This window comes from Thalia democratica, chromosome 4 (assembly GCF_965202585.1).
Source record: "Thalia democratica chromosome 4, ktThaDemo2.hap1.1, whole genome shotgun sequence".
Lineage (NCBI taxonomy): Eukaryota > Metazoa > Chordata > Thaliacea > Salpida > Salpidae > Thalia > Thalia democratica.
This window is the reverse complement of record NC_139168.1, coordinates 85635297-85707385: the sequence shown is the minus strand read 5'-3', so window position 1 is coordinate 85707385 and position 72089 is coordinate 85635297.

Genomic DNA, 72089 nt, shown 5'->3' with positions numbered 1-72089 from the left:
TTCTAAACAATTTTAAGCAAAAATAAAATAAGCGTGTCGTAGCCAATACATTAAACAACATATTGCAAAGTGTTAACTGTTTTAGTCAAGAATTGTTTGTGTAAGAGTGCTAAAACGTATGGATTATACATTGACTAGTAAAAAGTTCAGAAGACTGTAAAATTTTTTCTAAACAATTTTAAGCAAAAATAAAAAAAGCGTGTCGTAGCCAATACATTAAACAACATAATTGCAAAGTTTTAACTGTTTTAGTCAAGAATTGTTTGTGTAAGAGTGCTAAAACGTATGGATTATACATTGACTAGTAAAAAGTTCAGAAGACTGTAAAATTTTTTCTAAACAATTTTAAGCAAAAATAAAAAAAACTTGTCGTAGCCAATACATTAAACAACATATTTGCAAAGTTTTAACTGTTTTAGTCAAGAATTGTTTGTGTAAGAGTGCTAAAACGTATGGATTATATATTTACGAAAGCAAGCATAGGTGTTTTTTATGTAAAAAGTTCAGAAGACCGTAAAATTTTTTCTAAACAATTTTAAGCAAAAATAAAAAAAGCGTGTCGTAGCCAATACATTAAACAACATATTTGCAAAGTTTTAACTGTTTTAGTCAAGAATTGTTTGTGTAAGAGTGCTAAAACGTATGGATTATACATTGACGAAAGCAAGCATAGGTGTTTTTTAATGTAAAAAGTTCAGAAGACTGTAAAATTTTTCCTAAACAACTTTAAGCAAAAAAAAAAAAAGCGTGTCGTAGCCAATACATTAAACAACATATTTGCAAAGTTTTAACTGTTTTAGTCAAGAATTGTTTGTGTAAGAGTGCTAAAACGTATGGATTATACATTGACTAGTAAAAAGTTCAGAAGACTGTAAAATTTTTTCTAAACAATTTTAAGCAAAAATAAAAAAAGCGTGTCGTAGCCAATACAATAAACAACATATTTGCAAAGTTTTAACTGTTTTAGTCAAGAATTGTTTGTGTAAGAGTGCTAAAACGTATGGATTATACATTGACTAGTAAAAAGTTCAGAAGACTGTAAAATTTTTTCTAAACAATTTTAAGCAAAAAAAAAAAAACGTGTCGTAGCCAATACATTAAACAACATATTTGCAAAGTTTTAACTGTTTTAGTCAAGAATTGTTTGTGTAAGAGTGCTAAAACGTATGGATTATACATTTACGAAAGCAAGCATAGGTGTTTTTTAATGTAAAAAGTTCAGAAGACCGTAAAATTTTTTCTAAACAATTTTAAGCAAAAATAAAAAAAGCGTGTCGTAGCAAATACATTAAACAACATATTTGCAAAGTTTTAACTGTTTTAGTCAAGAATTGTTTGTGTAAGAGTGCTAAAACGTATGGATTATACATTGACGAAAGCAAGCATAGGTGTTTTTTAATGTAAAAAGTTCAGAAGACTGTAAAATTTTTTCTAAACAATTTTAAGCAAAAATAAAATAAGCGTGTCGTAGCCAATACATTAAACAACATATTGCAAAGTTTTAACTGTTTTAGTCAAGAATTGTTTGTGTAAGAGTGCTAAAACGTATGGATTATACATTGACTGGTAAAAAGTTCAGAAGACTGTAAAATTTTTTCTAAACAATTTTAAGAAAAAATAAAAAAAGCGTGTCGTAGCTAATACATAAAACAACATATTTGCAAAGTTTTAACTGTTTTAGTCAAGAATTGTTTGTGTAAGAGTGCTAAAACGTATGGATTATACATTGACGAAAGCAAGCATAGGTGTTTTTTAATGTAAAAAGTTCAGAAGACCGTAAAATTTTTCTAAACAATTTTAAGCAAAAATAAAATAAGCGTGTCGTAGCCAATACATTAAACAACATATTGCAAAGTGTTAACTGTTTTAGTCAAGAATTGTTTGTGTAAGAGTGCTAAAACGTATGGATTATACATTGACTAGTAAAAAGTTCAGAAGACTGTAAAATTTTTTCTAAACAATTTTAAGCAAAAATAAAAAAAGCGTGTCGTAGCCAATACATTAAACAACATAATTGCAAAGTTTTAACTGTTTTAGTCAAGAATTGTTTGTGTAAGAGTGCTAAAACGTATGGATTATACATTGACTAGTAAAAAGTTCAGAAGACTGTAAAATTTTTTCTAAACAATTTTAAGCAAAAATAAAAAAAACGTGTCGTAGCCAATACATTAAACAACATATTTGCAAAGTTTTAACTGTTTTAGTCAAGAATTGTTTGTGTAAGAGTGCTAAAACGTATGGATTATATATTTACGAAAGCAAGCATAGGTGTTTTTTATGTAAAAAGTTCAGAAGACCGTAAAATTTTTTCTAAACAATTTTAAGCAAAAATAAAAAAAGCGTGTCGTAGCCAATACATTAAACAACATATTTGCAAAGTTTTAACTGTTTTAGTCAAGAATTGTTTGTGTAAGAGTGCTAAAACGTATGGATTATACATTGACGAAAGCAAGCATAGGTGTTTTTTAATGTAAAAAGTTCAGAAGACTGTAAAATTTTTCCTAAACAACTTTAAGCAAAAATAAAAAAAGCGTGTCGTAGCCAATACATTAAACAACATATTTGCAAAGTTTTAACTGTTTTAGTCAAGAATTGTTTGTGTAAGAGTGCTAAAACGTATGGATTATACATTGACTAGTAAAAAGTTCAGAAGACTGTAAAATTTTTTCTAAACAATTTTAAGCAAAAATAAAAAAAGCGTGTCGTAGCCAATACAATAAACAACATATTTGCAAAGTTTTAACTGTTTTAGTCAAGAATTGTTTGTGTAAGAGTGCTAAAACGTATGGATTATACATTGACTAGTAAAAAGTTCAGAAGACTGTAAAATTTTTTCTAAACAATTTTAAGCAAAAATAAAAAAAACGTGTCGTAGCCAATACATTAAACAACATATTTGCAAAGTTTTAACTGTTTTAGTCAAGAATTGTTTGTGTAAGAGTGCTAAAACGTATGGATTATACATTTACGAAAGCAAGCATAGGTGTTTTTTAATGTAAAAAGTTCAGAAGACCGTAAAATTTTTTCTAAACAATTTTAAGCAAAAATAAAAAAAGCGTGTCGTAGCAAATACATTAAACAACATATTTGCAAAGTTTTAACTGTTTTAGTCAAGAATTGTTTGTGTAAGAGTGCTAAAACGTATGGATTATACATTGACGAAAGCAAGCATAGGTGTTTTTTAATGTAAAAAGTTCAGAAGACTGTAAAATTTTTTCTAAACAATTTTAAGCAAAAATAAAATAAGCGTGTCGTAGCCAATACATTAAACAACATATTGCAAAGTTTTAACTGTTTTAGTCAAGAATTGTTTGTGTAAGAGTGCTAAAACGTATGGATTATACATTGACTGGTAAAAAGTTCAGAAGACTGTAAAATTTTTTCTAAACATGTTTAAGAAAAAATAAAAAAAGCGTGTCGTAGCTAATACATAAAACAACATATTTGCAAAGTTTTAACTGTTTTAGTCAAGAATTGTTTGTGTAAGAGTGCTAAAACGTATGGATTATACATTGACGAAAGCAAGCATAGGTGTTTTTTAATGTAAAAAGTTCAGAAGACCGTAAAATTTTTCTAAACAATTTTAAGCAAAAATAAAATAAGCGTGTCGTAGCCAATACATTAAACAACATATTGCAAAGTGTTAACTGTTTTAGTCAAGAATTGTTTGTGTAAGAGTGCTAAAACGTATGGATTATACATTGACTAGTAAAAAGTTCAGAAGACTGTAAAATTTTTTCTAAACAATTTTAAGCAAAAATAAAAAAAGCGTGTCGTAGCCAATACATTAAACAACATAATTGCAAAGTTTTAACTGTTTTAGTCAAGAATTGTTTGTGTAAGAGTGCTAAAACGTATGGATTATACATTGACTAGTAAAAAGTTCAGAAGACTGTAAAATTTTTTCTAAACAATTTTAAGCAAAAATAAAAAAAACGTGTCGTAGCCAATACATTAAACAACATATTTGCAAAGTTTTAACTGTTTTAGTCAAGAATTGTTTGTGTAAGAGTGCTAAAACGTATGGATTATACATTTACGAAAGCAAGCATAGGTGTTTTTTATGTAAAAAGTTCAGAAGACCGTAAAATTTTTTCTAAACAATTTTAAGCAAAAATAAAAAAAGCGTGTCGTAGCCAATACATTAAACAACATATTTGCAAAGTTTTAACTGTTTTAGTCAAGAATTGTTTGTGTAAGAGTGCTAAAACGTATGGATTATACATTGACGAAAGCAAGCATAGGTGTTTTTTAATGTAAAAAGTTCAGAAGACTGTAAAATTTTTCCTAAACAACTTTAAGCAAAAATAAAAAAAGCGTGTCGTAGCCAATACATTAAACAACATATTTGCAAAGTTTTAACTGTTTTAGTCAAGAATTGTTTGTGTAAGAGTGCTAAAACGTATGGATTATACATTGACTAGTAAAAAGTTCAGAAGACTGTAAAATTTTTTCTAAACAATTTTAAGCAAAAATAAAAAAAGCGTGTCGTAGCCAATACAATAAACAACATATTTGCAAAGTTTTAACTGTTTTAGTCAAGAATTGTTTGTGTAAGAGTGCTAAAACGAATGGATTATACATTGACGAAAGCAAGCATAGGTGTTTTTTAATGTAAAAAGTTCAGAAGACCGTATAATTTTTTCTAAACAATTTTAAGCAAAAATAAAAAAAATGTGTCGTAGCCAATACATTAAACAACATATTTGCAAAGTTTTAACTGTTTTAGTCAAGAATTGTTTGTGTAAGAGTGCTAAAACGTATGGATTATACATTGACGAAAGCAAGCATAGATGTTTTTTAATGTAAAAAGTTCAGAAGACTGTAAAATTTTTTCTAAACAATTTTAAGCAAAAATAAAAAAAGCGTGTCGTAGCAAATACATTAAACAACATATTTGCAAAGTTTTAACTGTTTTAGTCAAGAATTGTTTGTGTAAGAGTGCTAAAACGTATGGATTATACATTGACTAGTAAAAAGTTCAGAAGACTGTAAAATTTTTTCTAAACAATTTTAAGCAAAAATAAAAAAAGCTGTCGTAGCCAATACATTAAACAACATATTTGCAAAGTTTTAACTGTTTTAGTCAAGAATTGTTTGTGTAAGAGTGCTAAAACGTATGGATTATACATTGACGAAAGCAAGCATAGGTGTTTTTTAATGTAAAAAGTTCAGAAGACCGTAAAATTTTTTTAAACAATTTTACATTAAGTAGCCAATACATTAAACAACATATTGCAAAGTTTTAACTGTTTTAGTTAAGAATTGTTTGTGTAAGAGTGCTAAAACGTATGGATTATACATTGACTGGTAAAAAGTTCAGAAGACTGTAAAATTTTTTCTAAACAATTTTAAGCAAAAATAAAAAAAGCGTGTCGTAGCTAATGCATTAAACAACATATTTGCAAAGTTTTAACTGTTTTAGTCAAGAATTGTTTGTGTAAGAGTGCTAAAACGTATGGATTATACATTGACGAAAGCAAGCATAGGTATTTTTTAATGTAAAAAGTTCAGAAGACCGTAAAATTTTTTCTAAACAATTTTAAGCAGAAATAAAATAAGCGTGTCGTAGCCAATACATTAAACAACATATTGCAAAGTTTTAACTGTTTTAGTCAAGAATTGTTTGTGTAAGAGTGCTAAAACGTATGGATTATACATTGACTGGTAAAAAGTTCAGAAGACTGTAAAATTTTTTCTAAACAATTTTAAGCAAAAATAAAAAAAGCGTGTCGTAGCTAATACATTAAACAACATATTTGCAAAGTTTTAACTGTTTTAGTCAAGAATTGTTTGTGTAAGAGTGCTAAAACGTATGGATTATACATTGACGAAAGCAAGCATAGGTGTTTTTTAATGTAAAAAGTTCAGAAGACCGTAAAATTTTTCTAAACAATTTTAAGCAAAAATAAAATAAGCGTGTCGTAGCCAATACATTAAACAACATATTGCAAAGTGTTAACTGTTTTAGTCAAGAATTGTTTGTGTAAGAGTGCTAAAACGTATGGATTATACATTGACTGGTAAAAAGTTCAGAAGACTGTAAAATTTTTTCTAAACAATTTTAAGCAAAAATAAAAAAAGCGTGTCGTAGCTAATACATAAAACAACATATTTGCAAAGTTTTAACTGTTTTAGTCAAGAATTGTTTGTGTAAGAGTGCTAAAACGTATGGATTATACATTGACGAAAGCAAGCATATGTGTTTTTTAATGTAAAAAGTTCAGAAGACCGTAAAATTTTTTCTAAACAATTTTAAGCAAAAATAAAATAAGCGTGTCGTAGCCAATACATTTAACAACATATTGCAAAGTTTTAACTGTTTTAGTCAAGAATTGTTTGTGTAAGATTGCTAAAACGTATGGATTATACATTGACTGGTAAAAAGTTCAGAAGACTGTAAAATTTTTTCTAAACAATTTTAAGCAAAAATAAACTAAGCGTGTCGTAGCTAATACATTAAACAACATATTTGCAAAGTTTTAACTGTTTTAGTCAAGAATTGTTTGTGTAAGAGTGCTAAAACGTATGGATTATACATTGACGAAAGCAAGCATAGGTGTTTTTTAATGTAAAAAGTTCAGAAGACCGTAAAATTTTTTCTAAACAATTTTAAGCAAAAATAAAAAAAGCGTGTCGTAGCCAATACATTAAACAACATATTTGCAAAGTTTTAACTGTTTTAGTCAAGAATTGTTTGTGTAAGAGTGCTAAAACGTATTGATTATACATTGACGAAAGCAAGCATAGGTGTTTTTTAATGTAAAAAGTTCAGAAGACTGTAAAATTTTTTCTAAACAATTTTAAGCAAAAATAAAAAAAGCGTGTCGTAGCTAATACATTAAACAACATAATTGCAAAGTTTTAACTGTTTTAGTCAAGAATTGTTTGTGTAAGAGTGCTAAAACGTATGGATTATACATTGACGAAAGCAAGCATAGGTGTTTTTTAATGTAAAAAGTTCAGAAGACCGTAAAATTTTTCTAAACAATTTTAAGCAAAAATAAAATAAGCGTGTCGTAGCCAATACATTAAACAACATATTGCAAAGTGTTAACTGTTTTAGTCAAGAATTGTTTGTGTAAGAGTGCTAAAACGTATGGATTATACATTGACTGGTAAAAAGTTCAGAAGACTGTAAAATTTTTTCTAAACAATTTTAAGCAAAAATAAAAAAAGCGTGTCGTAGCTAATACATAAAACAACATATTTGCAAAGTTTTAACTGTTTTAGTCAAGAATTGTTTGTGTAAGAGTGCTAAAACGTATGGATTATACATTGACGAAAGCAAGCATATGTGTTTTTTAATGTAAAAAGTTCAGAAGACCGTAAAATTTTTTCTAAACAATTTTAAGCAAAAATAAAATAAGCATGTCGTAGCCAATACATTTAACAACATATTGCAAAGTTTTAACTGTTTTAGTCAAGAATTGTTTGTGTAAGAGTGCTAAAACGTATGGATTATACATTGACTGGTAAAAAGTTCAGAAGACTGTAAAATTTTTTCTAAACAATTTTAAGCAAAAATAAAAAAAGCGTGTCGTAGCTAATACATTAAACAACATATTTGCAAAGTTTTAACTGTTTTAGTCAAGAATTGTTTGTGTAAGAGTGCTAAAACGTATGGATTATACATTTACGAAAGCAAGCATAGGTGTTTTTTAATGTAAAAAGTTCAGAAGACCGTAAAATTTTTTCTAAACAATTTTAAGCAAAAATAAAAAAAGCGTGTCGTAGCCAATACATTAAACAACATATTTGCAAAGTTTTAACTGTTTTAGTCAAGAATTGTTTGTGTAAGAGTGCTAAAACGTATGGATTATACATTGACGAAAGCAAGCATAGGTGTTTTTTAATGTAAAAAGTTCAGAAGACTGTAAAATTTTTCCTAAACAACTTTAAGCAAAAATAAAAAAAGCGTGTCGTAGCCAATACATTAAACAACATATTTGCAAAGTTTTAACTGTTTTAGTCAAGAATTGTTTGTGTAAGAGTGCTAAAACGTATTGATTATACATTGACGAAAGCAAGCATAGGTGTTTTTTAATGTAAAAAGTTCAGAAGACTGTAAAATTTTTTCTAAACAATTTTAAGCAAAAATAAAAAAAGCGTGTCGTAGCCAATACATTAAACAACATATTGCAAAGTTTTAACTGTTTTAGTCAAGAATTGTTTGTGTAAGAGTGCTAAAACGTATGGATTATACATTGACTGGTAAAAAGTTCAGAAGACTGTAAAATTGTTTCTAAACAATTTTAAGCAAAAATAAAAAAAGCGTGTCGTAGCTAATACATTAAACAACATATTTGCAAAGGTTTAACTGTTTCAGTCAAGAATTGTTTGTGTAAGAGTGCTAAAACGTATGGATTATACGTTGACGAAAGCAAGCATAGGTGTTTTTTAATGTAAAAAGTTCAGAAGACCGTAAAATTTTTTCTAAACAATTTTAAGCAAAAATAAAAAAAGAGTGTCGTAGCCAATACATTAAACAACATATTTGCAAAGTTTTAACTGTTTTAGTCAAGAATTGTTTGTGTAAGAGTGCTAAAACGTATGGATTATACATTGACGAAAGCAAGCATAGGTGTTTTTTAATGTAAAAAGTTCAGAAGACTGTAAAATTTTTTCTAAACAATTTTAAGCAAAAATAAAAAAAGCGTGTCGTAGCTAATACATTAAACAACATATTTGCAAAGTTTTAACTGTTTTAGTCAAGAATTGTTTGTGTAAGAGTGCTAAAACGTATGGATTACACATTGACTAGTAAAAAGTTCAGAAGACTGTAAAATTTTTTCTAAACAATTTTAAGCAAACATAAAAAAAGCGTGTCGTAGCCAATACATTAAACAACATATTTGCAAAGTTTTAACTGTTTTAGTCAAGAATTGTTTGTGTAAGAGTGCTAAAACGTATGGATTATACATTGACGAAAGCAAGCATAGGAGTTTTTTAATTTGAAAAGTTCAGAAGACCGTAAAATTTTTTCTAAACAATTTTAAGCAAAAATAAAAAAAGCGTGTCGTAGCCAATACATTAAACAACATAATTGCAAAGTTTTAACTGTTTTAGTCAAGAATTGTTTGTGTAAGAGTGCTAAAACGTATGGATTATACATTGACGAAAGCAAGCATAGGTGTTTTTTAATGTAAAAGTTCAGAAGACTGTGAAATTTTTTCTAAACAATTTTAAGCAAAATATAAAAAGCGTGTCGTAGCCAATACATTAAACAACATATTTGCAAATTTTTAACTGTTTTAGTCAAGAATGGTTTGTGTAAGAGTGCTAAAACGTATGGATTATACATTGACTAGTAAAAAGTTCAGAAGACTGTAGAATTTTTTCTAAATAATTTTAAGCAAAAATAAAAAAAGCGTGTCGTAGCAAATACATTAAACAACATATTTGCAAAGTTTTAACTGTTTTAGTCAAGAATTGTTTGTGTAAGAGTGCTAAAACGTATGGATTATACATTGACTATGAAAAAGTTCAGAAGACTGTAAAATTTTTTCTAAACAATTTTAAGCAAAAATAAAAAAAGCGTGTCGTAGCCAATACATTAAACAACTAATTTGCAAAGTTTTAACTGTTTTAGTCAAGAATTGTTTGTGTAAGAGTGCTAAAACTTATGGATTATACATTGACGAAAGCAAGCATAGGTGTTTTTTAATGTAAAAAGTTCAGAAGACTGTAAAATTTTTTCTAAACAATTTTAAGCAAAAATAAAAAAAGCGTGTCGTAGCTAATACATTAAACAACATAATTGCAAAGTTTTAACTGTTTTAGTCAAGAATTGTTTGTGTAAGAGTGCTAAAACGTATGGATTATACATTGACGAAAGCAAGCATAGGTGTTTTTTAATGTAAAAAGTTCAGAAGACCGTAAAATTTTTCTAAACAATTTTAAGCAAAAATAAAATAAGCGTGTCGTAGCCAATACATTAAACAACATATTGCAAAGTGTTAACTGTTTTAGTCAAGAATTGTTTGTGTAAGAGTGCTAAAACGTATGGATTATACATTGACTGGTAAAAAGTTCAGAAGACTGTAAAATTTTTTCTAAACAATTTTAAGCAAAAATAAAAAAAGCGTGTCGTAGCTAATACATAAAACAACATATTTGCAAAGTTTTAACTGTTTTAGTCAAGAATTGTTTGTGTAAGAGTGCTAAAACGTATGGATTATACATTGACGAAAGCAAGCATATGTGTTTTTTAATGTAAAAAGTTCAGAAGACCGTAAAATTTTTTCTAAACAATTTTAAGCAAAAATAAAATAAGCGTGTCGTAGCCAATACATTTAACAACATATTGCAAAGTTTTAACTGTTTTAGTCAAGAATTGTTTGTGTAAGAGTGCTAAAACGTATGGATTATACATTGACTGGTAAAAAGTTCAGAAGACTGTAAAATTTTTTCTAAACAATTTTAAGCAAAAATAAAAAAAGCGTGTCGTAGCTAATACATTAAACAACATATTTGCAAAGTTTTAACTGTTTTAGTCAAGAATTGTTTGTGTAAGAGTGCTAAAACGTATGGATTATACATTTACGAAAGCAAGCATAGGTGTTTTTTAATGTAAAAAGTTCAGAAGACCGTAAAATTTTTTCTAAACAATTTTAAGCAAAAATAAAAAAAGCGTGTCGTAGCCAATACATTAAACAACATATTTGCAAAGTTTTAACTGTTTTAGTCAAGAATTGTTTGTGTAAGAGTGCTAAAACGTATGGATTATACATTGACGAAAGCAAGCATAGGTGTTTTTTAATGTAAAAAGTTCAGAAGACTGTAAAATTTTTCCTAAACAACTTTAAGCAAAAATAAAAAAAGCGTGTCGTAGCCAATACATTAAACAACATATTTGCAAAGTTTTAACTGTTTTAGTCAAGAATTGTTTGTGTAAGAGTGCTAAAACGTATTGATTATACATTGACGAAAGCAAGCATAGGTGTTTTTTAATGTAAAAAGTTCAGAAGACTGTAAAATTTTTTCTAAACAATTTTAAGCAAAAATAAAAAAAGCGTGTCGTAGCCAATACATTAAACAACATATTGCAAAGTTTTAACTGTTTTAGTCAAGAATTGTTTGTGTAAGAGTGCTAAAACGTATGGATTATACATTGACTGGTAAAAAGTTCAGAAGACTGTAAAATTGTTTCTAAACAATTTTAAGCAAAAATAAAAAAAGCGTGTCGTAGCTAATACATTAAACAACATATTTGCAAAGGTTTAACTGTTTCAGTCAAGAATTGTTTGTGTAAGAGTGCTAAAACGTATGGATTATACGTTGACGAAAGCAAGCATAGGTGTTTTTTAATGTAAAAAGTTCAGAAGACCGTAAAATTTTTTCTAAACAATTTTAAGCAAAAATAAAAAAAGAGTGTCGTAGCCAATACATTAAACAACATATTTGCAAAGTTTTAACTGTTTTAGTCAAGAATTGTTTGTGTAAGAGTGCTAAAACGTATGGATTATACATTGACGAAAGCAAGCATAGGTGTTTTTTAATGTAAAAAGTTCAGAAGACTGTAAAATTTTTTCTAAACAATTTTAAGCAAAAATAAAAAAAGCGTGTCGTAGCTAATACATTAAACAACATATTTGCAAAGTTTTAACTGTTTTAGTCAAGAATTGTTTGTGTAAGAGTGCTAAAACGTATGGATTACACATTGACTAGTAAAAAGTTCAGAAGACTGTAAAATTTTTTCTAAACAATTTTAAGCAAAAATAAAAAAAGCGTGTCGTAGCCAATACATTAAACAACATATTTGCAAAGTTTTAACTGTTTTAGTCAAGAATTGTTTGTGTAAGAGTGCTAAAACGTATGGATTATACATTGACGAAAGCAAGCATAGGAGTTTTTTAATTTGAAAAGTTCAGAAGACCGTAAAATTTTTTCTAAACAATTTTAAGCAAAAATAAAAAAAGCGTGTCGTAGCCAATACATTAAACAACATAATTGCAAAGTTTTAACTCTTTTAGTCAAGAATTGTTTGTGTAAGAGTGCTAAAACGTATGGATTATACATTGACGAAAGCAAGCATAGGTGTTTTTTAATGTAAAAGTTCAGAAGACTGTGAAATTTTTTCTAAACAATTTTAAGCAAAATATAAAAAGCGTGTCGTAGCCAATACATTAAACAACATATTTGCAAATTTTTAACTGTTTTAGTCAAGAATGGTTTGTGTAAGAGTGCTAAAACGTATGGATTATACATTGACTAGTAAAAAGTTCAGAAGACTGTAGAATTTTTTCTAAATAATTTTAAGCAAAAATAAAAAAAGCGTGTCGTAGCAAATACATTAAACAACATATTTGCAAAGTTTTAACTGTTTTAGTCAAGAATTGTTTGTGTAAGAGTGCTAAAACGTATGGATTATACATTGACTATGAAAAAGTTCAGAAGACTGTAAAATTTTTTCTAAACAATTTTAAGCAAAAATAAAAAAAGCGTGTCGTAGCCAATACATTAAACAACTAATTTGCAAAGTTTTAACTGTTTTAGTCAAGAATTGTTTGTGTAAGAGTGCTAAAACTTATGGATTATACATTGACGAAAGCAAGCATAGGTGTTTTTTAATGTAAAAAGTTAAGAAGACTGTAAAATTTTTCCTAAACAACTTTAAGCAAAAATAAAAAAAGCGTGTCGTAGCCAATACATTAAACAACATATTTGCAAAGTTTTAACTGTTTTAGTCAAGAATTGTTTGTGTAAGAGTGCTAAAACGTATGGATTATACATTGACGAAAGCAAGCATAGGTGTTTTTTAATGTAAAAAGTTCAGAAGACCGTAAAATTTTTTCTAAACAATTTTAAGCAAAATTAAAAAAAGCATGTCGTAGCCAATACATTAAACAACATATTTGCAAAGTTTTAACTGTTTTAGTCAAGAATTGTTTGTGTAAGAGTGCTAAAACGTATGGATTATACATTGACGAAAGCAAGCATAGGTGTTTTTTAATGTAAAAAGTTCAGAAGACCGTAAAATTTTTTCTAAACAATTTTAAGCAAAATTAAAAAAAGCATGTCGTAGCCAATACATTAAACAACATATTTGCAAAGTTTTAACTGTTTTAGTCAAGAATTGTTTGTGTAAGAGTGCTAAAACGTATGGATTATACATTTACGAAAGCAAGCATAGGTGTTTTTTAATGTAAAAAGTTCAGAAGACCGTAAAATTTTTTCTAAACAATTTTAAGCAAAAATAAAAAAAGCGTGTCGTAGCCAATACATTAAACAACATATTTGCAAAGTTTTAACTGTTTTAGTCAAGAATTGTTTGTGTGAGAGTGCTAAAACGTATGGATTATACATTGACGAAAGCAAGCATAGGTGTTTTTTAATGTAAAAAGTTCAGAAGACTGTAAAATTTTTCCTAAACAACTTTAAGCAAAAATAAAAAAAGCGTGTCGTAGCCAATACATGAAACAACATATTTGCAAAGTTTTAACTGTTTTAGTCAAGAATTGTTTGTGTAAGAGTGCTAAAACGTATGGATTATACATTGACTAGTAAAAAGTTCAGAAGACTGTAAAATTTTTTCTAAACAATTTTAAGCAAAAATAAAAAAAGCGTGTCGTAGCCAATACATTAAACAACATATTTGCAAAGTTTTAACTGTTTTAGTCAAGAATTGTTTGTGTAAGAGTGCTAAAACGTATGGATTATACATTGACTAGTAAAAAGTTCAGAAGACTGTTAAATTTTTTCTAAACAATTTTAAGCAAAAATAAAATAAGCGTGTCGTAGCCAATACATTAAACAACATATTTGCAAAGTTTTAACTGTTTTAGTCAAGAATTGTTTGTGTAAGAGTGCTAAAACGTATGGATTATACATTGACTAGTAAAAAGTTCAGAAGACTGTAAAATTTTTTCTAAACAATTTTAAGCAAAAATAAAAAAAGCGTGTCGTAGCAAATACATTAAACAACATATTTCAAAGTTTTTACTGTTTTAGTCAAGAATTGTTTGTGTAAGAGTGCTAAAACGTATGGATTATACATTTACGAAAGCAAGCATAGGTGTTTTTTAATGTAAAAAGTTAAGAAGACTGTAAAATTTTTCCTTAACAACTTTAAGCAAAAATAAAAAAAGCGTGTCGTAGCCAATACATTAAACAACATATTTGCAAAGTTTTAACTGTTTTAGTCAAGAATTGTTTGTGTAAAAGTGCTAAAACGTATGGATTATACATTGACGAAAGCAAGCATAGGTGTTTTTTAATGTAAAAAGTTAAGAAGACTTTAAAATTTTTCCTATACAACTTTAAGCAAAAATAAAAAAAGCGTGTCGTAGCCAATACATTAAACAACATAATTGCAAAGTTTTAACTGTTTTAGTCAAGAATTGTTTGTGTAAGAGTGCTAAAACGTATGGATTATACATTGACTAGTAAAAAGTTCAGAAGACTGTAAAATTTTTTCTAAACAATTTTAAGCAAAAATAAAAAAAGCGTGTCGTAGCCAATACATTAAACAACATATTTGCAAAGTTTTAACTGTTTTAGTCAAGAATTGTTTGTGTAAGAGTGCTAAAACGTATGGATTATACATTGACTAGTAAAAAGTTCAGAAGACTGTAAAATTTTTTCTAAACAATTTTAAGCAAAAATAAAAAAAGCGTGTCGTAGCAAATTCATTAAACAACATATTTCAAAGTTTTAACTGTTTTAGTCAAGAATTGTTTGTGTAAGAGTGCTAAAACGTATGGATTATACATTTACGAAAGCAAGCATAGGTGTTTTTTAATGTAAAAAGTTAAGAAGACTGTAAAATTTTTCCTAAACAACTTTAAGCAAAAATAAAAAAAGCGTGTCGTAGCCAATACATTAAACAACATATTTGCAAAGTTTTAACTGTTTTAGTCAAGAATTGTTTGTGTAAGAGTGCTAAAACGTATGGATTATACATTGACGAAAGCAAGCATAGGTGTTTTTTAATGTAAAAAGTTAAGAAGACTGTAAAATTTTTCCTAAACAATTTTAAGCAAAAATAAAAAAAGCGTGTCGTAGCCAATACATTAAACAACATATTTGCAAAGTTTTAACTGTTTTAGTCAAGAATTGTTTGTGTAAGAGTGCTAAAACGTATGGATTATACATTGACTAGTAAAAAGTTCAGAAGACTGTAAAATTTTTTCTAAACAATTTTAAGCAAAAATAAAAAAAGCGTGTCGTAGCCAATACATGAAACAACATATTTGCAAAGTTTTAACTGTTTTAGTCAAGAATTGTTTGTGTAAGAGTGCTAAAACGTATGGATTATACATTGACTAGTAAAAAGTTCAGAAGACTGTTAAATTTTTTCTAAACAATTTTAAGCAAAAATAAAAAAAGCGTGTCGTAGCCAATACATTAAACAACATATTTGCAAAGTTTTAACTGTTTTAGTCAAGAATTGTTTGTGTAAGAGTGCTAAAACGTATGGATTATAAATTGACTAGTAAAAAGTTCAGAAGACTGTAAAATTTTTTCTAAACAATTTTAAGCAAAAATAAAAAACAGCGTGTCGTAGCAAATACATTAAACAACATATTTGCAAAGTTTTAACTGTTTTAGTCAAGAATTGTTTGTGTAAGAGTGCTAAAACGTAAGGATATACATTGACGAAAGCAAGCATAGGTGTTTTTTAATGTAAAAAATTAAGAAGACTCTAAAATTTTTCCTAAACAACTTTAAGCAAAAATAAAAAAAGCGTGTCGTAGCCAATACATTAAACAACATATTTGCAAAGTTTTAACTGTTTTAGTCAAGAATTGTTTGTGTAAGAGTGCTAAAACGTATGGATTATACATTGACTAGTAAAAAGTTCAGAAGACTGTAAAATTTTTTCTAAACAATTAAAGCAAAAATAAAAAAAGCGTGTCGTAGCCAATACATTAAACAACATATTTGCAAAGTTTTAACTTTTTTAGTCAAGAATTGTTTGTGTAAGAGTGCTAAAACGTATGGATTATAAATTGACTAGTAAAAAGTTCAGAAGACTGTAAAATTTTTTCTAAACAATTTTAAGCAAAAATAAAAAAAGCGTGTCGTAGCCAATACATTAAACAACATATTTGCAAAGTTTTAACTGTTTTAGTCAAGAATTGTTTGTGTAAGAGTGCTAAAACGTATGGATTATACATTTACGAAAGCAAGCATAGGTGTTTTTTAATGTAAAAAGTTCAGAAGACCGTAAAATTTTTTCTAAACAATTTTAAGCAAAAATAAAAAAAGCGTGTCGTAGCCAATACATTAAACAACATATTTGCAAAGTTTTAACTGTTTTAGTCAAGAATTGTTTGTGTAAGAGTGCTAAAACGTATGGATTATACATTGACGAAAGCAGGCATAGGTGTTTTTTAATGTAAAAAGTTCAGAAGACTGTAAAATTTTTCCTAAACAACTTTAAGCAAAAATAAAAAAAGCGTGTCGTAGCCAATACATTAAACAACATATTTGCAAAGTTTTAACTGTTTTAGTCAAGAATTGTTTGTGTAAGAGTGCTAAAACGTATGGATTATACATTGACTAGGAAAAAGTTCAGAAGACTGTAAAATTTTTTCTAAACTATTTTAAGCAAAAATAAAAAAAGCGTGTCTTAGCCAATACATTAAACAACATATTTGCAAAGTTTTAACTGTTTTAGTCAAGAATTGTTTGTGTAAGAGTGCTAAAACGTATGGATTATACATTGACGAAAGCAAGCATAGGTGTTTTTTAATGTAAAAAGTTCAGAAGACTCTTAAATTTTTCCTAAACAACTTTAAGCAAAAATAAAAAAAGCGTGTCGTAGCCAATACATTAAACAAAATATTTGCAAAGTTTTAACTGTTTTAGTCAAGAATTGTTTGTGTAAGAGTGCTAAAACGTATGGATTATACATTGACTAGTAAAAAGTTCAGAAGACTGTAAAATTTTTTCTAAACAATTTTAAGCAAAAATAAAAAAAGCGTGTCGTAGCCAATACATTAAACAACATATTTGCAAAGTTTTAACTGTTTTAGTCAAGAATTGTTTGTGTAAGAGTGCTAAAACGTATGGATTATAAATTGACTAGTAAAAAGTTCAGAAGACTGTAAAATTTTTTCTAAACAATTTTAAGCAAAAATAAAAAAAGCGTGTCGTAGCCAATACATTAAACAACATATTTGCAAAGTTTTAACTGTTTTAGTCAAGAATTGTTTGTGTAAGAGTGCTAAAACGTATGGATTATACATTTACGAAAGCAAGCATAGGTGTTTTTTAATGTAAAAAGTTCAGAAGACCGTAAAATTTTTTCTAAACAATTTTAAGCAAAAATAAAAAAAGCGTGTCGTAGCCAATACATTAAACAACATATTTGCAAAGTTTTAACTGTTTTAGTCAAGAATTGTTTGTGTAAGAGTGCTAAAACGTATGGATTATACATTGACGAAAGCAAGCATAGGTGTTTTTTAATGTAAAAAGTTCAGAAGACTGTAAAATTTTTCCTAAACAACTTTAAGCAAAAATAAAAAAAGCGTGTCGTAGCCAATACATTAAACAACATATTTGCAAAGTTTTAACTGTTTTAGTCAAGAATTGTTTGCGTAAGAGTGCTAAAACGTATGGATTATACATTGACTAGTAAAAAGTTCAGAAGACTGTAAAATTTTTTCTAAACAATTTTAAGCAAAAATAAAAAAAGTGTGTCGTAGCCAATACATTAAACAACATATTTGCAAAGTTTTAACTGTTTTAGTCAAGAATTGTTTGTGTAAGAGTGCTAAAACGTATGGATTATACATTGACTAGTAAAAAGTTCAGAAGACTGTAAAATTTTTTCTAAACAATTTTAAACAAAAATAAAAAAAGCGTGTCGTAGCCAATACATTAAACAACATATTTGCAAAGTTTTAACTGTTTTAGTCAAGAATTGTTTGTGTAAGAGTGCTAAAACGTATGGATTATAAATTGACTAGTAAAAAGTTCAGAAGACTGTAAAATTTTTTCTAAACAATTTTAAGCAAAAATAAAAAAAGCGTGTCGTAGCCAATACATTAAACAACATATTTGCAAAGTTTTAACTGTTTTAGTCAAGAATTGTTTGTGTAAGAGTGCTAAAACGTATGGATTATACATTTACGAAAGCAAGCATAGGTGTTTTTTAATGTAAAAAGTTAAGAAGACTGTAAAATTTTTCCTAAACAACTTTAAGCAAAAATAAAAAAAGCGTGTCGTAGCCAATACATTAAACAACATATTTGCAAAGTTTTAACTGTTTTAGTCAAGAATTGTTTGTGTAAGAGTGCTAAAACGTATGGATTATACATTGACGAAAGCAAGCATAGGTGTTTTTTAATGTAAAAAGTTAAGAAGACTGTAAAATTTTTCCTAAACAACTTTAAGCAAAAATAAAAAAAGCGTGTCGTAGCCAATTCATTAAACAACATATTTCAAAGTTTTTACTGTTTTAGTCAAGAATTGTTTGTGTAAGAGTGCTAAAACGTATGGATTATACATTTACGAAAGCAAGCATAGGTGTTTTTTAATGTAAAAAGTTAAGAAGACTGTAAAATTTTTCCTAAACAACTTTAAGCAAAAATAAAAAAAGCGTGTCGTAGCCAATACATTAAACAACATATTTGCAAAGTTTTAACTGTTTTAGTCAAGAATTGTTTGTGTAAGAGTGCTAAAACGTATGGATTATACATTGACGAAAGCAAGCATAGGTGTTTTTTAATGTAAAAAGTTAAGAAGACTGTAAAATTTTTCCTAAACAACTTTAAGCAAAAATAAAAAAAGCGTGTCGTAGCCAATACATTAAACAACATATTTGCAAAGTTTTAACTGTTTTAGTCAAGAATTGTTTGTGTAAGAGTGCTAAAACGTATGGATTATACATTGACTAGTAAAAAGTTCAGAAGACTGTAAAATTTTTTCTAAACAATTTTAAGCAAAAATAAAAAAAGCGTGTCGTAGCCAATACATGAAACAACATATTTGCAAAGTTTTAACTGTTTTAGTCAAGAATTGTTTGTGTAAGAGTGCTAAAACGTATGGATTATACATTGACTAGTAAAAAGTTCAGAAGACTGTAAAATTTTTTCTAAACAATTTTAAGCAAAAATAAAAAAAGCGTGTCGTAGCCAATACATTAAACAACATATTTGCAAAGTTTTAACTGTTTTAGTCAAGAATTGTTTGTGTAAGAGTGCTAAAACGTATGGATTATAAATTGACTAGTAAAAAGTTCAGAAGACTGTAAAATTTTTTCTAAACAATTTTAAGCAAAAATAAAAAAAGCGTGTCGTAGCAAATACATTAAACAACATATTTGCAAAGTTTTAACTGTTTTAGTCAAGAATTGTTTGTGTAAGAGTGCTAAAACGTAAGGATATACATTGACGAAAGCAAGCATAGGTGTTTTTTAATGTAAAAAGTTAAGAAGACTCTAAAATTTTTCCTAAACAACTTTAAGCAAAAATAAAAAAAGCGTGTCGTAGCCAATACATTAAACAACATATTTGCAAAGTTTTAACTGTTTTAGTCAAGAATTGTTTGTGTAAGAGTGCTAAAACGTATGGATTATAAATTGACTAGTAAAAAGTTCAGAAGACTGTAAAATTTTTTCTAAACAATTTTAAGCAAAAATAAAAAAAGCGTGTCGTAGCCAATACATTAAACAACATATTTGCAAAGTTTTAACTGTTTTAGTCAAGAATTGTTTGTGTAAGAGTGCTAAAACGTATGGATTATACATTTACGAAAGCAAGCATAGGTGTTTTTTTAATGTAAAAAGTTCAGAAGACCGTAAAATTTTTTCTAAACAATTTTAAGCAAAAATAAAAAAAGCGTGTCGTAGCCAATACATTAAACAACATATTTGCAAAGTTTTAACTGTTTTAGTCAAGAATTGTTTGTGTAAGAGTGCTAAAACGTATGGATTATACATTGACGAAAGCAAGCATAGGTGTTTTTTAATGTAAAAAGTTCAGAAGACTGTAAAATTTTTCCTAAACAACTTTAAGCAAAAATAAAAAAAGCGTGTCGTAGCCAATACATTAAACAACATATTTGCAAAGTTTTAACTGTTTTAGTCAAGAATTGTTTGTGTAAGAGTGCTAAAACGTATGGATTATACATTGACTAGGAAAAAGTTCAGAAGACTGTAAAATTTTTTCTAAACAATTTTAAGCAAAAATAAAAAAAGCGTGTCTTAGCCAATACATTAAACAACATATTTGCAAAGTTTTAACTGTTTTAGTCAAGAATTGTTTGTGTAAGAGTGCTAAAACGTATGGATTATACATTGACGAAAGCAAGCATAGGTGTTTTTTAATGTAAAAAGTTCAGAAGACTCTTAAATTTTTCCTAAACAACTTTAAGCAAAAATAAAAAAAGCGTGTCGTAGCCAATACATTAAACAACATATTTGCAAAGTTTTAACTGTTTTAGTCAAGAATAGTTTGTGTAAGAGTGCTAAAACGTATGGATTATAAATTGACTAGTAAAAAGTTCAGAAGACTGTAAAATTTTTTCTAAACAATTTTAAGCAATAATAAAAAAAGCGTGTCGTAGCCAATACATTAAACAACATATTTGCAAAGTTTTAACTGTTTTAGTCAAGAATTGTTTGTGTAAAAGTGCTAAAACGTATGGATTATAAATTGACTAGTAAAAAGTTCAGAAGACCGTAAAATTTTTTCTAAACAATTTTAAGCAAAAATAAAAAAAGCGTGTCGTAGCCAATACATTAAACAACATATTTGCAAAGTTTTAACTGTTTTAGTCAAGAATTGTTTGTGTAAGAGTGCTAAAACGTATGGATTATACATTGACGAAAGCAAGCATAGGTGTTTTTTAATGTAAAAAGTTAAGAAGACTGTAAAATTTTTCCTAAACAACTTTAAGCAAAAATAAAAAATGCGTGTCGTAGCCAATACATTAAACAACATATTTGCAAAGTTTTAACTGTTTTAGTCAAGAATTGTTTGTGTAAGAGTGCTAAAACGTATGGATTATAAATTGACTAGTAAAAAGTTCAGAAGACTGTAAAATTTTTTCTAAACAATTTTAAGCAATAATAAAAAAAGCGTGTCGTAGCCAATACATTAAACAACATATTTGCAAAGTTTTAACTGTTTTAGTCAAGAATTGTTTGTGTAAGAGTGCTAAAACGTATGGATTATACATTTACGAAAGCAAGCATAGGTGTTTTTTAATGTAAAAAGTTCAGAAGACCGTAAAATTTTTTCTAAACAATTTTAAGCAAAAATAAAAAAAGCGTGTCGTAGCCAATACATTAAACAACATATTTGCAAAGTTTTAACTGTTTTAGTCAAGAATTGTTTGTGTAAGAGTGCTAAAACGTATGGATTATACATTGACGAAAGCAAGCATAGGTGTTTTTTAATGTAAAAAGTTCAGAAGACTCTAAAATTTTTCCTAAACAACTTTAAGCAAAAATAAAAAAAGCGTGTCGTAGCTAATACATTAAACAACATATTTGCAAAGTTTTAACTGTTTTAGTCAAGAATTGTTTGCGTAAGAGTGCTAAAACGTATGGATTATACATTGACTAGTAAAAAGTTCAGAAGACTGTAAAATTTTTTCTAAACAATTTTAAGCAAAAATAAAAAAAGTGTGTCGTAGCCAATACATTAAACAACATATTTGCAAAGTTTTAACTGTTTTAGTCAAGAATTGTTTGTGTAAGAGTGCTAAAACGTATGGATTATACATTGACTAGTAAAAAGTTCAGAAGACTGTAAAATTTTTTCTAAACAATTTTAAACAAAAATAAAAAAAGCGTGTCGTAGCCAATACATTAAACAACATATTTGCAAAGTTTTAACTGTTTTAGTCAAGAATTGTTTGTGTAAGAGTGCTAAAACGTATGGATTATAAATTGACTAGTAAAAAGTTCAGAAGACTGTAAAATTTTTTCTAAACAATTTTAAGCAAAAATAAAAAAAGCGTGTCGTAGCCAATACATTAAACAACATATTTGCAAGCTTTAACTGTTTTAGTCAAGAATTGTTTGTGTAAGAGTGCTAAAACGTATGGATTATACATTTACGAAAGCAAGCATAGGTGTTTTTTGATGTAAAAAGTTCAGAAGACCGTAAATTTTTTTCTAAACAATTTTAAGCAAAAATAAAAAAAGCGTGTCGTAGCCAATACATTAAACAACATATTTGCAAAGTTTTAACTGTTTTAGTCAAGAATTGTTTGTGTAAGAGTGCTAAAACGTATGGATTATACATTGACGAAAGCAAGCATAGGTGTTTTTTAATGTAAAAAGTTCAGAAGACCGTAAAATTTTTTCTAAACAATTTTAAGCAAAAATAAAAAAAGCGTGTCGTAGCCAATACATTAAACAACATATTTGCAAAGTTTTAACTGTTTTAGTCAAGAATTGTTTGTGTAAGAGTGCTAAAACGTATGGATTATACATTGACTAGTAAAAAGTTCAGAAGACTGTAAAATTTTTTCTAAACAATTTTAAGCAAAAATAAAAAAAGCGTGTCGTAGCCAATACATTAAACAACATATTTGCAAAGTTTTAACTGTTTTAGTCAAGAATTGTTTGTGTAAGAGTGCTAAAACGTATGGATTATAAATTGACTAGTAAAAAGTTCAGAAGACTGTAAAAATTTTTCTAAACAATTTTAAGCAAAAATAAAAAAAGCGTGTCGTAGCCAATACATTAAACAACATATTTGCAAAGTTTTAACTGTTTTAGTCAAGAATTGTTTGTGTAAGAGTGCTAAAACGTATGGATTATACATTGACGAAAGCAAGCATAGGTGTTTTTTAATGTAAAAAGTTAAGAAGACTGTAAAATTTTTCCTAAACAACTTTAAGCAAAAATAAAAAAAGCGTGTCGTAGCCAATACATTAAACAACATATTTGCAAAGTTTTAACTGTTTTAGTCAAGAATTGTTTGTGTAAGAGTGCTAAAACGTATGGATTATACATTGACTAGTATAAAGTTCAGAAGACTGTAAAATTTTTTCTAAACAATTTTAAACAAAAATAAAAAAAACGTGTCGTAGCCAATACATTAAACAACATATTTGCAAAGTTTTAACTGTTTTAGTCAAGAATTGTTTGTGTAAGAGTGCTAAAACGTATGGATTATAAATTGACTAGTAAAAAGTTCAGAAGACTGTAAAATTTTTTCTTAACAATTTTAAGCAAAAATAAAAAAAACGTGTCGTAGCCAATACATTAAACAACATATTTGCAAAGTTTTAACTGTTTTAGTCAAGAATTGTTTGTGTAAGAGTGCTAAAACGTATGGATTATAAATTGACTAGTAAAAAGTTCAGAAGACTGTAAAATTTTTTCTTAACAATTTTAAGCAAAAATAAAAAAAGCGTGTCGTAGCCAATACATTAAACAACATATTTGCAAAGTTTTAACTGTTTTAGTCAAGAATTGTTTGTGTAAGAGTGCTAAAACGTATGGATTATAAATTGACTAGTAAAAAGTTCAGAAGACTGTAAAATTTTTTCTTAACAATTTTAAGCAAAAATAAAAAAAGCGTGTCGTAGCCAATACATTAAACAACATATTTGCAAAGTTTTAACTGTTTTTGTCAAGAATTGTTTGTGTAAGAGTGCTAAAAAATATGGCTTAAAATTTTACAAAGGCAAGCATACGTGTTTTTTAATGTAAAAAGTTCAGAAGACCATAAAATTTTTTCTAAACAATTTTAAGCAAAAATAAAAAAAGCGTGTCGTAGCCAATACATTAAACAACATGTTTGCAAAGTTTTAACTGTTTTAGTCAAGAATTGTTTGTGTAAAAGTGCTAAAAAACATAACTTACAATTTTACAAATGGCAAGCATACGTGTTTTTTAATGTAAAAAGTTCAGAAGACCATAAAAATTTTTCTTATCAATTTTAAGCAAAAATAAAAAAAAGCGTGTCGTAGCCAATACATTAAACAACATATTTGCAAAGTTTTAACTGTTTTAGTCAAGAATTGTTTGTGTAAGAGTGCTAAAAAATATGGCTTACAATTTTAGAAATGGCAAGCATACGTGTTTTTTAATGTAAAAAGTTCAGAAGACCATAAAATTTTTTCTAAACAATTTTAAGCAAAAATAAAAAAAGCGTGTCGTAGTTAATACATTAAACAACATATTTGCAAAGTTTTAACTGTTTTAGTCAAAAATTGTTTGTTTAAGAGTGCTAAAAAATATGGCTTACAATTTTATAAAGGCAAGCATACGTGTTTTTTAATGTAAAAAGTTCAGAAGACCGTAAAATTTTTTCTAAACAAATTTAAGCAACAAAAAAAAAAAGCGTGTCGTAGCCAATACATTAAAAAACATATTTGCAAAGTTTTAACTGTTTTAGTCAAGAATTGTTTGTGTAAGAGTGCTAAAAAATATGGCTTACAATTTTACAAATGGCAAGCATACGTGTTTTTTAATGTAAGAAGTTCAGAAGACCATAACATTTTTTCTAAACAATTTTAAGCAAAAATAAAAAACGCGTGTCGTAGCCAATACATTAAACAACATATTTGCAAAGTTTTAACTGTTTTAGTCAAGAATTGTTTGTGTAAGAGTGCTAAAAAATATGGCTTACAATTTTACAAAGGCAAGCATACGTGTTTTTTAATGTAAAAAGTTCAGAAGACCGTATAATTTTTTCTAAACAATTTTAAGCATAAATAAAAAAAGCGTGTCGTAGCCAATCATTAAACAACATATTTGCAAAGTTTTAACTCTTTTAGTCAAGAATTGTTTGTGTAAGAGTGCTAAAAAATATGGCTTACAATTTTACAAATGGCAAGCATACGTGTTTTTTAATGTAAAAAGTTCAGAAGACCATAAAATTTTTTCTAAACAATTTTAAGCAAAAATAAAAAAAGCGTGTCGTAGCCAATACATTAAACAACATATTTGCAAAGCTTTAACTGTTTTAGTCAAGAATTGTTTGTGTAAGAGTGCTAAAAAACATAACTTACATTTTTACAAATGGCAAGCATACGTGTTTTTTAATGTAAAAAGTTCAGAAGACCATAAAATTCTTTTTAAACAATTTTAAGCAAAAATAAAAAAAGCGTGTCGTAGCCAATACATTAAACAACATATTTGCAAAGTTTTAACTGTTTTAGTCAAGAATTGTTTGTGTAAGAGTGCTAAAAAATATGGCTTACAATTTTACAAAAGCAAGCATACGTGTTTTTTAATGTAAAAAGTTCAGAAGACCATAAAATTAATAAAAAAAGCGTGTCGTAGCCAATACATTAAACAACATATTTGCAAAGTTTTAACTGTTTTAGTCAAGAATTGTTTGTGTAAGAGTGCTAAAAAATATGGCTTACAATTTTACAAAAGCAAGCATACGTGTTTTTTATTGTAAATAGTTCAGAAGACCATAAAATTAATAAAAAAAGCGTGTCGTAGCCAATACATTAAACAACATATTTGCAAAGTTTTAACTGTTTTAGTCAAGAATTGTTTGTGTAAGAGTGCTAAAAAATATGGCTTACAATTTTACAAATGGCAAGCATACGTGTTTTTTCATGTAAAAAGTTCAGAAGACCATAAAGTTTTTTCTAAACCATTTTAAGCAAAAATAAAAAAAGCGTGTCGTAGCCAATACATTAAACAACATATTTGCAAAGTTTTAACTGTTTTAGTCATGAATTGTTTGTGTAAGAGTGCTAAAAAATATGGCTTACAATTTTACAAAGGCAAGCATACGTGTTTTTTAATGTAAAATGTTCAGGAGACCATAACATTTTTTCTAAACAATTTTAAGCAATAATAAAAAAAGCGTGTCGTAGCCAATACATTAAACAACACGTTTGCAAAGTTTTAACTGTTTTATTCAAGAATTGTTTGTGTAAGAGTGCTAAAAAATATGGCTTACAATTTTACAAAGGCAAGCATACGTGTTTTTTTGTTGTAAAAAGCTCAGAAGACCATAAAATTTTTTCTAAAAAATTTTAAGCAAAAATAAAAAAAGCGTGTCGTAGCCAATACATTAAACAACATATTTGCAAAGTTTTAACTGTTTTAGTCAAGAATTGTTTGTGTAAGAGTGCTAAAAAATATGGCTTACAATTTTACAAATGGCAAGCATACGTGTTTTTTAATGTAAAAAGTTCAGAAGACCATAAATATTTTTCTAAACAATTTTAAGCAAATATAAAAAAAGCGTGTCGTAGCCAATACATTAAACAACATATTTGCAAAGTTTTAACTGTTTTAGTCAAGAATTGTTTGTGTAAGAGTGCTAAAAAATATGGCTTACAATTTTACAAAGGCAAGCATACGTGTTTTTTAATGTAAAAAGTTCAGAAGACCGTATAATTTTTTCTAAACAATTTTAAGCAAAAATAAAAAAAGCGTGTCGTAGCCAATACATTAAACAACATATTTGCAAAGCTTTAACTGTTTTAGTCAAGAATTGTTTGTGTAAGAGTGCTAAAAAACATAACTTACAATTTTACAAAAGCAAGCATACGTGTTTTTTAATGTAAAAAGTTCAGAAGACCATAAAATTTTTTCTAAACAATTTTAAGCAAAAATAAAAAAAGCGTGTCGTAGCCAATACATTAAACAACATATTTGCAAAGCTTTAACTGTTTTAGTCAAGAATTGTTTGTGTAAGAGTGCTAAAAAATATGGCTTACAATTTTACAAAAGCAAGCATACGTGTTTTTTATTGTAAATAGTTCAGAAGACCATAAAATTAATAAAAAAAGCGTGTCGTAGCCAATACATTAAACAACATATTGCAAAGTTTTAACTGTTTTAGTCAAGAATTGTTTGTGTAAGAATGCTAAAAAATATGGCTTACAATTTTACAAATGGCAAGCATACGTGTTTTTTAATGTAAAAAGTTCAGAAGACCATAAAATTTTTTCTAAACAATTTTAAGCAAAAATAAAAAAAGCGTGTCTTAGCCAATACATTAAACAACATATTTGCAAAGTTTTAACTGTTTTAGTCAAGAATTGTTTGTGTAAGAGTGCTAAAAAATATGGCTTACAATTTTACAAAGGCAAGCATACGTGTTTTTTAATGTAAAATGTTCAGAAGACCATAACATTTTTTCTAAACAATTTTAAGCAAAAATAAAAAAAGCGTGTCGTAAACAATACATTAAACAACATGTTTGCAAAGTTTTAACTGTTTTATTCAAGAATTGTTTGTGTAAGAGTGCTAAAAAATATGGCTTACAATTTTACAAAGGCAAGCATACGTGTTTTTTTTTTGTAAAAAGCTCAGAAGACCATAAAATTTTTTCTAAACAATTTTAAGCAAAAATAAAAAAAGCGTGTCGTAGCCAATACATTAAACAACATATTTGAAAAGTTTTAACTGTTTTAGTCAAGAATTGTTTGTGTAAGAGTGCTAAAAAACATGGCTTACAATTTTACAAAGGCAAGCATACGTGTTTTTTAATGTAAAAAGTTCAGAAGACCATAAAATTTTTTCTAAACAATTTTAAGCAAAAATATAAAAAGTGTGTCGTAGCCAATACATTAAACAACATGTTTGCAAAGTTTTAACTGTTTTAGTCAAGAATTGTTTGTGTAAGAGTGCTAAAAAATATGGCTTACAATTTTACAGATGGCAAGCATACGTGTTTTTTAATGTAAAAAGTTCAGAAGACCATAAAATTTTTTCTAAACAATTTTAAGCAAAAAATATAAAAAGCGTGTCGTAGCCAATACATTTAACAACATATTTGCAAAGTTTTAACTGTTTTAGTCAAGAATTGTTTTTGTAAGAGTGCTAAAAAAAATGGCTTACAATTTTACAAAGGCAAGCATACGTGTTTTTTAATGTAAAAAGTTCAGAAGACCATAAAATTAATAAAAAAAGCTTGTCGTAGCCAATACAATAAACAACATATTTGCAAAGTTTTAACTGTTTTAGTCAAGAATTGTTTGTGTAAGAGTGCTAAAAAATATGGCTTACAATTTCACAAATGGCAAGCATACGTGTTTTTTAATGTAAAAAGTTCAGAAGACCATAAAATTTTTTCTAAACAATTTTAAGCAAAAATAAAAAAATCGTGTCGTAGCCAATACATTAAACAACATATTTGCAAAGTTTTAACTGTTTTAGTCAAGAATTGTTTGTGTAAGAGTGCTAAAAATTATGGCTTACAATTTTACAAAGGCAAGCATACGTGTTTTTTAATGTAAAATGTTCAGAAGACCATAACATTTTTTCTAAACAATTTTAAGCAAAAATAAAAAAAGCGTGTCGTAGCCAATACATTAAACAACATGTTTGCAAAGTTTTAACTGTTTTATTCAAGAATTGTTTGTGTAAGAGTGCTAAAAAATATGGCTTACAATTTTACAAAGGCAAGCATACGTGTTTTTTTTTGTAAAAAGCTCAGAAGACCATAAAATTTTTTCTAAACAATTTTAAGCAAAAATAAAAAAAGCGTGTCGTAGCCAATACATTAAACAACATATTTGCAAAGTTTTAACTGTTTTAGTCAAGAATTGTTTGTGTAAGAGTGCTAAAAAATATGGCTTACAATTTTACAAAGGCAAGCATACGTGTTTTTTAATGTAAAAAGTTCAGAAGACCATAAAATTAATAAAAAAAGCGTGTTGTAGCCAATGCATTAAACAACATATTTGCAAAGTTTTAACTGTTTTAGTCAAGAATTGTTTGTGTAAGAGTGCTAAAAAATATGGCTTACAATTTTACAAAAGCAAGCATACGTGTTTTTTATTGTAAAAAGTTCAGAAGACCATAAAATTAATAAAAAAAGCGTGTCGTAGCCAATACATTAAACAACATATTTGCAAAGTTTTAACTGTTTTAGTCAAGAATTGTTTGTGTAAGAGTGCTAAAAAATATGGCTTACAATTTTACAAATGGCAAGCATACGTGTTTTTTAATGTAAAAAGTTCAGAAGACCATAAAATTTTTTCTAAACCATTTTAAGCAAAAATAAAAAAAGCGTGTCGTAGCCAATACATTAAACAACATATTTGCAAAGTTTTAACTGTTTTAGTCAAGAATTGTTTGTGTAAGAGTGCTAAAAAATATGGCTTACAATTTTACAAAGGCAAGCATACGTGTTTTTTAATGTAAAATGTTCAGAAGACCTTAACATTTTTTCTAAACAATTTTAAGCAAAAATAAAAAAAAGCGTGTCGTAGCCAATACATTAAACAACATATTTGCAAAGTTTTAACTGTTTTAGTCAAGAATTGTTTGTGTAAGAGTGCTAAAAAATATGGCTTACAATTTTACAAATGGCAAGCATACGTGTTTTTTAATGTAAAAAGTTCAGAAGACCATAAAATTTTTTCTAAACCATTTTAAGCAAAAATAAAAAAAGCGTGTCGTAGCCAATACATTAAACAACATATTTGCAAAGTTTTAACTGTTTTAGTCAAGAATTGTTTGTGTAAGAGTGCTAAAAAATATGGCTTACAATTTTACAAAGGCAAGCATACGTGTTTTTTAATGTAAAATGTTCAGAAGACCTTAACATTTTTTCTAAACAATTTTAAGCAAAAATAAAAAAAAGCGTGTCGTAGCCAATACATTAAACAACATGTTTGCAAAGTTTTAACTGTTTTATTCAAGAATTGTTTGTGTAAGAGTGCTAAAAAATATGGCTTACAATTTTACAAAGGCAAGCATACGTGTTTTTTTTTGTAAAAAGCTCTGAAGACCATAAAATTTTTTCTAAATAATTTTAAGCAAAAATAAAAAAAGCGTGTCGTAGCCAATACAATAAACAACATATTTGCAAAGTTTTAACTGTTTTAGTCAAGAATTGTTTGTGTAAGAGTGCTAAAAAATATGGCTTACAATTTTACAAAGGCAAGCATACGTGTTTTTTAATGTAAAAAGTTCAGAAGACCATAAAATTTTTTGTAAACAATTTTAAGCAAAAATAAAAAAAGCGTGTCGTAGCCAATACATTAAACAACATAATTGAAAAGGTTTAACTGTTTTGGTCAAGAATTGTTTGTGTAAGAGTGCTAAAAAATATGGCTTACAATTTTACAAAGGCAAGCATACGTGTTTTTTAATGTAAAAAATTCAGAAGACCATAAAATTAATGAAAAAAGCGTGTCGTAGCCAATACAATAAACAACATATTTGCAAAGTTTTAACTGTTTTAGTCAAGAATTGTTTGTGTAAGAGTGCTAAAAAATATGGCTTACAATTTCACAAATGGCAAGCATACGTGTTTTTTAATGTAAAAAGTTCAGAAGACCATAAAATTTTTTCTAAACAATTTTAAGCAAAAATAAAAAAAGCGTGTCGAAGCCAATACATTAAACAACATGTTTGCAAAGTTTTAACTGTTTTAGTCAAGAATTGTTTGTGTAAGAGTGCTAAAAAACATAACTTACAATTTTACAAATGGCAAGCATACGTGTTTTTTAATGTAAAAAGTTCAGAAGACCATAAAAATTTTTCTAAACAATTTTAAGCAAAAGTAAAAAAAGCGTGTCGTAGCCAATACATTAAACAACATATTTGCAAAGTTTTAACTGTTTTAGTCAAGAATTGTTTGTGTAAGAGTGCTAAAAAATATGGCTTACAATTTTAGAAATGGCAAGCATACGTGTTTTTTAATGTAAAAAGTTCAGAAGACCATAAAATTTTTTCTAAACAATTTTAAGCAAAAATAAAAAAAGCGTGTCGTAGCCAATACATTAAACAACATATTTGCAAAGTTTTAACTGTTTTAGTCAAGAATTGTTTGTGTAAGAGTGCTAAAAAATATGGCTTACAATTTTATAAAGGCAAGCATACGTGTTTTTTAATGTAAAAAGTTCAGAAGACCGTAAAATTTTTTCTAAACAATTTTAAGCAAAAATTAAAAAAGTGTGTCGTAGCCAATACATTAATCAACATATTTGCAAAGTTTTAACTCTTTTAGTCAAGAATTCTTTGTGTAAGAGTGCTAAAAAATATTGCTTACAATTTTACAAAGGCAAGCATACGTGTTTTTTAATGTAAAAAGTTCAGAAGACCGTATAATTTTTTCTAAACAATTTTAAGCAAAAATAAAAAAAGCGTGTCGTAGCCAATACAATAAACAACATATTTGCAAAGTTTTAACTGTTTTAGTCAAGAATTGTTTGTGTAAGAGTGCTAAAAAATATGGCTTACAATTTTACAATGGCAAACATACGTGTTTTTTTTGTAAAAAGCTCAGAAGACCATAAAGTTTTTTCTAAACAATTTTAAGCAAAAATAAATAAGCGTGTCGTAGCCAATACATTAAACAGCATATTTCTAAAGTTTTAACTGTTTTAGTCAAGAATTGTTTGTGTAAGAGTGCTAAAAAATATGGCTTACAATTTTACAAAGGCAAGCATACGTGTTTTTTAATGTAAAAAGTTCAGAAGACCATAAAATTAATAAAAAAAGCGTGTCGTAGCCAATACATTAAACAACATTTTTGCAAAGTTTTAACTGTTTTAGTCAAGAATTGTTTGTGTAAGAGTGCTAAAAAATATGGCTTACAATTTCACAAATGGCAAGCATACGTGTTTTTTAATGTAAAAAGTTCAGAAGACCATAAAATTTTTTCTAAACAATTTTAAGCAAAAATAAAAAAGCGTGTCGTAGCCAATACATTAAACAACATATTTGCAAAGTTTTAACTGTTTTAGTCAAGAATTGTTTGTGTAAGAGTGCTAAAAAATATGGCTTACAATTTCACAAATGGCAAGCATACGTGTTTTTTAATGTAAAAAGTTCAGAAGACCATAAAATTTTTTCTAAACAATTTTAAGCAAAAATAAAAAAATCGTGTCGTAGCCAATACATTAAACAACATATTTGCAAAGTTTTAACTGTTTTAGTCAAGAATTGTTTGTGTAAGAGTGCTAAAAATTATGGCTTACAATTTTACAAAGGCAAGCATACGTGTTTTTTAATGTAAAATGTTCAGAAGACCATAACATTTTTTCTAAACAATTTTAAGCAAAAATAAAAAAAGCGTGTCGTAGCCAATACATTAAACAACATGTTTGCAAAGTTTTAACTGTTTTATTCAAGAATTGTTTGTGTAAGAGTGCTAAAAAATATGGCTTACAATTTTACAAAGGCAAGCATACGTGTTTTTTTTTGTAAAAAGCTCAGAAGACCATAAAATTTTTTCTAAACAATTTTAAGCAAAAATAAAAAAAGCGTGTCGTAGCCAATACATTAAACAACATATTTGCAAAGTTTTAACTGTTTTAGTCAAGAATTGTTTGTGTAAGAGTGCTAAAAAATATGGCTTACAATTTTACAAAGGCAAGCATACGTGTTTTTTAATGTAAAAAGTTCAGAAGACCATAAAATTAATAAAAAAAGCGTGTTGTAGCCAATGCATTAAACAACATATTTGCAAAGTTTTAACTGTTTTAGTCAAGAATTGTTTGTGTAAGAGTGCTAAAAAATATGGCTTACAATTTTACAAAAGCAAGCATACGTGTTTTTTATTGTAAAAAGTTCAGAAGACCATAAAATTAATAAAAAAAGCGTGTCGTAGCCAATACATTAAACAACATATTTGCAAAGTTTTAACTGTTTTAGTCAAGAATTGTTGTGTAAGAGTGCTAAAAAATATGGCTTACAATTTTACAAATGGCAAGCATACGTGTTTTTTAATGTAAAAAATTCAGAAGACCATAAAATTTTTTCTAAACCATTTTAAGCAAAAATAAAAAAAGCGTGTCGTAGCCAATACATTAAACAACATATTTGCAAAGTTTTAACTGTTTTATTCAAGAATTGTTTGTGTAAGAGTGCTAAAAAATATGGCTTACAATTTTACAAAGGCAAGCATACGTGTTTTTTTTTGTAAAAAGCTCTGAAGACCATAAAATTTTTTCTAAATAATTTTAAGCAAAAATAAAAAAAGCGTGTCGTAGCCAATACAATAAACAACATATTTGCAAAGTTTTAACTGTTTTAGTCAAGAATTGTTTGTGTAAGAGTGCTAAAAAATATGGCTTACAATTTTACAAAGGCAAGCATACGTGTTTTTTAATGTAAAAAGTTCAGAAGACCATAAAATTTTTTGTAAACAATTTTAAGCAAAAATAAAAAAAGCGTGTCGTAGCCAATACATTAAACAACATAATTGAAAAGGTTTAACTGTTTTAGTCAAGAATTGTTTGTGTAAGAGTGCTAAAAAATATGGCTTACAATTTTACAAAGGCAAGCATACTTGTTTTTTAATGTAAAAAGTTCAGAAGACCATAAAATTAATGAAAAAAGCGTGTCGTAGCCAATACAATAAACAACATATTTGCAAAGTTTTAACTGTTTTAGTCAAGAATTGTTTGTGTAAGAGTGCTAAAAAATATGGCTTACAATTTCACAAATGGCAAGCATACGTGTTTTTTAATGTAAAAAGTTCAGAAGACAATAAAATTTTTTCTAAACAATTTTAAGCAAAAATAAAAAAAGCGTGTCGAAGCCAATACATTAAACAACATGTTTGCAAAGTTTTAACTGTTTTAGTCAAGAATTGTTTGTGTTAGAGTGCTAAAAAACATAACTTACAATTTTACAAATGGCAAGCATACGTGTTTTTTAATGTAAAAAGTTCAGAAGACCATAAAAATTTTTCTAAACAATTTTAAGCAAAAATAAAAAAAGCGTGTCGTAGCCAATACATTAAACAACATATTTGCAAAGTTTTAACTGTTTTAGTCAAGAATTGTTTGTGTAAGAGTGCTAAAAAATATGGCTTACAATTTTACAATGGCAAAAATACGTGTTTTTTTTGTAAAAAGCTCAGAAGACAATAAAGTTTTTTCTAAACAATTTTAAGCAAAAATAAATAAGCGTGTCGTAGCCAATACATTAAACAGCATATTTCTAAAGTTTTAACTGTTTTAGTCAAGAATTGTTTGTGTAAGAGTGCTAAAAAATATGGCTTACAATTTTACAAAGGCAAGCATACGTGTTTTTTAATGTAAAAAGTTCAGAAGACCATAAAATTAATAAAAAAAGCGTGTCGTAGCCAATACATTAAACAACATATTTGCAAAGTTTTAACTGTTTTAGTCAAGAATTGTTTGTGTAAGAGTGCTAAAAAATATGGCTTACAATTTCACAAATGGCAAGCATACGTGTTTTTTAATGTAAAAAGTTCAGAAGACCATAAAATTTTTTCTAAAAAATTTTAAGCAAAAATAAAAAAGCGTGTCGTAGCCAATACATTAAACAACATATTTGCAAAGTTTTAACTGTTTTAGTCAAGAATTGTTTGTGTAAGAGTGCTAAAAAATATGGCTTACAATTTTACAAAGGCAAGCATACGTGTTTTTTAATGTATAAAGTTCAGAAGACCATAAAATTTTTTCTAAACAATTTTAAGCAAAAATAAAAAAAGCGTGTCATAGCCAATACATTAAACAACATATTTGCAAAGTTTTAACTGTTTTAGTCAAGAATTGTTTGTGTAAAAGTGCTAAAAAAATATGGCTTACAATTTTACAAAGGCAAGCATACGTGTTTTTTAATGTAAAAATTTCAGAAGACCATAAAATTTTTTCTAAACAATTTTAAGCAAAAATAAAAAAAGCTTGTCGTAGCCAATACATTAAACAATATATTTGCAAAGTTTAAACTGTTTTAGTCAAGAATTGTTTGTGTAAGAGTGCTAAAAAATATGGCTTACAATTTTACAAATGCCAAGCATACGTGTTTTTTAATGTAAAAAGTTCAGAAGACCGTTAAATTTTTTCTAAACAATTTTAAGCAAAAATAAAAAAAGCGTGTCGTAGCCAATACCTTAAACAACATATTAGCGAAGTTTTAACTGTTTTAGTCAAGAATTGTTTGTGTAAGAGTGCTAAAAAATATGGCTTACAATTTTACAAAAGCAAGCATACGTGTTTTTTAATGTAAAAAGTTCAGAAGACCGTAAAATTTTTTCTAAACAATTTTTAGCAAAAATAAAAAAAGCATTTCGTAGGCAATACATTAAACAACATATTTGCAAAGTTTTAACTGTTTTAGTCAAGAATTGTTTGTGTAAGAGTGCTAAAAAATATGGCTTACAATTTTACAAAGGCAAGCATACGTGTATTTTAATGTAAAAAGTTCAGAAGACCATAAAATTTTTTCTAAACAATTTTAAGCAAAAATAAAAAAAGCGTGTGTAGCCAATACATTAAACAACATATTTACAAAGTTTTAACTGTTTTAGTCAAGAATTGTTTGTGTAAGAGTGCTAAAAAATATGGCTTACAATTTTACAAAGGCAAGCATACGTGTTTTTTAATGTAAAATTTAACAAGACCATAAAATTTTTTCTAAATAATTTTAAGCAAAAATAAAGAAAGCGTGTCGTAGCCAATACATTAAACAACATATTTGCAAATTTTAACCGTTTAGTCAAGAATTGTTTGTGTAAGAGTGCTAAAAAATATGGCTTACAATTTTACAAAGGCAAGCATACGTGTTTTTTAATGTAAAAAGTTTAGAAGACCGTAAAATTTTTTCTAAACAATTTTAAGCAAAAATAAATTAAGCGTGTCCTAGCCAATACATTAAACAACATATTTGCAAAGTTTTAACTGTTTTAGTCAAGAATTGTTTGTGTAAGAGTGCTAAAAAATATGGCTTACAATTTTACAAAGGCAAGCATTCGTGTTTTTTTTTGTAAAAAGCTCAGAAGACCATAAAATTTTTTCTAAACAATTTTAAGCAAAAATAAAAATAGCGTGTCGTAGCCAATACATTAAACAACATATTTGCAAAGTTTTAACTGTTTTAGTCAAGAATTGTTTGTGTAAGAGTGCTAAAAAATATGGCTTACAATTTTACAAATGGCAAGCATACGTGTTTTTTAATGTAAAAAGTTCAGAAGACCATAAATATTTTTCTAAACAATTTTAAGCAAAAATAAAAAAAGCGTGTCGTAGCCAATACATTAAACAACATATTTGCAAAGTTTTAACTGTTTTAGTCAAGAATTGTTTGTGTAAGAGTGCTAAAAAATATGGCTTACAATTTTACAAATGGTAAGCATACGTGTTTTTTAATGTAAAAAGTTCAGAAGACCATAAAATTTTTTCTAAACAATTTTAAGCAAAAATAAAAAAAGTGTGTCGTAGCCAATACATTAAACAACATATTTGCAAAGTTTTAACTGTTTTAGTCAAGAATTGTTTGTGTAACAGTGCTAAAAAATATGGCTTACAATTTTACAAAGGCAAGCATACGTGTTTTTTAATGTAAAATGTTCAGAAGACTATAAAATTTTTTCTAAACAATTTTAAGCAAAAATAAAAAAAGAGTGTCGTAGCCAATACATTAAACAACATATTTGCAAAGTTTTAACTGTTTTAGTCAAGAATTGTTTGTGTAAGAGTGCTAAAAAATATGGCTTACAATTTTACAAATGGCAAGCATACGTGTTTTTTAATGTAAAAAGTTCAGAAGACCATAAATATTTTTCTAAACAATTTTAAGCAAAAATAAAAAAAGCGTGTCGTAGCCAATACATTAAACAACATATTTGCAAAGTTTTAACTGTTTTAGTCAAGAATTGTTTGTGTAAGAGTGCTAAAAAATATGGCTTACAATTTTACAAATGGTAAGCATACGTGTTTTTTAATGTAAAAAGTTCAGAAGACCATAAAATTTTTTCTAAACAATTTTAAGCAAAAATAAAAATAGCGTGTCGTAGCCAATACCTTAAACAACATATTTGCAAAGTTTTAAATGTTTTAGTTAAGAATTGTTTGTGTAAGAGTGCTAAAAAATATGGCTTACAATTTTACAAAGGCAAGCATACGTGTTTTTTAATGTAAAATGTTCAGAAGACCATAAAATTTTTTCTAAAAAATTTTAAGCAAAAATAAAAAAAGCCTGTCGTAGCAAATATATTAAACAACATATTTGCAAAGTTTTAACTGTTTTAGTCAAGAATTGTTTGTGTAAGAGTGCTAAAAAATATGGCTTACAATTTTACAAAGGCAAGCATACGTGTATTTTAATGTAAAAAGTTCAGAAGACCATAAAATTTTTTCTAAACAATTTTAAGCAAAAATAAAAAAAGCGTGTGTAGCCAATACATTAAACAACATATTTACAAAGTTTTAACTGTTTTAGTCAAGAATTGTTTGTGTAAGAGTGCTAAAAAATATGGCTTACAATTTTACAAAGGCAAGCATACGTGTTTTTTAATGTAAAATTTAACAAGACCATAAAATTTTTTCTAAATAATTTTAAGCAAAAATAAAGAAAGCGTGTCGTAGCCAATACATTAAACAACATATTTGCAAATTTTAACCGTTTAGTCAAGAATTGTTTGTGTAAGAGTGCTAAAAAATATGGCTTACAATTTTACAAAGGCAAGCATACGTGTTTTTTAATGTAAAAAGTTTAGAAGACCGTAAAATTTTTTCTAAACAATTTTAAGCAAAAATAAAAAAAGCGTGTCCTAGCCAATACATTAAACAACATATTTGCAAAGTTTTAACTGTTTTAGTCAAGAATTGTTTGTGTAAGAGTGCTAAAAAATATGGCTTACAATTTTACAAAGGCAAGCATTCGTGTTTTTTTTTGTAAAAAGCTCAGAAGACCATAAAATTTTTTCTAAACAATTTTAAGCAAAAATAAAAATAGCGTGTCGTAGCCAATACATTAAACAACATATTTGCAAAGTTTTAACTGTTTTAGTCAAGAATTGTTTGTGTAAGAGTGCTAAAAAATATGGCTTACAATTTTACAAAGGCAAGCATACGTGTTTTTTAATGTAAAAAGTTCAGAAGACCATAAATATTTTTCTAAACAATTTTAAGCAAAAATAAAAAAAGCGTGTCGTAGCCAATACATTAAACAACATGTTTGCAAAGTTTTTACTGTTTTAGTCAAGAATTGTTTGTGTAAGAGTGCTAAAAAATATGGCTTACAATTTTACAAATGGTAAGCATACGTGTTTTTTAATGTAAAAAGTTCAGAAGACCATAAAATTTTTTCTAAACAATTTTAAGCAAAAATAAAAAAAGCGTGTCGTAGCCAAAACCTTAAACAACATATTTGCAAAGTTTTAATTGTTTTAGTCAAGAATTGTTTGTGTAAGAGTGCTAAAAAATATGGCTTACAATTTTACAAAGGCAAGCATACGTGTTTTTTAATGTAAAATGTTCAGAAGACCATAAAATTTTTTCTAAACAATTTTAAGCAAAAATAAAAAAAGAGTGTCGTAGCCAATACATTAAACAACATATTTGCAAAGTTTTAACTGTTTTAGTCAAGAATTGTTTGTGTAAGAGTGCTAAAAAATATGGCTTACAACTTTACAAAGGCAAGCATTCGTGTTTTTTTTTGTAAAAAGCTCAGAAGACCATAAAATTTTTTCTAAACAATTTTAAGCAAAAATAAAAATAGCGTGTCGTAGCCAATACATTAAACAACATATTTGCAAAGTTTTAACTGTTTTAGTCAAGAATTGTTTGTGTAAGAGTGCTAAAAAATATGGCTTACAATTTTACAAATGGCAAGCATACGTGTTTTTTAATGTAAAAAGTTCAGAAGACCATAAATATTTTTCTAAACAATTTTAAGCAAAAATAAAAAAAGCGTGTCGTAGCCAATACATTAAACAACATATTTGCAAAGTTTTAACTGTTTTAGTCAAGAATTGTTTGTGTAAGAGTGCTAAAAAATATGGCTTACAATTTTACAAATGGTAAGCATACGTGTTTTTTAATGTAAAAAGTTCAGAAGACCATAAAATTTTTTCTAAACAATTTTAAGCAAAAATAAAAAAAGCGTGTCGTAGCCAAAACCTTAAACAACATATTTGCAAAGTTTTAACTGTTTTAGTCAAGAATTGTTTGTGTAAGAGTGCTAAAAAATATGGCTTACAATTTTACAAAGGCAAGCATACGTGTTTTTTAATGTAAAATGTTCAGAAGACTATAAAATTTTTTCTAAACAATTTTAAGCAAAAATAAAAAAAGAGTGTCGTAGCCAATACATTAAACAACATATTTGCAAAGTTTTAACTGTTTTAGTCAAGAATTGTTTGTGTAAGAGTGCTAATAAATATGGCTTAAAATTTAGCAAAGGCAAGCATACGTGTTTTTTAATGTAAAAAGTTCAGAAGACCGTTAAATTTTTTCTAAACAATTTTAAGCAAAAATTAAAAAAGCGTGTCGTAGCCAATACATTAATCAACATATTTGCAAAGTTTTAACTCTTTTAGTCAAGAATTGTTTGTGTAAGAGTGCTAAAAAATATTGCTTACAATTTTACAAAGGCAAGCATACGTGTTTTTTAATGTAAAAAGTTCAGAAGACCGTAAAATTTTTTCTAAACAATTTTGAGCAAAAATAAAAAAAGCGTGTCGTAGCCAATACATTAAACAACATATTTGCAAAGTTTTAACTGTTTTAGTCAAGAATTGTTTGTGTAAGAGTGCTAAAAAATATGGCTTACAATTTTACAATGGCAAACATACGTGTTTTTTTTGTAAAAAGCTCAGAAGACCATAAAGTTTTTTCTAAACAATTTTAAGCAAAAATAAAAAAAGCGTGTCGTAGCCAATACATTAAACAGCATATTTCTAAAGTTATAACTGTTTTAGTCAAGAATTGTTTGTGTAAGAGTGCTAAAAAATATGACTTACAATTTCACAAATGGCAAGCATACATGTTTTTTAATGTAAAAAGTTCAGAAGACCATAAAAATTTTTCTAAACAATTTTAAGCAAAAATAAAAAAAGCGTGTCGTAGCCAATACATTAAACAACATATTTGCAAAGTTTTAACTGTTTTAGTCAAGAATTGTTTGTGTAAGAGTGCTAAAAAATATGGCTTACAATTTTACAAATGGTAAGCATACGTGTTTTTTAATGTAAAAAGTTCAGAAGACCATAAAATTTTTTCTAAACAATTTTAAGCAAAAATAAAAAAAGCGTGTCGTAGCCAAAACCTTAAACAACATATTTGCAAAGTTTTAACTGTTTTAGTCAAGAATTGTTTGTGAAAGAGTGCTAAAAAATATGGCTTACAATTTTACAAAGGCAAGCATACGTGTTTTTTAATGTAAAATGTTCAGAAGACTATAAAATTTTTTCTAAACAATTTTAAGCAAAAATAAAAAAAGAGTGTCGTAGCCAATACATTAAACAACATATTTGCAAAGTTTTAACTGTTTTAGTCAAGAATTGTTTGTGTAAGAGTGCTAATAAATATGGCTTAAAATTTAGCAAAGGCAAGCATACGTGTTTTTTAATGTAAAAAGTTCAGAAGACCGTTAAATTTTTTCTAAACAATTTTAAGCAAAAATTAAAAAAGCGTGTCGTAGCCAATACATTAATCAACATATTTGCAAAGTTTTAACTCTTTTAGTCAAGAATTGTTTGTGTAAGAGTGCTAAAAAATATTGCTTACAATTTTACAAAGGCAAGCATACGTGTTTTTTAATGTAAAAAGTTCAGAAGACCGTAAAATTTTTTCTAAACAATTTTGAGCAAAAATAAAAAAAGCGTGTCGTAGCCAATACATTAAACAACATATTTGCAAAGTTTTAACTGTTTTAGTCAAGAATTGTTTGTGTAAGAGTGCTAAAAAATATGGCTTACAATTTTACAATGGCAAACATACGTGTTTTTTTTGTAAAAAGCTCAGAAGACCATAAAGTTTTTTCTAAACAATTTTAAGCAAAAATAAAAAAAGCGTGTCGTAGCCAATACATTAAACAGCATATTTCTAAAGTTATAACTGTTTTAGTCAAGAATTGTTTGTGTAAGAGTGCTAAAAAATATGACTTACAATTTCACAAATGGCAAGCATACGTGTTTTTTAATGTAAAAAGTTCAGAAGACCATAAAAATTTTTCTAAACAATTTTAAGCAAAAATAAAAAAAGCGTGTCGTAGCCAATACATTAAACAACATATTTGCAAAGTTTTAACTGTTTTAGTCAAGAATTGTTTGTGTAAGAGTGCTAAAAAATATGGCTTACAATTTTACAAAAGCAAGCATACGTGTTTTTTAATGTAAAAAGTTCAGAAGACCGTAAAATTTTTTCTAAACAATTTTTAGCAAAAATAAAAAAAGCGTGTCGTAGCCAATACATTAAACAACATATTTGCAAAGTTTTAACTGTTTTAGTCAAGAATTGTTTGTGTAAGAGTGCTAAAAAATATGGCTTACAATTTTACAAAGGCAAGCATACGTGTATTTTAATGTAAAAAGTTCAGAAGACCATAAAATTTTTTCTAAACAATTTTAAGCAAAAATAAAAAAAGTGTGTCGTAGCCAATACATTAAACAACATATTTAATAAGTTTTAACTGTTTTAGTTAAGAATTGTTTGTTTAAGAGTGCTAAAAATTATGGCTTACAATTTTACAAAGGCAAGCATACGTGTTTTTTAATGTAAAATTTCACAAGACCATAAAATTTTTTCTAAACAATTTTAAGCAAAAATAAAAAAAGCGTGTCGTAGCCAATACATTAAACAACATATTTGCAAATTTTAACCGTTTTGTCAAGAATTGTTTGTGTAAGAGTGCTAAAAAATATGGCTTACAATTTTACAAAGGCAAGCATACGTGTTTTTTAATGTAAAAAGTTCAGAAGACCGTAAAATTTTTTCTAAACAATTTTAAGCAAAAATAAAAAAAGTGTGTCGTAGCCAATACATTAAACAACATATTTGCAAAGTTTTAACTGTTTTAGTCAAGAATTGTTTGTGTAAGAGTGCTAAAAAATATGGCAATTACTATTTATTAAAAATAAATAGTTATTGTAGAAGTTGAAGCGCATTAAACACATGCGTGTTTGTTTTACAAAGCACGTACTTGTTAATTTTAGCCAAAGTTTATACTATAATAAAAGTTATTCAAAGTCTTTATGATAAAAACAAAACTAAACTTACAAAACAACAGACCATTAGGAGTCTTTTGATATGTTATTTATTAAAAATAAATAGTTATTGTAGAAGTTGAAGCGCATTAAATACATGCTTGTTTGTTTTACAAAGCACGTACTTGTTAGTTTTAGCCAAAGTTTAGACTACAATACAAGTTTTTCAAAGTATTTATGATAAAAACAAAACTAAACTTAAAAACTACAGACTATTAGGAGTCTTTTTATGGGTTATTTATTTAAAATAAATAGTTATTGTAGAAGTTGAAGCGCATTAAACACATGCCTGTTTGTTTTACAAAGCACATACTTGTTAATTTTAGCGAAAGTTTAGACTATAATAAAAGTTTTTCAATGTCTTTATGATAAAAACAAAACTAAACTTACAAAACTACAGACCATTAGAAGTCTTTTGATATGTTATTTATTAAAAATAAATAGTTATTGTAGAAGTTGAAGCGCATTAAACACATGCGTGTTTGTTTTACAAAGCACGTACTTGTTAGTTTTAGCCAAAGTTTAGACTACAATAAAAGTTTTTCAAAGTCTTTATGATAAAAAAAAACTAAACTTACAAAACTACAGACCATTAGGAGTCTTTTGATAGGTTATTTATTAAAAATAAATAGTTATTGTAGAAGTTGAAGCGCATTAAACACATGCGTGTTTGTTTTACAAAGCTTGTACTTGTTAATTTTAGCTAAAGTTTAGACTATAATTAAAGTTTTCTAAAGTCTATATTATAAAAACAAAAGTAAACTTACAAAACTACAGACCATTAGGAGTCTTTTGATATGCTATTTATTCGAAATAAATAATTATTGTAAAAGTTGAAGCGCATTAAACACATGCGTGTTTGTTTTACAAAGCACGTATTTGTTAATTTTAGCCAGATTTTATACTATAATAAAAGTTTCTCAAAGTCTTTATGATAAAAACAAAACTAAACTTACAAAACTACATACTATTAGGAGTCTTTTGATAGGTTATTAATTAAAAATAAATAGTTATTGTAGAAGTTGAAGCGCATTAAACATATGAGTGTTTGTTTTACAAAGCACGTACATGTTAATTTTAGCAAATGTTTATACTATAATAAAAGTTTCTCAAAGTCTTTATGATAAAAACAAAACTAAACTTACAAAACAACAGACTATTAGGAGTCTTTTGATAGGTTATTTATTAAAAATAAATAGTTATTGTAGAAGTTGAAGCGCATTAAACACATGCGTGTTTGTTTTTCAAAGCACGTACTTGTTAATTTTAGCCAAAGTTTAGACTACAATAAATGTTTTTCAAAGTCTTAATGATAAAAACAAAACTAAACTTACAAAACTACTGCCCATAAGAAGTTTTTTGATAGGTTATTTATTAAAAATAAATAGTTATTGTAGAAGTTGAAGCGCATTAAACACATTAGTTATTGTTTTGCAAAGCACGTACTTGTTATTTTTGTTAAATGTTTATACTATAATAAAAGTTTTTCAAAGTCTTTATGATAAAAACAAACTTAAACTTACAAAACTAAAGACCATAAGGAGTCTTTTGATAGGTTATTTATTAAAAATAAATAGTTATTGTAGAAATTGAAGCGCATTAAACACATGCGTGCTTGTTTTACGAAGCACGTACTTGTTAATTTTAGCCAATGTTTATACTATAATAAAAGTTTCTCAAAGTCTTTATGATAAAAACAAAACTAAACTTACAAAACTACAGACTATAAGGAGTATTTTGATGGGTTATTTATTAAAAATAAATAGTTATTGTAGAAGTTAAAGCGCATTAAACACATGCGTGTTTGTTTTACAAATCACGTACTTGTTAATTTTAGCCAAAGTTTAGACTATAATAAATGTTTTTTAAAGTCTTTTTGATAAAAACAAAACTAAACTTACAAAACTACAGACCATTAGGAGTTCTTTGATAGGTTATTTATTAAAAATAAATAGTTATTGTAGAAGTTGAAGCGCATTAAACACATGCGTATTCGTTTTACAAAGCACGTACTTGTTAATTTTAGCCAAAGTTTAGACTACAATAAAAGTTTTTTAAAGTCTTTATGATAAAAACAAAACTAAACTTACAAAACTACAGATCATTAGGAGTCTTATGATAGGTTATTTATCAAAAATAAATATTTATTGTAGAAGTTGAAGCGCATTAAACACATGCGTGTTTGTTTTACAAAGCATGTACTAGTTAATTTTAGCCAATGTTTATATAATAATAAAAGTTTTTCAAAGTATTTATGATAAAAACAAAACTAAACTTACAAAACTACAGATTAATAGGAGTATTTTGATAGGTTATTTATTAAAAAAAAATAGTTATTGTAGAAGTTGAAGCGCATTAAACACATGCCTGTTTGTTTTACAAAGGTTGTACTTGTTAATTTTAGCTAATGTTTATACTATAATAAAAGTTTTTCAAAGTCTTTTTGATAAAAACAAAACTAAACTTACAAAACTACAGACCATTAGGAGTCTTTTGATAGGTTATTTATTTAAAATAAAAAGTTATTGTAGAAGTTGAAGCGCATTAAACACATGCGTGTTTGTTTTACAAAGGACGTAATTGTTATTTTTGTCAAATGTTTATACTATAATAAAAGTTTTTCAAAGTCTTTATGATAAAAACAAAACTAAACTTACAAAACTACAGACCATAAGGAGTCTTTTGATAGGTTATTTATTTAAAATAAATAGTTATTGTTGTAGTTGAAGCGCATTAAACACATGCGTGTATGTTTTACAAAGCACGTACTTGTTAATTTTAGCCAATGTTTATACTATAATAAAAATTTTTCAAAGTCTTTATGATAAAAACAAAACTAAACTTACAAAACTACAGACTATTAGGAGTATTTTGACGGGTTATTTATTAAAAATAAATAGTTATTGTAAAAGTTGAAGCGCATTAAACATATGCGTGTTTGTTTTACAAAGCACGTACTTGTTATTATTTTCCAATGTTTATACTATAATAAAAGTTTTTCAAAGTTTTTATGATAAAAACAAAACTAAACTTACAAAACTACAGACTATTAGAAGTATTTTGATGGGTTATTTATTAAAAATAAATAGTTATTGTAGAAGTTGAAGCGCATTAAACACATGCGTGTTTGTTTCACGTACTTGTTATTTTTGTGCAATGTTTTTACTATAATAAAAGTTTTTCAAAGTCTTTATGATAAAAAAAAACTAAACTTACAAAACTACAGACCATTAGGAGTCTTTTGATAGGTTCTTTATTAAAAATAAATAGTTATTGTAGAAGTTAAAGTGCATTAAACATATGAGTGTTTGTTTTACAAAGCACATACATGTTAATTTTAGCGAAAGTTTAGACTATAATAAAAGTTTTTCAATGTCTTTATGATAAAAACAAAACTAAACTTACAAAACTACAGACCATTAGGAGTCTTTTGATATGTTATTTATTAAAAATAAATAGTTATTGTAGAAGTTGAAGCGCATTAAACACATGCGTGTTTGTTTTACAAAGCACGTACTTGTTAATTTTAGCCAATGTTTATACTATAATAAAATTTTTTAAAAGTCTTTATGATAAAAACAAAACTAAACTTACAAAACTACTGCCCATAAGAAGTCTTTTTATAGGTTATTTATTAAAAATAAATAGTTATTGTAGAAGTTGAAGCGCATTAAACACATTAGTTATTGTTTTGCAAAGCACGTACTTGTTATTTTTGTCCAATGTTTATACTATAATAAAAGTTTTTCAAAGTCTTTATGATAAAAACAAAACTAAACTTACAAAACTACAGACCATTACAGGTCTTTTGATAGGTTATTTATTAAAAATAAATAGTTATTGTAGAAGTTGAAGCGCATTAAACACATGCGTGTTTGTTTTACAAAGCACGTACTCGTTATTTTTGTCCAATGTTTTTACTATAATAAAAGATTTTCAAAGTCTTTGTGATAAAAACAAAACTAAACTTACAAAACTACAGACCATAAGGAGTCTTTTGATAGGTTATTTATTTAAAATAAATTGTTATTGTAGAAGTTGTAGCGCATTAAACATATGCGTGTTTGTTTTACAAAGCTTGTACTAGTTAATTTTAGCCAATGTTTATACTATAATAAAAGTTTTTCAAAGTCTTTATGATAAAAACAAAACTAAACTTACAAAACTACAGACCATAAGGAGTCTTTTGATAGGTTATTTATTAAAAATAAATAGTTATTGTAGAAATTGAAGCGCATTAAACACATGCGTGTTTGTTTTACAAAGCACGTACTTGTTAATTTTAGGCAATGTTTATACTATAATAAAAGTTTCTCAAAGTCTTTATGATAAAAACAAAACTAAACTTACAAAACTACAGACTAAAAGGAGTATTTTGATGGGTTATTTATTAAAAATAAATAGTTATTGTAGAAGTTGAAGCGCATTAAACACATGCGTGTTTGTTTTGCAAAGCACGTACTTGTTATTTTTGTCCAATGTTTTTACTATAATAAAAGTTATTCAAAGTCTTTATGATCAAAACAAAACTAAACTTACATAACTACAGACCATAAGGAGTCTTTTGATAGGTTATTTATTAAAAATAAATAGTTATTGTAGAAGTTGAAGCGCATTAAACACATACGTGTTTGTTTTACAAAGCTTGTACTTGTTAATTTTAGCAAATGTTTATACTATAATAAAAGTTTCTCAAAGTCTTTATGATAAAAACAAAACTAACCTTACAAAACAACAGACTATTAGGAGTCTTTTGATAGGTTATTTATTCAAAATAAATAGTTATTGTAGAAGTTGAAGCGCATTTAACACATGCGTGTTTGTTTTTTAAAGCACGTACTTGTTAATTTTAGCCAAAGTTTAGACTACAATAAATGTTTTTCAAAGTCTTAATGATAAAAACAAAACTAAACTTACAAAACTACTGACATAAGAAGTCTTTTGATAGGTTATTTATTAAAAATAAATAGTTATTGTAGAAGTTGAAGCGCATTAAACACATTAGTTATTGTTTTGCAAAGCACGTACTTGTTATTTTTGTCCAATGTTTATACTATAATAAAAGTTTTTCAAAGTCTTTATGATAAAAACAAAACTAAACTTACAAAACTACAGACCATAAGGAGTCTTTTGATAGGTTATTTATTAAAAATAAATAGTTATTGTAGAAATTGAAGCGCATTAAACACATGCGTGTTTGTTTTAAAAAGCACGTACTTGTTAATTTTAGCCAATGTTTATACTATAATAAAAGTTTCTCAAAGTCTTTATGATAAAAACAAAACTAAACTTACAAAACTACAGACTATAAGGAGTATTTTGATGGGTTATTTATTAAAAATAAATAGTTATTGTAGAAGTTGAAGCGCATTAAACACATGCGTGTTTGTTTTGCAAAGCACGTACTTGTTATTTTTGTCCAATGTCTATACTATAATAAAAGTTTTTCAAAGTTTTTATGATAAAAACAAAACTAAACTTACAAAACTACAGACCATAAGAAGTCTTTTGATAGGTTATTTATTGAAAATAAATAGTTATTGTAGAAATTGAAGCGCATTAAACACATGCGTGTTTGTTTTACAAAGCACGTACTAGTTAATTTTAGCCAATCTTTATATAATAATAAAAATTTTTTCAAAGTATTTATGATAAAAAGAAAACTAAACTTACAAAACTACAGATTAATAGGAGTTTTTTAATAGATTATTTATTAAAAATAAATAGTTATTGTAGAAGTTGAAGCGCATTAAACACATGCGTGTTTGTTTTACAAAGGTTGTACTTGTTAATTTTAGCCAATGTTTATACTATAATAAAAATTTTTCAAAGTCTTTATGATAAAAACAAAACTAAACTTACAAAACTACAGACTATTAGGAGTATTTTGATAGGTTATTTATTAAAAATAAATAGTTATTGTAGAAGTTGAAGCGCATTAAACACATGCGTGTTCGTTTTACAAAGCACGTACTTGTTAATTTTAGCCAATGTTTTTACAATAATAAAAGTTTTTTAAAGTCTTTATGATAAAAACAAAAGTAAACTTACAAAACTACATACCATAAGGAGTCTTTTTATTGGTTATTTATTAAAAATAAATAGTTATTGTAGAAGTTGAAGCGCTTTAAACACATGCGTGTTTGTTTTACAAAGCACAAACTTGTTAGTTTTAGCGAAAGTTTAGACTATAATAAAAGTTTTTCAATGTCTTTATGATAAAAACAAAACTAAACTTATTAAACTACAGACCATTAGGAGTCTTTTGATATGTTATTTATTAAAAATAAATAGTTATTGTAGAAGTTGAAGCGCATTAAACACATGCGTGTTTGTTTTACAAAGCACGTACTTGTTAATTTTAGCAAATGTTTATACTATAATAAAAGTTTTTTAAAGTCTTTATGATAAAAACAAAACTAAACTTACAAAACTACAGATCATTAGTAGTCGTATGATAGGTTATTTATTAAAAATAAATATTTATTGTAGAAGTTGAAGCGCATTAAACACATGCGTGTTTGTTTTACAAAGCACGTACTAGTTAATTTTAGCCAATGTTTATATAATAATAAAATTTTTTCAAAGTATTTATGATAAAAACAAAACTAAACTTACAAAACTACAGATTAATAGGAGTATTTTGATAGATTATTTATTAAATATAAATAGTTATTGTAGAAGTTGAAGCGCATTAAACACATGCGTGTTTGTTTTACAAAGGTTGTACTTGTTAATTTTAGCCAATGTTTATACTATAATAAAAGTTTTTCAAAGTCTTTATGATGAAAACAAAACTAAACTTACAAAACTACAGACTATTAGGAGTATTTTGATAGGTTATTTTTTAAAAATAAATAGTTATTGTAGAAGTTGAAGCGCATTAAACACATGCGTGTTTGTTTTACCAAGCACGTAATTGTTATTTTTGTCAAATGTTTATACTATAATAAAAGTTTTTTAAAGTCTTTATGATATAAACAAAACTAAACTTACAAAACTACAGACCATAAGGAGTCTTTTGATAGGTTATTTATTAAAAATAAATAGTTATTGTAGAAGTTGAAGCGCATTAAACACATGCGTGTATGTTTTACAAAGCACGTACTTGTTAATTTTAGCCAATGTTTATACTATAATATAAATTTTTCAAAGTCTTTATGATAAAAACAAAACTAAACTTACAAAACTACAGACTATTAGGAGTATTTTGATCGGTTATTTATTAAAAATAAATAGTTATTGTAAAAGTTGAAGCGCATTAAACACATGCGTGTTTGTTTTACATGCACGTACTTGTTATTTTTGTCCAATGTTTTTACAATAATAAAAGTTTTTCAAAGTCTTTATGATAAAAACAAAAGTAAACTTACAAAACTACATACCATTAGGAGTCTTTTTATTGGTTATTTATTAAAAATAAATAGTTATTGTAGAAGTTGAAGCGCTTTAAACACATGCGTGTTTGTTTTACAAAGCACATACTCGTTAATTTTTGCGAAAGTTTAGACTATAATAAAAGTTTTTCAATGTCTTTATGATAAAAACAAAACTAAACTTACTAAACTACAGACCATTAGGAGTCTTTTGATATGTTATTTATTAAAAATAAATAGTTATTGTAGAAGTTGAAGCGCATTAAACACATGCGTGTTTGTTTTACAAAGCATGTACTTGTTAATTTTAGCCAATGTTTATACTATAATAAAAGTTATTCGAAGTCTTTATGATTAAAACAAAACTAATTTACAAAACTACTGCCCATAAGAAGTCTTTTGATATGTTATTTATTAAAAATAAATAGTTATTGTAGAAGTTGAAGCGCATTAAACACATTAGTTATTGTTTTGCAAAGCACGTACTTGTTATTTTTGTCCAATGTTTATACTATAATAAAAGTTTTTCAAAGTCTTTATGATAAAAACAAAACTAAACTTACAAAACTACAGACCATTACAGGTCTTTTGATAGGTTATTTATTAAAAATAAATAGTTATTGTAGAAGTTGAAGCGCATTAAACACATGCGTGTTTGTTTCACAAAGCACGTACTCGTTATTTTTGTCCAATGTTTTTACTATACTAAAAGATTTTCAAAGTCTTTATGATAAAAACAAAACTAAACTTACAAAACTTCTGCCCATAAGAAGTCTTTTGATAGGTTATTTATTAAAAATAAATAGTTATTGTAGAAGTTGAAGCGCATTAAACACATTAGTTATTGTTTTGCAAAGCACGTACTTGTTATTTTTGTCCAATGTTTATACTATAATAAAAGTTTTTCAATGTCTTTATGATAAAAACAAAACTAAACTTACAAAACTACAGACCATTACAGGTCTTTTGATAGGTTATTTATTAAAAATAAATAGTTATTGTAGAAGTTGAAGCGCATTAAACACATGCGTGTTTGTTTTACAAAGCACGTACTCGTTATTTTTGTCCAATGTTTTTACTATTATAAAAAATTTTCAAAGTCTTTATGATAAAAACAAAACTAAACTTACAAACTTACAGACCATTAGGAGTCTTTTGATATGTTATTTATTAAAAATAAATAGTAATTGTAGAAGTTGAAGCGCATTAAACACATGCGTGTTTGTTTTAAAAAGCTTGTACTTGTTAATTTTAGCCAATGTTTGTACTATAATAAAAGTTTTTCAAAGTCTTTATGATAAAAACAAAACTAAACTTACTAAACTACAGACCATTAGGAGTCTTTTGATATGTTATTTATTAAAAATAAATAGTAATTGTAGAAGTTGAAGCGCATTAAACACATGCGTGTTTGTTTTACAAAGCTTGTACTTGTTAATTTTAGCCAATGTTTATACTATAATAAAAGTTTTTCAAAGTCTTTATGATAAAAACAAAACTAAACTTACAAAACTACAGACTATTCGGAGTATTTTGATAGGTTATTTATTAAAAATAAATAGTTATTGTAGAAGTTGAAGCGCATTAAACACATGCGTGTTTGTTTTACATGCACGTACTTGTTATTTTTGTCCAATGTTTTTACAATAATAAAAGTTTTTCAAAGTCTTTATGATAAAAACAAAACTAAACTTACAAAACTACAGACCATTAGGAGTCTTTTGATAGGTTATTTATTAAAAATAAATAGTTATTGTAGAAGTTGAAGCGCATTAAACACATGCTTGTTTGTTGTACAAAGCTTGTACTTGTTAATTTTAGCAAAAGTTTAGACTATAATAAAAGTTTTTCAAAGTCTTTATGATAAAAACAAAACTAAACTTACAAAACTACAGACCATTAGAAGTCTTTTGATAGGTTATTTATTAAAAATAAATAGTTATTGTAGAAATTGAAGCGCATTAAACATATGCGTGTTTGTTTTACAAAGCACATACTTGTTAATTTTAGCTAATGTTTATACTATAATAAAAGTATTTCAAAGTCTTTATGATAAAAACAAAACTAAACATACAAAACTACAGATTATAAGGAGTCTTTTGATAGGTTATTTATTAAAAATAAATAGTTATAGTAGAAGTTAAAGCGCATTAAACACATGCGTGTTTGTTTTACAAAGCACGTACTAGTTAATTTTAGCCAATGTTTATACTATAATAAAAATTTTTCAAAGTCTTTATGATAAAAACAAAACTAAACTTACAAAACTACAGACTATTAGGAGTATTTTGATGGGTTATTTATTAAAAATAAATAGTTATTGTAGAAGTTGAAGCGCATTAAACACATGCGTGTTTGTTTTACAAAGCTTGTACTAGTTAATTTTAGCCAATGTTTATACTATAATAAAAGTTTTTCAAAGTCTTTATGATAAAAACAAAACTAAACTTACAAAACTACAGACTATTAGGAGTATTTTGATAGGTTATTTATTTAAAATAAACAGTTATTGTAGAAGTTGAAGCGCATTAAACACATGCGTGTTTGTTTTACAAAGCACGTACTTGTTAATTTTGTCCGATGTTTTTACTATAATAAAAGTTTTTCAAAGTCTTTATGATAAAAACAAAACTAAACTTACAAAAATACATACCATTAGGAGTCTTTTTATGAGTTATTTATTAAAAATAAATAGTTATTGTAGAAGTTAAAGCGCATTAAACACATGCGTGTTTGTTTTACAAAGCACATACTTGTTAATTTTAGCCAATGTTTATACTATAATAAAAGTTTTTCAAAGTCTTTATGATAAAAACAAAACTAAACTTACAAAACTACAGACCATTAGGAGTCTTTTGATATGTTATTTATTAAAAATGTATAGTTATTGTAGAAGTTGAAGCGCATTAAACACATGCGTGTTTGTTTTACAAAGCACGTACTTGTTAATTTTAGCTAATGTTTATACTATAATAAAAGTTTTAAAAGTCTTTATGATAAAAACAAAACTAAACTTACAAAACTACAGACTATTAGGAGTATTTTGATAGGTTATTTATTTAAAATAAATAGTTATTGTAGAAGTTGAAGCGCATTAAACACATGCGTGTTTGTTTTACAAAGCACGTACTTGTTAACTTTAGCCAATGTTTATACTATAATAAAATTTTTTCAAAGTCTTTATGATAAAAACAAAACTAACTTACAAAACTACAGACCATTACAGGTCTTTTGATAGGTTATTTATTAAAAATAAATAGTTATTGTAGAAGTTGAAGCGCATTAAACACATGCGTGTTTGTTTTACAAAGCAAGTACTTGTTAATTTTGTCGAATGTTTTTACTATAATAAAAGTTTTTCAAAGTCTTTATGATAAAAACAAAACTAAACTTACAAAACTACAGACCATAAGAAGTCTTTTGATAGGTTATTTATTAAAAATAATTAGTTATTGTAGGAGTTGAAGCGCATTAAACACATGCGTGTTTGTTTTACAAAGCTTGTACTTGTTAATTTTAGCCAATGTTTATACTATAATAAAAGTTTTTCAATGTCTTTATGATAAAAACAAAACTAAACTTATAAAACTACAGACTATTAGGAGTATTTTGATAGGTTATTTATTTAAAATAAATAGTTATTGTAGAAGTTGAAGCGCATTAAACACATGCGTGTTTGTTTATCAAAGCACGTAGTTGTTATTTTAGTCCAATGTTTTTACTAAAATAAAAGTTTTTCAAAGTTTTTATGATAAAAACAAAACTAAACTTACAAAACTACATACCATTAAGAGTCTTTTTATGGGTTATATATTAAAAATAAATAGTTATTGTAGAAGTTAAAGCGCATTAAACACAAGCGTGTTTTTTTTTACAAATCACATACTTGTTAATTTAAGCGAACTTTTAGACTATAATATAAGTTTTTCAATGTCTTTATGATAAAAACAAAACTAAACTTACAAAACTACAGACCATTAGGAGTCTTTTGATATGTTATTTATTAAAAATAAATAGTTATTGTAGAAGTTGAAGCGCATTAAACACATGCGTGTTTGTTTTACAAAGCACGTACTTGTTAGTTTTAGCGAATGTTTATACTATAATAAAAGTTTTTCAAAGTCTTTATGATAAAAACAAAACTAAACTTACAAAACTACAGACCATTACAGGTCTTTTGATAGGTTATTAATTAAAAACAAATAGTTATTGTTGAAGTTGAAGCGCATTAAACACATGCGTGTTTGTTTTACAAAGCACATACTTGTTAATTTTAGCGAAAGTTTAGACTATAATAAAAGTTTTTCAATGTCTTTATGATAAAAACAAAACTAAACTAACAAAACTACAGACCATTAGGAGTCTTTTGATAGGTTATTTATTAAAAATAAATAGTTATTGTAGAAGTTGAAGCGCAATAAACACATGCGTGTTTGTTTTACAAAGCACGTACTAGTTAATTTTAGTCAATGTTTAGACTATAATAAAAGTTTTTCAATGTCTTTATGATAAAAACAAAACTAAACTTACTAGACTACAGACCATTACAGGTCTTTTGATAGGTTATTTATTAAAAATAAATAGTTATTGTAGAAGTTGAAGCGCATTAAACACATGCGTGTTTGTTTTACAAAGCACGTACTTGTTATTATTTTCCAATGTTTTTACTATAATAAAAGTTTTTCAAAGTCTTTATGATAAAAACAAAACTAAACTTACAAAGCTACAGACCATAAGGAGTTTTTTGATATGTTATTTATTGAAATTAAATAGTTATTGTAGAAGTTGAAGCGCATTAAACACATGCTTGTTTGTTTTACAAAGCACGTACTTGTTAATTTTAGCCAAAGTTTAGACTATAATAAAAGTTTTTCAAAGTCTTTATGATAAAAACGAAACTAAACTTACAAAACTACAGACCATTAGGAGTCTTTTGATAGGTTATTTATTAAAAATAAATAGTTATTGTAGAAGTTGAAGCACATTAAACACATGCGTGTTTGTTTTACAAAGCAAGTACTTGTTAATTTTAGCCATAGTTTAGACTATAATAAAAGTTTTTTAAAGTTTTTATGATAAAAACAAAACTAAACTTACAAAACTACAGACTATTAGGAGTATTTTGATAGGTTATTTATTAAAAATAAATAGCTATTGTAGAAGTTGAAGCGCATTAAACACATGCGTGTTTGTTTTACAAAGCACGTACTTGTTATCTTTGTCCAATGTTTTTACTATAATAAAAGTTTTTCAAAGTCTTTATGATAAAAACAAAACTAAACTTACAAAACTACAGACCATTAAGAGTCTTTTGATAGGTTATTTATTAAAAATAAATAGTTATTGTAGAAGTTGAAGCGCATTAAACACATGCGTGTTTGTTTTACAAAGCACGTACTAGTTAATTTTAGCCAATGTTTATACTATAATGAAAGTTTTTCAAAGTCTTTATGATAAAAACAAAACTAAACTTACAAAACTTCAGACCATTAGGAGTCTTTTGATTGGTTATTTATTAAAAATAAATAGTTATTGTAAAAGTTGAAGCGCATTAAACACATGCGTGTTTGTTTTACAAAGCACGGACTTGTTAATTTTAGCCAATGTTTATACTATAATAAAAGTTTTTCAAAGTATTTATGATAAAAACAAAACTAAACTTACAAAACTACAGACCATTACAGGTCTTTTGATAGGTTATTTATTAAAAATAAATAGTTATTGTAGAAGTTGAAGCGCATTAAACACATGTGTGTTTGTTTTACAAAGCACGTACTTGTTTTCTTTGTCCAATGTTTTTACTATAATAAAAGTTTTTCAAAGTCTTTATGATAAAAACAAAACTAAACTTACAAAACTTCAGACCATAAGGAGTCTTTTGATATGTTATTTATTAAAATTAAATATTTATTGTAGAAGTTGAACCGCATTAAACACATGCTTGTTTGTTTTACAAAGCACGTACTTGTTAATTTTAGCCAAAGTTTAGACTATAATAAAAGTTTTTCAAAGTCATTATGATAAAAACGAAACTAAACTTACAAAACTACATACTATTAGGAGTATTTTGAGAGGTTATTTATTAAAAATAAATAGTTATTGTAGAAGTTGAAGCGCATTAAAAACATGCGTGTTTGTTTTACAAAGCACGTACTTGTTATTTTTGTCCAATGTTTTTACTATAATAAAAGTTTTTCAAAGTCTTTATGATAAAAACAAAACTAAACTTACAAAACTACATACCATTAGGAGTCTTTTTATTGGTTATTTATTAAATATAAATAGTTATTGTAGAAGTTGAAGCGCATTAAACACATGCGTGTTTGTTTTACAAAGCACATACTTGTTAATTTTAGCGAACGTACAGACTATAATAAAAGTTTTTCAATGTCTTTATGATAAAAACAAAACTAAACTTACAAAACTACAGACCATTAGGAGTCTTTTGATATATCATTTATTAAAAATAAATAGTTATTGTAGAAGTTGAAGCGCATTAAACACATGCTTGTTTGTTTTACAAAGCACGTACTTGTTAATTTAAGCGAACTTTTAGACTATAATAAAAGTTTTTCAAAGTCTTTATGATAAAAACAAAACTAAACTTACAAAACTACAGACTATTAAGAGCCTTTTGATATGTTATTTATTAAAAATGAATAGTTATTGTACAAGTTGAAGCGCATTAAACACATGCGTGTTTGTTTTACAAAGCACATACTTGTTAATTTTAGCGAAAGTTTAGACTATAATAAAAGTTTTTCAATGTCTTTATGATAAAAACAAAACTAAACTTACAAAACTACAGACCATTAGGAGTCTTTTGATATGTTATTTATTAAAAATGAATAGTTATTGTACAAGTTGAAGCGCATTAAACACATGCGTGTTTGTTTTACAAAGCACGTACTTGTTAATTTTAGCCAAAGTTTAGACTATAATAAAAGTTTTTCAAAGTCTTTATGATAAAAACAAAACTAAACTTACAAAACTACAGACCATAAGGAGTCTTTTTATAGGTTACTTATAAAAAATAAATAGTTTCTGTAGAAGTTAAAGCGCTTGTTTGTTTTACAAAGCATGTACTAGTTAATTTTAGCCAATGTTTATACTATAATAAATATTTTTTTAAAGTCTTTATGATAAAAACAAAACTAAACTTACAAAACTACAGACCATTAGGAGTCTTTTGATATGTTATTTATTAAAAATAAATAGTCATTGTAGATGTTGAAGCGCATTAAACACATGCGTGTTTGTTTTACAAAGCACGTACTTGTTAGTTTTAGCCAATGTTTATACTATAATAAAAGTTTTTCAAAGTCTTTATGATAAAAACAAAACTAAACTTACAAAACTACAGACCATTAAGGTCTTTTGATATATTATTTATTAAAATTAAATAGTTATTGTAGAAGTTGAAGCGCATTAAACACATGCTTGTTTGTTTTACAAAGCACGTACTTGTTAATTTTAGCCAAAGTTTAGACTATAATAAAAGTTTTTAAAGTCTTTATGATAAAAACGAAACTAAACTTACAACACTACAGACCATTAGAAGTCTTTTGATAGGTTATTTATTAAAAATAAATAGTTATTGTAGAAGTTAAAGCTAATTAAACACATGCGTGTTTGTTTTACAAAGCACGTACTTGTTAATTTTAGCCAAAGTTTAGACTTTAATAAAAGTTTTTTAAAGTTTTTATGATAAAAACAAAACTAAACTTACAAAACTACAGACTATTAGGAGTATTTTGATAGGTTATTTATTAAAAATAAATAGTTATTGTAGAAGTTGAAGCGCATTAAACACATGCGTGTTTGTTTTACAAAGCACTTACTTGTTATTTTTGTCCAATGTCTTTACTATAATAAAAGTTTTTCAAAGTCTTTATGATAAAAACAAAACTAAACTTACAAAACTACAGACCATTAGGAGTCTTTTGATAGGTTATTTATTTAAAATAAATAGTTATTGTAAAAGTTGAAGCGCATTAAACACATGCGTGTTTGTTTTACAAAGCACGTACTTGTTAATTTTAGCCAATGTTTATACTATAATAAAAGTTTTTCAAAGTCTTTATGATAAAAACAAAACTAAACTTACAAAACTACAGACCATAATAGGTCTTTTGATAGGTTATTTATTAAAAATAAATAGTTATTGTAGAAGTTGAAGCGCATTAAACACATGCATGTTTGTTTTACAAAGCACGTACTTGTTATTTTTGTCTAATGTTTTTACTATAATAAAAGTTTTTCAAAGTCTTTATGATAAAAACAAAACTAAACTTACAAAACTACAGACTATTAAGAGTATTTTAAGAGGTTATTTATTAAAAATAAATAGATATTGTAGAAGTTGAAGCGCATTAAACACATGCGTGTTTGTTTTACAAAGCACGTACTTGTTATTTTTGTCCAATGTTTTCACTATAATAAAAGTTTTTCAAAGTCTTTATGATAAAAACAAAACTAAACTTACAAAACTACAGACCATAAGGAGTCTTTTTATGGGTTATTTATTAAAAATAAATAGTTATTGTAGAAGTTGAAGCGCATTAAACACATGCGTATTTGTTTTACAAAGCACATACTTGTTAATTTTAGCGAACGTTTGGACTATAAAAAAAGTTTTTCAATGTCTTTATGATAAAACAAAACTAAACTTACAAAACTACAGATTATTAGGAGTCTTTTTTTGGGTTATTTATTAAAAATAAATAGTTATTGTAGAAGTTGAAGCGCATAAAACACATGCTTGTTTGTTTTACAAAGCACGTAGTTGTTAATTTTAGCCAAAGTTAAGACTATAATAAAAGTTTTTCAATGTCTTTATGATAATAACAAAACTAAACTTACAAAACTACAGACCATTAGGAGTCTTTTTATGGGTTATTTATTAAAAATAAATAGTTATTGTAGAAGTTGAAGCGCATTAAACACATGCGTGTTTGTTTTACAAAGCACGTTCTAGTTAATTTTAGCCAATGTTTATACTATAATAAAAGTTTTTCAAAGTCTTTATGATAAAAACTAAACTAAACTTACAAAACTACAGACTATTAGGAGTCTTTTGATAGGTTATTTATTAAAAATAAATAGTTATTGTAAAAGTTGAAGCGCATTAAACACATGCGTGTTTCTTTACAAAGCACGTACTTGTTATCTTTGTCCAATGTTTTTACTATGATAAAAGTTTTTCAAAGTCTTTATGATAAAAACAAAACTAAACTTACAAAACTACAGACCATAAGGAGTCTTTTGATATGTTATTTATTAAAAATAAATAGTTATTGTAAAAGTTGAAGCGCATTAAACACATGCGTGTTTGTTTTACAAAGCACGTACTTGTTAATTTTAGCCAATGTTTATACTATAATAACAGTTTTTCAAAGTCTTTATGATAAAAACAAAACTAAACTTACAAAACTTCAGACCATTAGAGTCTTTTGATATGTTATTTATTAAAATTAAATAGTTATTGTAAAAGTTGAAGCGCATTAAACACATGCTTGTTTGTTTTACAAAGCACGTACTTGTTAATTTTAGCCAAAGTTTAGACTATAATAAAAGTTTTTCAAAGTCATTATGATAAAAACGAAACTAAACTTACAAAACTACAGACCATTAGGAGTCTTTTGATAGGTTATTTATTAAAAATAAATAGTTATTGTAGAAGTTGAAGCACATTAAAAACATGCGTGTTTGTTTTACAAAGCACGTACTTGTTATTTTTGTCCAATGTTTTTACTATAATAAAAGTTTTTCAAAGTCTTTATGATAAAAACAAAACTAAACTTACAAAACTACATACCATTAGGAGTCTTTTTATTGGTTATTTTTTAAAAATAAATAGTTATTGTAGAAGTTGAAGCGCATTAAACACATGCGTGTTTGTTTTACAAAGCACATACTTGTTAATTTTAGCGAACGTTTAGACTATAATAAAAGTTTTTTAATGTCTTTATGATAAAAACAAAACTAAACTTACAAAATTACAGACCATTAGGAGTCTTTTAATATGTTATTTATTAAAAATAAATAGTTATTGTAGAAGTTAAAGCGCATTAAACACATGCTTGTTTGTTTTACAAAGCACGTACTTGTTAATTTTAGCAAAAGTTTAGACTATAATCGAACCCGTCAAAAGACTCCTAATGGTCTGTAAGTTTGTAAGTTTAGTTTTGTTTTTATCATAAAGACTTTGAAAACTTTTATTATAGTAAAAACATTGGACAAAAATAACAAGTACGTGCTTTGTAAAACAAACACGCATGTTTTTAATGCGCTTCAACTTCTACAATAACTATTTATTTTTAATAAATAACCTCTCAAAATACTCCTAATAGTATGTAGTTTTGTAAGTTTAGTTTCGTTTTTATCATAATGACTTTGAAAAACTTTTATTTTAGTCTAAACTTTGGCTAAAATTAACAAGTACGTGCTTTGTAAAACAAACAAGCATGTGTTTAATGCGGTTCAACTTCTACAATAAATATTTAATTTTAATAAATAACATATCAAAAGACTCCTAATGGTCTGAAGTTTTGTAAGTTTAGTTTTGTTTTTATCATAAAGACATTGAAAAACTTTTATTATAGTAAAAACATTGGACAAAGAAAACAAGTACGTGCTTTGTAAAACAAACACACATGTGTTTAATGCGCTTCAACTTCTACAATAACTATTTATTTTTAATAAATAACCTATCAAAAGACTCCTAATAGTCTGTAGTTTTGTAAGTTTAGTTTTGTTTTTATCATAAATACTTTGAAAAACTTTTATTATAGTATAAACATTGGCTAAAATTAACAAGTCCGTGCTTTGTAAAACAAACACGCATGTGTTTAATGCGCTTTAACTTTTACAATAACTATTTATTTTTAATAAATAACCAATCAAAAGACTCCTAATGGTCTGAAGTTTTGTAAGTTTAGTTTTGTTTTTATCATAAAGACTTTGAAAAACTTTCATTATAGTATAAACATTGGCTAAAATTAACTAGTACGTGCTTTGTAAAACAAACACGCATGTGTTTTATGCGCTTCAACTACTACAATAACTATTTATTTTTAATAAATAACCTATCAAAAGACTCTTAATGGTCTGTAGTTTTGTAAGTTTAGTTTTGTTTTTATCATAAAGACTTTGAAAAACTTTTATTATAGTAAAAACATTGGACAAAGATAACAAGTACGTGCTTTGTAAAACAAACACGCATGTGTTTAATGCGCTTCAACTTCTACAATAACTATTTATTTTTAATAAATAACCTATCAAAATACTTCTTATAGTCTGTAGTTTTGTAAGTTTAGTTTTGTTTTTATCATAAAAACTTTAAAAAACTTTTATTATAGTCTAAACTATGGCTAAAATTAACAAGTACTTGCTTTGTAAAACAAACACGCATGTGTTTAATGTGCTTCAACTTCTACAATAACTATTTATTTTTAATAAATAACCTATCAAAAGACTCCTAATGGTCTGTAGTTTTGTAAGTTTAGTTTCGTTTTTATCATAAAGACTTTGAAAAACTTTTATTATAGTCTAAACTTTGGCTAAAATTAACAAGTACGTGCTTTGTAAAACAAACAAGCATGTGTTTAATGCGCTTCAACTTCTACAATAACTATTTAATTTCAATAAATAACATATCAAAAAACTCCTTATGGTCTGTAGCTTTGTAAGTTTAGTTTTGTTTTTATCATAAAGACTTTGAAAAACTTTTATTATAGTAAAAACATTGGAAAATAATAACAAGTACGTGCTTTGTAAAACAAACACGCATGTGTTTAATGCGCTTCAACTTCTACAATAACTATTTATTTTAAATAAATAACCTATCAAAAGACCTGTAATGGTCTGTAGTTTAGTAAGTTTAGTTTTGTTTTTATCATAAAGACATTGAAAAACTTTTATTATAGTCTAAACATTGACTAAAATTAACTAGTACGTGCTTTGTAAAACAAACACGCATGTGTTTATTGCGCTTCAACTTCTACAATAACTATTTATTTTTAATAAATAACCTATCAAAAGACTCCTAATGGTCTGTAGTTTTGTTAGTTTAGTTTTGTTTTTATCATAAAGACATTGAAAAACTTTTATTATAGTCTAAACTTTCGCTAAAATTAACAAGTATGTGCTTTGTAAAACAAACACGCATGTGTTTAATGCGCTTCAACTTCAACAATAACTATTTGTTTTTAATTAATAACCTATCAAAAGACCTGTAATGGTCTGTAGTTTTGTAAGTTTAGTTTTGTTTTTATCATAAAGACTTTGAAAAACTTTTATTATAGTATAAACATTCGCTAAAACTAACAAGTACGTGCTTTGTAAAACAAACACGCATGTGTTTAATGCGCTTCAACTTCTACAATAACTATTTATTTTTAATAAATAACATATCAAAAGACTCCTAATGGTCTGTAGTTTTGTAAGTTTAGTTTTGTTTTTATCATAAAGACTTTAAAAAAATTTTTATTTAAGTATAAACATTGGCTAAAATTAACTAGTACGTGCTTTGTAAAACAAACAAGCATGTGTTTAATGCGCTTCAACTTCTACAATAACTATTTATTTTTAATAAATAACATATCAAAAGACTCCTAATGGTCTGTAGTTTTGTAAGTTTAGTTTTGTTTTTATCATAAAGACATTAAAAAACTTATATTATAGTCTAAAAGTTCGCTTAAATTAACAAGTATGTGATTTGTAAAAAAAAACACGCTTGTGTTTAATGCGCTTTAACTTCTACAATAACTATTTATTTTTAATATATAACCCATAAAAAGACTCTTAATGGTATGTAGTTTTGTAAGTTTAGTTTTGTTTTTATCATAAAAACTTTGAAAAACTTTTATTTTAGTAAAAACATTGGACTAAAATAACAACTACGTGCTTTGATAAACAAACACGCATGTGTTTAATGCGCTTCAACTTCTACAATAACTATTTATTTTAAATAAATAACCTATCAAAATACTCCTAATAGTCTGTAGTTTTGTAAGTTTAGTTTTGTTTTTATCATAAAGACATTGAAAAACTTTTATTATAGTATAAACATTGGCTAAAATTAACAAGTACAAGCTTTGTAAAACAAACACGCATGTGTTTAATGCGCTTCAACTCCTACAATAACTATTTATTTTTAATAAATAACCTATCAAAAGACTTCTTATGGTCTGTAGTTTTGTAAGTTTAGTTTTGTTTTTATCATAAAGACTTTGAAAAACTTTTATTATAGTAAAAACATTCGACAAAAATAACAAGTACTTGCTTTGTAAAACAAACACGCATGTGTTTAATGCGCTTCAACTTCTACAATAACTATTTTTTTTTAATAAATAACCTATCAAAAGACCTGTAATGGTCTGTAGTTTTGTAAGTTAGTTTTGTTTTTATCATAAAGACTTTGAAAAAATTTTATTATAGTATAAACATTGGCTAAAGTTAACGAGTACGTGCTTTGTAAAACAAACACGCATGTGTTTAATGCGCTTCAACTTCTACAATAACTATTTATTTTAAATAAATAACCTATCAAAATACTCCTAATAGTCTGTAGTTTTGTAAGTTTAGTTTTGTTTTTATCATAAAGACTTTTAAAACTTTTATTATAGTATAAACATTAGCTAAAATTAACAAGTACGTGCTTTGTAAAACAAACACGCATGTGTTTAATGCGCTTCAACTTCTACAATAACTATACATTTTTAATAAATAACATATCAAAAGACTCCTAATGGTCTGTAGTTTTGTAAGTTTAGTTTTGTTTTTATCATAAAGACTTTGAAAAACTTTTATTATAGTATAAACATTGGCTAAAATTAACAAGTACGTGCTTTGTAAAACAAACACGCATGTGTTTAATGCGCTTCAACTTCTACAATAACTATTTATTTTTAATAAATAACCTATCAAAAGACTCCTAATGGTCTGTAGTTTTGTAAGTTTAGTTTTGTTTTTATCATAAAGACATTGAAAAACTTTTATTGTAGTGTAAACGTTCGCTAAAATTAACAAGTATGTGCTTTGTAAAACAAACACGCATTTGTTTAATGCGCTTTAACTTCTACAATAACTATTTATTTTTAATAAATAACCCATAAAAAGACTCCTAATGGTATGTATTTTTGTAAGTTTAGTTTTGTTTTTATCATAAAGACTTTGAAAAACTTTTATTATAGTAAAAACATCGGACAAAAATAACAAGTACGTGCTTTGTAAAACAAACACGCATGTGTTTAATGCGCTTCAACTTCTACAATAACTGTTTATTTTAAATAAATAACCTATCAAAATACTCCTAATAGTCTGTAGTTTTGTAAGTTTAGTTTTGTTTTTATCATAAAGACTTTGAAAAACTTTTATTATAGTATAAACATTGGCTAAAATTAACTAGTACAAGCTTTGTAAAACAAACACGCATGTGTTTAATGCGCTTCAACTTCTACAATAACTATTTATTTTTAATAAATAACCCATCAAAATACTCCTAATAGTCTGTAGTTTTGTAAGTTTAGTTTTGTTTTTATCATAAAGACTTTGAAAAATTTTTATTATAGTATAAACATTGGCTAAAATTAACTAGTACGTGCTTTGTAAAACAAACACGCATGTGTTTAATGCGCTTTAACTTCTACTATAACTATTTATTTTTAATAAATAACCTATCAAAAGACTCCTTATAATCTGTAGTTTTGTATGTTTAGTTTTGTTTTTATCATAAAGACTTTGAAATACTTTTATTATAGTATAAACATTAGCTAAAATTAACAAGTATGTGCTTTGTAAAACAAACACGCATATGTTTAATGCGCTTCAATTTCTACAATAACTATTTATTTTTAATAAATAACCTATCAAAAGACTTCTAATGGTCTGTAGTTTTGTAAGTTTAGTTTTGTTTTTATCATAAAGACTTTGAAAAACTTTTATTATAGTCTAAACTTTTGCTAAAATTAACAAGTACAAGCTTTGTACAACAAACAAGCATGTGTTTAATGCGCTTCAACTTCTACAATAACTATTTATTTTTAATAAATAACCTATCAAAAGACTCCTAATGGTCTGTAGTTTTGTAAGTTTAGTTTTGTTTTTATCATAAAGACTTTGAAAAACTTTTATTATTGTAAAAACATTGGACAAAAATAACAAGTACGTGTCATGTAAAACAAACACACATGTGTTTAATGCGCTTCAACTTCTACAATAATTATTTATTTTTAAAAAATAACATATCAAAATACTCCGAATAGTCTGTAGTTTTGTAAGTTTAGTTTTGTTTTTATCATAAAGACTTTGAAAAACTTTTATTATAGTATAAACATTGGCTAAAATTAACAAGTACAAGCTTTGTAAAACAAACACGCATGTGTTTAATGCGCTTCAACTTCTACAATAACTATTTATTTTTAATAAATAACCTATCAAAATACTCCGAATAGTCTGTAGTTTTGTAAGTTTAGTTTTGTTTTTATCATAAAGACTTTGAAAAACTTTTATTATAGTATAAACATTGGCTAAAATTAACAAGTACAAGCTTTGTAAAACAAACACGCATGTGTTTAATGCGCTTCAACTTCTACAATTACTATTTATTTTTAATAAATAACATATCAAAAGACTCCTAATGGTCTGTAGTTTAGTAAGTTTAGTTTTGTTTTTATCATAAAGACTTTGAAAAACTTTTATTATAGTACAAACATTGGCTAAAATTAACAAGTACAAGCTTTGTAAAACAAACACGCATGTGTTTAATGCGCTTCAACTTCTACTATTACTATTTATTTTTAATAAATAACATATCAAAAGACTCCTAATGGTCTGTAAGTTTGTAAGTTTAGTTTTGTTTTTATCATAAAGACTTTGAAAATTTTTTATAATAGTAAAAACATTGGACAAAAATAACGAGTACGTGCTTTGTAAAACAAACACGCATGTGTTTAATGCGCTTCAACTTCTACAATAACTATTTATTTTTAATAAATAACCTATCAAAAGACCTGTAATGGTCTGTAGTTTTGTAAGTTTAGTTTTGTTTTTATCATAAAGACTTTGAAAAACTTTTATTATAGTATAAACATTGGACAAAAATAACAAGTACGTGCTTTGCAAAACAATAACTAATGTGTTTAATGCGCTTCAACTTCTACAATAACTATTTATTTTTAATAAATAACCTATCAAAAGACTTCTTATGGGCAGTAGTTTTGTAAGTTTAGTTTTGTTTTTATCATAAAGACTTTGAAAATCTTTTAGTATAGTAAAAACATTGGACAAAAATAACGAGTACGTGCTTTGTGAAACAAACACGCATGTGTTTAATGCGCTTCAACTTCTACAATAACTATTTATTTTTAATAAATAACCTATCAAAAGACCTGTAATGGTCTGTAGTTTTGTAAGTTTAGTTTTGTTTTTATCATAAAGACTTTGAAAAACTTTTATTATAGTATAAACATTGGACAAAAATAACAAGTACGTGCTTTGCAAAACAATAACTAATGTGTTTAATGCGCTTCAACTTCTACAATAACTATTTATTTTTAATAAATAACATATCAAAAGACTTCTTATGGGCAGTAGTTTTGTAAATTAGTTTTGTTTTAATCATAAAGACTTCGAATAACTTTTATTATAGTATAAACATTGGCTAAAATTAACAAGTACATGCTTTGTAAAACAAACACGCATGTGTTTAATGCGCTTCAACTTCTACAATAACTATTTATTTTTAATAAATAACATATCAAAAGACTCCTAATGGTCTGTAGTTTAGTAAGTTTAGTTTTGTTTTTATCATAAAGACATTGAAAAACTTTTATTATAGTCTAAACTTTCGCTAAAATTAACAAGTATGTGCTTTGTAAAACAAACACGCATGTGTTTAAAGCGCTTCAACTTCTACAATAACTATTTATTTTTAATAAATAACCAATAAAAAGACTCCTAATGGTATGTAGTTTTGTAAGTTTACTTTTGTTTTTATCATAAAGACTTTGAATAACTTTTATTATTGTAAAAACATTGGACAAAAATAACAAGTACGTGCATGTAAAACAAACACGCATGTGTTTAATGCGCTTCAACTTTTACAATAACTATTTATTTTTAATAAATAACCCATCAAAATACTCCTAATAGTCTGTAGTTTTGTAAGTTTAGTTTTGTTTTTATCATAAAGACTTTGAAAAATTTATATTATAGTATAAACATTGGCTAAAATTAACAAGTACGTGCTTTGTAAAACATACACGCATGTGTTTAATGCGCTTCAACTTCTACAATAACTATTTATTTTTAATAAATAATCTATCAAAATACTCCTATTAATCTGTAGTTTTGTAAGTTTAGTTTTGTTTTTATCATAAATACTTTGAAAAAATTTTATTATTATATAAACATTGGCTAAAATTAACTAGTACGTGCTTTGTAAAACAAACACGCATGTGTTTAATGCGCTTCAACTTCTACAATAAATATTTATTTTTAATAAATAACCTATCATACGACTACTAATGATCTGTAGTTTTGTAAGTTTAGTTTTGTTTTTATCATAAAGACTTTAAAAAACTTTTATTATAGTCTAAACTTTGGCTAAAATTAACAAGTACATGCTTTGTAAAACGAACACGCATGTGTTTAATGCGCTTCAACTTCTACAATAACTATTTATTTTTAATAAATAACCTATCAAAAGACTCCTTATGGTCTGTAGTTTTGTAAGTTTAGTTTTGTTTTTATCATAAAGACTTTGAAAATCTTTTATTGTAGTAAAAACATTAGACAAAAATAACGAGTACGTGCTTTGTAAAACAAACACGCATGTGTTTAATGCGCTTCAATTTCTACAATAACTATTTATTTTTAATAAATAACCTATCAAAAGACCTGTAATGGTCTGTAGTTTTGTAAGTTTAGTTTTGTTTTTATCATAAAGACTTTGAAAAACTTTTATTATAGTATAAACATTGGACAAAAATAACAAGTACGTGCTTTGCAAAACAATAACTAATGTGTTTAATGCGCTTCAACTTCTACAATAACTATTTATTTTTAATAAATAACCTATCAAAAGACTTCTTATGGGCAGTAGTTTTGTAAGTTTAGTTTTGTTTTTATCATAAAGACTTTGAATAACTTTTATTATAGTATAAACATTTGCTAAAATTAACAAGTACGTGCTTTGTAAAACAAACACGCATGTGTTTAATGCGCTTCAACTTCTACAATAACTATTTATTTTTAATAAATAACATATCAAAAGACTCCTAATGGTCTGTAGTTTAGTAAGTTTAGTTTTGTTTTTATCATAAAGACATTGAAAAACTTTTATTATAGTCTAAACTTTCGCTAAAATTAACAAGTTTGTGCTTTGTAAAACAAACACGCATGTGTTTAAAGCGCTTCAACTTCTACAATAACTATTTATTTTTAATAAATAACCAATAAAAAGACTCCTAATGGTATGTAGTTTTGTAAGTTTACTTTTGTTTTTATCATAAAGACTTTGAAAAACTTTTATTATTGTAAAAACATTGGACAAAAATAACAAGTACGTGCATGTAAAACAAACACGCATGTGTTTAATGCGCTTTAACTTTTACAATAACTATTTATTTTTAATAAATAACCCATCAAAATACTCCTAATAGTCTGTAGTTTTGTAAGTTTAGTTTTGTTTTTATCATAAAGACTTTGAAAAATTTTTATTATAGTATAAACATTGGCTAAAATTAACAAGTACAACCTTTGTAAAACAAACACGCATGTGTTTAATGCGCTTCAACTTCTACAATAACTATTTATTTTTAATAAATAATCTATTAAAAAACTCCTATTAATCTGTAGTTTTGTGAGTTTAGTTTTCTTTTTATCATAAATACTTTGAAAAAATTTTATTATTATATAAACATTGGCTAAAATTAACTAGTACGTGCTTTGTAAAACAAACACGCATGTGTTTAATGCGCTTCAATTTCTACAATAACTATTTATTTTCAATAAATAACCTATCAAAAGACTTCTTATGGTCTGTAGTTTTGTAAGTTTAGTTTTGTTTTTATCATAAAGACTTTGAAAAACTTTTATTATAGTATAGACATTGGACAAAAATAACAAGTACGTGCTTTGCAAAACAAACACGCATGTGTTTAATGCGCTTCAACTTCTACAATAACTATTTATTTTTAATAAATAACCCTTCAAAATACTCCTTATAGTCTGTAGTTTTGTAAGTTTAGTTTTGTTTTTATCATAAAGACTTTGAGAAACTTTTATTATAGTATAAACATTTGCTAAAATTAACAAGTACGTGTTTTGTAAAACAAACACGCATGTGTTTAATGCGCTTCAATTTCTACAATAACTATTTATTTTTAATAAATAACCTATCAAAAGACTCCTTATGGTCTGTAGTTTTGTAAGTTTAGTTTTGTTTTTATCATAAAGACTTTGAAAAACTTTTATTATAGTATAAACATTGGACAAAAATAACAAGTACGTGCTTTGCAAAACAATAACTAATGTGTTTAATGTGCTTCAACTTCTACAATAACTATTTATTTTTAATAAATAACCTATCAAAAGACTTCTTATGTCAGTAGTTTTGTAAGTTTAGTTTTGTTTTTATCATTAAGACTTTGAAAAACATTTATTGTAGTCTAAACTTTGGCTAAAATTAACAAGTACGTGCTTTAAAAAACAAACACGCATGTGTTAAATGCGCTTCAACTTCTACAATAACTATTTATTTTTAATAAATAACCTATCAAAAGACTCCTAATAGTCTGTTGTTTTGTAAGTTTAGTTTTGTTTTTATCATAAAGACTTTGAGAAACTTTTATTATAGTATAAACATTTGCTAAAATTAACAAGTACAAGCTTTGTAAAACAAACACGTATGTGTTTAATGCGCTTCAACTTCTACAATAACTATTTATTTTTAATAAATAACCTATCAAAAGACTCCTTATGGTCTGTAGTTATGTAAGTTTAGTTTTGTTTTGATCATAAAGACTTTGAATAACTTTTATTATAGTAAAAACATTGGACAAAAATAACAAGTACGTGCTTTGCAAAACAAACACGCATGTGTTTAATGCGCTTCAACTTCTACAATAACTATTTATTTTTAATAAATAACCTATCAAAAGACCTGTAATGGTCTGTAGTTTTGTAAGTTTAGTTTTGTTTTTATCATAAAGACTTTGAAAAACTTTTATTATAGTATAAACATTGGACAAAAATAACAAGTACGTGCTTTGCAAAACAATAACTAATGTGTTTAATGCGCTTCAACTTCTACAATAACTATTTATTTTTAATAAATAACCTATCAAAAGACTTCTTATGGGCAGTAGTTTTGTAAGTTTAGTTTTGTTTTTATCATAAAGACTTTGAAAAATTTTTATTATAGTATAAACATTGGCTAAAATTAACAAGTACGTGCTTTGTAAAACAAACACGCATGTGTTTAATGCGCTTCAACTTCTACAATAACTATTTATTTTTAATAAATAACATATCAAAAGACTCCTAATGGTCTGTAGTTTTGTAAGTTTAGTTTTGTTTTTATCATAAAGACATTGAAAAACTTTTATTATAGTCTAAACTTTCGCTAAAATTAACAAGTATGTGCTTTGTAAAACAAACACTCATATGTTTAATGCACTTTAACTTCTACAATAACTATTTATTTTTAATAAAGAACCTATCAAAAGACTCCTAATGGTCTGTAGTTTTGTAAGTTTAGTTTTTTTTTATCATAAAGACTTTGAAAAACTTTTATTATAGTAAAAACATTGCACAAAAATAACAAGTACGTGAAACAAACACGCATGTGTTTAATGCGCTTCAACTTCTACAATAACTATTTATTTTTAATAAATAACCCATCAAAATACTCCTAATAGTCTGTAGTTTTGTAAGTTTAGTTTTGTTTTTATCATAAAAACTTTAAAAAACTTTTATTATAGTATAAACATTGGAAAATAATAACAAGTACGTGCTTTGTAAAACAAACACGCATATGTTTAATGCGCTTCAACTTTTACAATAACTATTTATTTTTAATAAATAACCCGTCGAAATACTCCTAATAGTCTGTAGTTTTGTAAGTTTAGTTTTGTTTTTATCATAAAGACTTTGAAAAATTTTTATTATAGTATAAACATTGGCTAAAATTAACAAGTACGTGCTTTGTAAAACATACACGCATGTGTTTAATGCGCTTCAACTACAACAATAACTATTTATTTTAAATAAATAACCTATCAAAAGACTCCTTATGGTCTGTAGTTTTGTAAGTTTAGTTTTGTTTTTATCGTAAAGACTTTGAAAAACTTTTATTATAGTCTAAACTTTGGCTAAAATTAACAAGTACGTGCTTTGTAAAACAAACACGCATGTGTTTAATGCGCTTCAACTTCTACAATAACTATTTATTTTTAATAAATAACATATCAAAAGACTCCTAATGGTCTGTAGTTTTGTAAGTTTAGTTTTGTTTTATCATAAAGACATTGAAAAACTTTTATTATAGTATAAACTTTGGCTAAAATTAACAAGTACGTGCTTTGTAAAACAAACACGCATGTGTTTAATGCGCTTCAACTTCTACAATAACTATTTATTTTTAATAAATAACATATCAAAAGACTCCTAATGGTCTGTAGTTTTGTAAGTTTAGTTTTGTTTTTATCGTAAAGACTTTGAAAAACTTTTATTATAGTCTAAACTTTGGCTAAAATTAACAAGTACGTGCTTTGTAAAACAAACACGCATGTGTTTAATGCGCTTCAACTTCTACAATAACTATTTATTTTTAATAAATAACATATCAAAAGACTCCTAATGGTCTGTAGTTTTGTAAGTTTAGTTTGTTTTATCATAAAGACATTGAAAAACTTTTATTATAGTATAAACTTTGGCTAAAATTAACAAGTACGTGCTTTGTAAAACAAACACGCATGTGTTTAATGCGCTTCAACTTCTACAATAACTATTTATTTTTAATAAATAACATATCAAAAGACTACTAATGGTCTGTAGTTTTGTAAGTTTAGTTTTGTTTTTATCGTAAAGACTTTGAAAAACTTTTATTATAGTCTAAACTTTGGCTAAAATTAACAAGTACGTGCTTTGTAAAACAAACACGCATGTGTTTAATGCGCTTCAACTTCTACAATAACTATTTATTTTTAATAAATAACATGTCAAAAGACTCCTAATGGTCTGTAGTTTTGTAAGTTTAGTTTTGTTTTATCATAAAGACATTGAAAAACTTTTTTTATAGTCCAAACGTTCGCTAAAATTAACAAGTATGTGCATTGTAAAACAAACACGCATGTGTTTAATGCGCTTCAACTTCTACAATAACTATTTATTTTTAATAAATAACCCATAAAAAGACTCCTAATGGTATGTAGTTTTGTAAGTTTAGTTTTGTTTTTATCATAAAGACTTTGAAAAACTTTTATTATAGTATAAACATTGGCTAAAATTAACAACTACGTGCTTTGTAAAACAAACAAGCATGTGTTTAATGCGCTTCAACTTCTACAATAACTATTTATTTTTAATAAATAACCCATAAAAAGTCTCCTAATAGTCTGTAGTTTTGTAAGTTTAGTTTTGTTTTTATCGTAAAGACTTTAAAAAACTTTTATTATAGTCTAAACTTTGGCTAAAATTAACAAGTACATGCTTTGTAAAACAAACACGCATGTGTTTAATGCGCTTCAACTTCTACAATAACTATTTTTTTTTAATAAATAACATATCAAAAGACTCCTAATGGTCTGTAGTTTCGTAAGTTTAGTTTTGTTTTATCATAAAGACATTGAAAAACTTTTATTATAGTATAAACATTGGCTAAAATTAACTATTACGTGCT